The sequence below is a fragment of the Schistocerca nitens genome, chromosome 6 (genome assembly GCF_023898315.1).
Source record: "Schistocerca nitens isolate TAMUIC-IGC-003100 chromosome 6, iqSchNite1.1, whole genome shotgun sequence".
Classification (NCBI taxonomy): Eukaryota; Metazoa; Arthropoda; class Insecta; order Orthoptera; family Acrididae; genus Schistocerca; species Schistocerca nitens.
The window spans coordinates 544,203,063-544,275,151 of record NC_064619.1 but is presented as its reverse complement, the minus strand read 5'-3'; the positions used below and the strand labels follow the sequence as shown (position 1 = coordinate 544,275,151).

At 41.0% G+C, this 72,089-nt stretch overlaps 2 protein-coding genes across 2 annotated transcripts; one reads left to right on the top strand and one right to left on the bottom strand.

Annotated features, from left to right (window-relative positions):
* Positions 1-39,865: 39,865 nt before the first annotated feature.
* LOC126262691 (chondroitin proteoglycan-2-like) lies at positions 39,866-43,724 on the bottom strand. Its single transcript, XM_049959468.1, has 3 exons — positions 43,703-43,724; positions 42,569-42,645; positions 39,866-41,147 (listed from the first exon to the last, which is right to left on the bottom strand). The coding sequence occupies exons 1-3, from the start codon at positions 43,707-43,709 to the stop codon at positions 40,113-40,115; spliced, it is 1,119 nt and encodes a 372-aa protein (XP_049815425.1). The 5' UTR covers positions 43,710-43,724; the 3' UTR covers positions 39,866-40,112.
* A 19,755-nt stretch (positions 43,725-63,479) lies between these two features.
* Positions 63,480-67,134, top strand: LOC126262721 (chondroitin proteoglycan-2-like). The gene is made up of 3 exons (XM_049959511.1): positions 63,480-63,527; positions 64,575-64,654; positions 65,874-67,134. Exons 1-3 carry the CDS (start codon positions 63,521-63,523, stop codon positions 66,906-66,908), a joined length of 1,122 nt encoding a protein of 373 aa, XP_049815468.1. The 5' UTR covers positions 63,480-63,520; the 3' UTR covers positions 66,909-67,134.
* The last annotated feature ends 4,955 nt before the right edge of the window (positions 67,135-72,089 follow it).

The window sequence follows — 72,089 nt, the reverse complement described above, 5'->3', positions numbered from 1 at the left end:
CTCTGGTAATCACAATCTGTCCTGATAAGATACAGATATTCCAAGAGAGTGGTGTGGACTGTGTAGGCTACATATGTTATTCTTATCAGGACGTGCTGACTCCATACTGCCTTCATTGAGGGGGAAGAATGTACTGAAGCTTTCGGGAAGTATGTCTGAGGCATTATGAACGAATTGCAGTCTCAGACACATGTCGGGTATGAGCCGTGTGGATCGTTTGTCTCTTTAATAAAAGACTGAGCAGATTTTGCAGATCTGCAGGGAAGGAAGTAGTTGTGCGTAGGACAACAACGTAATAAAAATTACACTTTGTTTCGTGATAAAATCCCTTAAGGAAGAAAGCATACTTTTCTTACATAAATAAAAAAGTGTGACCGAAAAGAATGCAGTAATTAGAGGCCGGCCGGTGTGGCCGATCGGTTCTAGGCGCTACAGTCTGGAACCGCGCGACCGCTTCGGTCGCAGGTTCGAATCCTGCCTCGGGCATGGACGTGTGTGCCTTCCTTAGGTTAGTTAGGTTTAAGTAGTTCTAAGTTCTAGGGGACTGATGACCTTAGAAGTTAAGTCCCATAGTGCTCAGAGCCATTTGAACCAGTAATTAGAGAGGGATTTGATTGATGCCTTCAGTATCTATACTGTACGGTAGAGTCCTAAAGGAATGGATAGATGAACCAGTAGTAGAGAGAGAAGAGCAAAGTGCATTTCGAACCTGTATTGATGGACTATTTGCTTTACGAAAGAGCAGAGAATGCCTATAAATTAGAATACCAGTTTGATATTCGTGGACTTACATAATGCCTACGACTTGGTCCCGCTAAACAAGTTGTCGGAGGCCTTGTTGGAGAATGGTGTCTGTAGGAGTTAAGTATTAGCTGTGAAAGAGTTTATACTGGATGTGCCAGTTGTGTAAAGAAGGGTAAACAGGTTCCGTTGAATTTGAAATCACCTTTGGAATCCAGAAAGCATGCACTTTAGCTCTTGCTCAGTTCAATGTCTATTTAGAGGAACGTTTACAAGAATGAAATCATAAATGCTGTGGCACTGAAGTTTCAGAAGCATACGAGGTACGTTCAGTAAGCAATGCAAAACTTTTTTTCTGAAAGCGGTTTGGTTTTGTTGAGGGTTCGCCACGGCTTCACGAGCCCAGTGTGCAACTTAAAACTTTTTCTTCTGAGGAGACGTGGTGTGATAGCACTCCACGAATTTCCGTTTGTGTCGGGTTAGAAGTAATGAACCCATGTTCCATCGCCTGTGACGATGTTCGACAAAAAATTCTCACAATCAGCCTCGTAACGTGCAACCAAATTCAGTACAGATCGAGATTCGTTCCTCTTTATCGTCTTCTGGTAGGTGGCGTGGAACCCAGCGAATACACACCTTTGAGTTCCCAAAATGGTGGACGGCTGTGTCACTACCAACAGTGACGTCCTGTTGTGCACCTAGACGTTTGATTACGATACATCGATCACTTCTAATGAGAGTGTCCGCACGTCCCTACATTGCGGGAGTCATAGCTATGTCCGGCCAGCCGGCACGCGGGAGATAGGGCAACTTTGCGCGTCCTTATTGCGATGACGACAGACACTTTGTCCAACGACTCAGCGAGCCTTTGCTCATTGCCCAGCCTCCGTAAACATTCTGCAAGCGTCTATGAATAACTGCGAAGCTCTGGTTTGCGGCAAAAGAAAGTGAATGGCAAGTCTCTGCTTGATTTTGTCCATTATAAATAGTTTTCTTGAAAGCCTGTGACTGTAAAAGCAGTGGGTTTGTTTGTCCCATTTTCAAGTGTGTATCTTTGTAATATGCCATTTTTCGTCATGTTTTCGATGTGCACGTATCTGTTTTTTGTCGTTGACTTTACTATAACATATAGAAACGTGCAATTTTTAGTTAGTTATCGATTTTATAAGTAGTTGGAAGAACTAGTACTTACAGTTTTCTTATTGTCCATTTGTGCTTAGTGCATGTTAAACACCTCTCACAACTTTCAGTGCACAGTACACATAGAGAATAACTTACGTAAGTAAACAGTTAGAAAGATACTTTTAGATGTAGTTGACAGAGATAAGGTTACAGGTCACACAAGGTGTTTGTCTTAACACTATGGATTTGCTTACATCTATTTTACAGTGGTGTTCATGTGCATGTGGTACTGCGTTTATTTAAGTATACTGTCGAAGCGTCTGAAGAAATACACCGTTTTACTTTCACGTTTCTGTTTAGCATTTTGTCTTCGTATTTTCTGAAATGTGTATATATATCTCCATTTCTTCTAACAAATCCATTTCGTGCCCCTTTATTTAGTCGGTACAGTAACGGGAGACCCATTTGGAAAAGTAGAGCAAAATGTCAATGTACTCCACCGTCTAAACAATGGGCTTGAAATGGATTTGATACAAGAACTGGAGATACATACACATCGCAGGAAATAGGAAGACAAAATGTTAAACGAAAAACTTGAAAATTAATCGGTGAATTTCTTCAGATGCTTCGACAACGTACTAAAATAGAAGTAGTAAGACGTAGAAATAAACATTATTGTAAAATGAGTGTAAGCAAATCCATATTGTAAAAATAAATATCTTATGTACAAAAGCATATCTGTGGAGGACGTGTAAATTTATCTCTGTCAATTGCATCTAGAGACATGTTTATGAGTCTTTATTTATATAAGTTATTCTCAACGTCTAGTGTGCACTGAAAGTTGTGAGAGATGTTTAACATGTTTGAGTCTCTGCACAAGTGGACCGTAAGAAAAGTGTAAGTTAAAGTTCTTCCTGCAACATATAAAACTCGATAACTAACTAAAAGTTGCGCATTTTCTGTACACTACAGTAAAGTCAACGAAACGAACACCTCGAAAACAGTACGAAAAAAAAGGCATAATACAAAGAAATACACACTTAAAAATTAGAATCATTTCAGGAAAGGTGTCGTGTAGAACATTAATAATAGAAAATTGTGAGTGGTAGCAGAAAGTTATTTATAAACAAACCCAAGTGCACCTCCGATTAGGGGACTGATGACCATAGATGTTAAGTCCCATAGTGCTCAGAGCCATTTGAGCACCTCCGTTACTGACGCTATTTTGAAGGCTACGTGTAGCGCCGCCAAGTATCGAAACTTCATGAAGCTATAGAAAGGAATGTGTTGCCTTACCAGTACTTATGGAACGCCCCTAAATAAATTCCTTTCTGCGGATGCCCAAATGATAATAACAACAGATGTTGAACATGAGGAATATATATTCTGGAAAAAACAGAGAGTAATATGAGCAGTGTCCTCTATCAATAAAGTTTACCCAAACTTACTTGTATTGGGAGAAATGAGTTAAGACAAAAGGAAGTAAAGCTTTGAAAAATGTTGCGGTAATATTATTTGTTAGTGGAAAAAGCACAGAAGAAATAAAAAATGAAGTTCGACAAGGAAAGTTAAATTGTACCATAGGGAATAAAAAACTTACAATCAAAAACCGAAAAAGTATATACCGCGCAAGTGAGGAACGTATAGCAACGAATGGATTAGAAAACGGGGGAAATGGATTGCTGGAGCAGAAGACCCGGAATGTCTCTATTGTATCGCAGAAGAAGAGAGGAAATACGGGTAAAATGGAAGTTTAAAAGACTGTTATTGAAGTGAAACAATAAGGTTAATTTGATAAGGGAATCTTGAAAAGACGGCCGAGACGAGTAAGGCAATGGATACGCGTTGAACAGAAAGAGATAGACCAGAAAGAACAAGAACACGATGTAGATGAAGTAATCCAAAGATCTGCAATACAGCGATGGCTGTAAATATCCACGTGGCCAGAAATTTTTTCCCCGCCACAAGTTTAATACACCAAGAACATATCATTCAGCATCAACCAAGGAAATCTGTGAGGCTGTTGACGCTATCATTAAACGGAGATCATGCCAGGAACCTGCGCAGCAACAGCATAAAAGCAGTGAAACAAAGCCAGCAACACGTGATCGTTTAGACTTTTTTAGGCCCGGTATCTCAGAAGTTGTTAAGATGTGCAACATAGTAACTGAAATGTGTTTCTCATATTAACGGCTGCGGCAGAAGTTTTCAGGCATAATGCTGAAAATTAAGTCATAATTTTTTTTTTACAAAGACAAAGGAAAATATACGGAAACATACAGAAATGAGACACAAATGTTAACTACTGCCAAGATCTATTGTTCTTCTTGAATGAAAAATTGCTCAGACGTGTTTAAAGGAATCAAATACTGGTAATAATAACAAGAAGCAGTTACTGAGAGTACCTCAAATCGCAAAGTCTCCAGAAGAGCAATCTTTGCCTGTTACCGACACGGTGGAGGAATCATACAACTGTCAAAATAGTGATATCCAGGAAACCAACTCAGCTCAACTAAATGGTTTCTGTGCAAACATGGATATTTGTAGCCTTCCTATCGGGTCTTATGTTTCAACTCACTGATAGAGCAAATTCTGGTCCAGATACGACGAACTTGAAACGATTTTGAGAAACGATAAATTTTATAAGACTTGTGAAAATGAAACGCCTTTTGTTTTTTCGATTCTTCTGTCCTTGGATTTGTTGTACATCACCTTTACACGCAGAAGCAAAAACGAGATGATTACCGATATTATTTGTAGTTAAATGGCAGCAGTACTAAGAAAAGAATGTATCTGAAGCTGCAGTTTAGAACTCGTTAAGAAGAGTGTTTATTTTTAATGTTCGAAAGTACGAGCCTGGCATCTATCATCAGAAGCAGTAGAAGTACCTTATCAGGAATTACTATTCGAGGATATAGTGAAACTTTGTGAGAAAATTGATATGAAAACCAAATAAACTTTTAGAGATGTCTAAGTTCTATATTTTCTGGCACTGTGACTTTTCTCTTACGCAGCAAGGCGGAAAAGGTGAAAAATAAAAAAAATAAGATTTGAAAGTGCAATAAGAAATAAAGTACTCCCTGATACGCTGCTAAGCCTGCGCTGCCCCCAGACAGCAATGCTCTATACCTGCCCTTATCACAATTCAGGTGTCTATGACTTCCCAGTTAGTTGGCTTATACAGTCACATATCGCATGATCGGATTCGAGTCTTGATTCATTTCGCAACTATGTCCGTGTAGCATTTATCCCTTATGTTAATCCATGTGCTTTATTTCTTACGTTATTAATGATGATTATGAGCGATTTTTATGACTTCTTACCACACGTACTCGCGCAACCACCTAGCTCCTTTGACCACCGCAAAGCCCATGAGAGGTCACACACCCTTGCTTGAGCCTACACTCCATTGACTGTACCTGTCAGGACGCAGAACGTGTGTCACAGACAGCAGCTAGCTGCACACGGCACACACTCAACTGACTTTTAGTCATTAGTCTGGTTTGAAGCAGCCCTCCTCGAATTCGTCTTCCGTGCCTACTTCTTCCTCTCAGAGTAGCACTTGCAATCCACGTGCCCAATTAGTTCCTGGGTGTATTCCAATCTCTCTCTCCCGCTGCAGTTTTTACACATTACACCTCCCCCTAGTATCATGGTAGTTAGTCCCTAATGACTTAATACGTGTCCTATCATCCTATCCCTTCCTTTGTCAGTATTTTCCACATATTACTTTCCTCTTCGTTTCTGCGCAGAACCTTGTCATTCCTTATCAGTCCACCTAATTTTCAAAATTCGTCCATAGCACCACATCTCGCACGCTTCGATTCACTTCATTTCTGTTTCTTCCACAGTACATGTATCACTACCGTAGAATGCTGTGCTCCAAACGTACATTCTTATAAATTTCTTCCTCGAATTAAGGCCCATGTTTGATACTAGTAGACTTATTTTGGCCAGGAACATCCTTTCTGCCAGTACTGGTCTTCTTTTGATGTCCTCCTTACCCTGTCCGACACTGGTTATTTTACTGCCTAGGAAGCAGAATTCCTTAACTTCATCTACTTCGTGACCATCAGTCCTGATGTTAAGTTTCTCGCTATTCTCATTTCTGCTACTTCTCATTACTTTCGTCTTTCTTCGATTTACTCTCAATCCATATTCTGTACTCATTATGCTGTTCATTCCATTGGAGACATCATGTAATTCTTCTTGATTTTCACTCAGGACTGCAATGTGATCAGCGAATCGTGGCGCTGGTATCATTTCATCTTTAATTTTAATTACGCTTCTGAAACAACTACAACTAAGTCACTAAGTCACTAATTTTCGGTAACTTCAGGTAAGTTCAATAAAGTATTCATATTTATTTATGTAAGGTTGATAACCTTACAACAAATAAGTGCCAATACGAGTTGGTTCCCACGACTATGCTTTCGCATTTTGCAGTTGACATTCGTAAGAACATTTTCATATACGTTGTTTAAGTAGTCAGGTACGAGTGGCGAATGTCATGACTTTTAAATTTGGTCCTATCGTTCTTTGAAGATGCTTACAAGGGAAACGCCCCATCACACCCCCTTCCCCCTGATGTAGTGGTAAGAGCGCCCCAGTGGACTGTTCGTCATAAACTGAAGACAGATCAAGCGTGAAAACAGGAAGAAGGTGTATTGAACGGTAAAAAAAAAAAAAAAAAAAAAAAAAAAAAAAATAGTGAAGGGCCAAGGATTAGAGGTGCAATATAGAGCAGCGTGCGAATGCTCTTGCCGTGGATTAGTGGTTACGATGCTGGACTACCAAACAGGCAAACCGTTTTGAAACCTTCCTCGTGGGATCCTTTTTTCGCTGTCCGCCTTATTTAATCTCTGCTCTGTCTAAAAATATGTTTTTTTAACGTTTTTGAAGCAGCGTCCCGTTTTGGGAGTCTTAACTATTGAATGCCTTTGTTGTAACATAGTTCACAACCGTTTATTTGTTGTTTTCATTTCTGTGAGAAGTCTATGTGGTATCTCTCCTGCTCTTACTATCCATTACGTTTACTTGTGACGGTAACGTATTGTTACCATATAACTCATACTCTGCAACCAATGTATAGTATGACAACCGCCAAGACTACAGCGAGAGAACAAACATTTTAGTGACCCGACGGAAAGTTCATAATGTTGTGAAAATACACAAATAAATAAATAAATAAACGGCACTAGGTTGTTGGAACACGACTCGCCCCATTGGCAGTCCAGTACCATGACCACTTACATAGGACGCCTTTGCCCTAATGTGTTTCTCTTTACTACACTTCTCGTTCTTAGACCGTTAACTGTTTTCATTTTGCTTTACTTTCACAGTTCAGTACCCCTCCTTCCTGTTTTCATGTTGGATCTATGTTCAGGTTTTGACAGGCTGTCGACTGGGTCATATCACTGCTACATTTCGGGGGGGGGGGGGGGGGAGTGATTGGGAGTCTCCGCGCAGTTATCTAGCCAAATGTTTGACTTACATTTCGACTCCACACTTGACTGTTACAGTACAAAAGAATAATTGCTAACTGGTGGACTGTAAAACAACTACTTGCGGTAAATGCTGTATTCTTGCCGGACACGATGCACATGTGTTAAAAGGATCTACATGCTACAATATAATCTATCAACGAGGCACATTTGCATCCTAAATGGGTTATTTGGAGCAGCAGATAATGAGCAACCAGCGTCCTCAGGATAAACACAGACTCTCAGCTCTTCGTTTTACTCAAGTCCGGATGGGCATTGTATGAGCTAAGCCACACCATTCTCGTCGCACTTGTAGAAACTGCTGCAGTCCTTCTGATTAGGATGCTGGGTGACGTCATCCGGATTCCTTGGTGGGCAGGTGGGGACGTCATCGGAAGGTGGCGCAGGTAAAATTCCACTATCGTTTGAGCCTCCACCAGTTTCATCGCCATCGCCCGATCCTCCACCAGTTCCATTGTCGTCGTCAGGAGGAGACGACGACCTTCAGGATCACAATACTCTGGAAAGTCACACACCCTCAGCTGCGAACTGAAATCGAAATTAGCTGGGCACTTGATGACTGTTGCCATTCCTGACGGCTCGCACTGCAGGAAGTTTCTGTAGCTATTTGGGTTCGGAAATGGGCCGGACGCTCCTTGGACTTGCATTCATCTGAAAAATATGTACTGGTTATCAGCGCTCTCTGCCTATCAGGTCTGATTTAGAGAACATGCACGTAGAAGCAGCCATGTAGTTCTTCCGTTTCAGTCCTAGTCGTGGAAACGGGTTATCCGATCACTGATCGACATTGGTCTTTGGTAAAAAAAATCACGAAATTTTATGAACCCTTTTTATATATCGTTTATTTTTCAATCTCTGTAGCACATCTTCTATACAACACACCTAGTTTCGATTCGCCTGGATCATGTGCAGATCCATATAGTTTCCTCAAAAACCCATCGTCCCCTGTGTCAGTACTAAGCATCAAAATACAATTCGTCTGATGTGTAATTTCAATACATACACGATGCGCTGCTGAAAAAGTTCATAGATCTGAAGATGATACATGTCATATCATATTACATAAAAATTGTGGCACTGGAATTAAAAAATGAACGGTATATTAGGAATGTTAATAATATCAATACAGTTTCCGATTCCTCTCGTAACGAAAATGTCGGCTGTAGTGAAAATTTCAATATACTTTGCTTTCTGCGATTTAGAACATCTAATTATTAATGAGAAGAAACCTAGGGTAATGTGAATTCTATGAAGCATTCTAACTTCAATTTACGCAAGTATTGAGCTTTGCCTTTGTGATAAAGTACAGATAGCTATGGGTGGTTAATTCAGCGCCATATGTCGTATCTGCAGTAGCTTAAAGGAACCCACATTAGCTGATCTATAGTTAGGCTCCAATGTACTGTGTTCCCTCGATGTAGAAATGTTGGACAAGGCAGTATTCTCTTCATGTGTTTATCCGATATATACATAATGTGGCTGTCCTCTGGAATTTAGGATTTTCCATCTCCTGAATAATGTTTTCATAAAGTTTTAAGGAACGAGTATCACAGAAAGTATCTCATTCACAGATAATGAATAATGTACCTCAGTTTCGAATGAAAATAACATATTTGCACGGCATTATTGAGAATTAACTCCATATGTAACTAGGATTCTTTGTGTTTCACCCATGTAATCGATCAGTATGTTGACTATGATCATGAATTCAATTACAGTACGTAACAATGATTCAAAACATCCCTATGTGTGTGTGCTATGACCAACGCCTTGCAGACAAAATTCATCTGTCGTAAAGGATTATATTTCCGACATTGTTGCCATAATTAATACCTAAATGTGTCGAAGGAGATGTCGAACAGGTATAAATTAATTTAGGAAAATCTTGTCATTTAATTTTTGGTGTGTACATGGAAATTAGAGAGAATTTGAATAAGTATTAAGCAACCGGTGTTATTAAGTGATGGTTCTTTTGATTACTAGGTGAAATGTGTATCTAATCAGCTATTAAACAAGCAGTCATACCACGACAGAATACTTTATATGCGCTGGTTATTTGTGGTGAACACTTACCGCAGCCACTTTGCGCATGGAAGCAACACTGCTGCCTCCTAACATAGTCGCCAGTACGGCACTTACAATAAGCGTCAGTCCTGAAAGAGTAACAAACATGTTATCCCTCCTGTGTGAAAACATGCGACAGTACCGGTATAACAAGTATGCTTCAACAAGGTGGCACAAGAGATGTTACAGGACTGAATAGTTCCTTTCCGCAATGTTCTAGTCCTCATTGATCAGTTCTATGTATAATCTACACATCTGCTCTATTGGTACTCAGAAATAATGATGTATAATCCCACGGCTCTTCATGTCTCTCATTCACTCGAACGGAATGGTTTTCATTCCGATTTTGATTGACAGACTATATCCTACGATTACTTGACACCACTCACTGTAAGGTAAATAATATGTACGAGTATGAAGAAGGTCTTGGGGTAGCGACTGTGATTATCATTCAAAATCTCCTCGGCCCCGGGTTCAAATCCAGTCACTCCTTGAATTTTGATCAGTAATCAGCATTGGTGGTCGAAGACTTCCGGCATAGGAAATCACCCTCGTTCGTAAACGGCCTGGTCAAAAAGGGCGGAGGAGCGGACAGAGGTTCAGGGCACTCTCTTGTCCTAGGGGTGGGAAACTGCCACTAAAGTCGAAAGAATCAGCAGTGGTCAACGGCATGAGGATGAAGAAGGCAATGGGAACAACTGCTTTAAAGACGTACCGTGTATCCACAGGAAATGTGGCCTGTAATTGAAAAGAGTCATAAGTCATAATGATCTCTCCATTGGCAAAAGATTCCGGAATAGTCCCCCATTCGGATCTCCGGGAGGGGACTGCCAAGGGGGAGGTTACCATGAGAAAAAGATTGAATAATCAACGAAAGGATAACGTTCTACGAGTCGGGGCGTGGAATGTCAGAAGCTTGAACGAAGTAGAGGAACCGGAAAAGCTGAAAAGAGAAATGGAAAGGCGCAATCTTTATATAGCTGCGGTGAGTGAAGTGAAATGGAAAGAAGACCAAGATTTCTGGCCAGATGAGTATAGGCTAATATCAACTGCAGTGGTTAATGGTATGACGGGAGTAGGACTCGTTATGAATAGGAAGGTAGGGCAGACAGTGTGTTGTTGTGAACTGTACAGTGACAGGGTTGTACTAATCAGAATCGGAAGCAAACCAACACCGACAACGAAAGTTCAGTTACACATGCCGACTCCGCAAGGTGAAGATGAAATAGAGAAAGTATATGAGGATATTGGAAGACAAACATCTAATAGTCATGGGAGACTGGAATTCAGTTGTAGGGGAAGGAGTAGAAGAATAGGTTACAGGAGAATATGGGCTTGGGACAAGAATCAGAGAGGAGAAAGACTAATTCTGTTCTGTACCAAGTTTCAGCTAGTAATAGCGAATACTCTGTTCCATAATCACAAGAGTAGGAGGTAAACTTGGAAAATGCCGGGTGATATGGGAATATTTCAATTAGATTACATCATGGTCAGACAGAGATTCCGAAATCAGATACTGGATTGTAAGCTGTACCCAGGAGCAAATATGAAGAGTAGACTGAAGTTTGAGACATCAGTCAGAAATCATCGATACGCAAAGAAGTGGGATACAGAAGTACTAAGATACGCTTGACGTTCTCTAAGGTAATAGATAAAGCAATAAAGAATATCTTAGTAGGCAGTACAGTTAAGGAGGAATGGACATCTCTAAAAAGGGCCATCACAGAAGTTGGAAAGGAAAACATAGGTACAAAGAGTGTAATTGCGAAGAAACCTTGAGTAACAAAAGAAATACTTCGTTTGATCGATGAAAGGAGGAAGTACAATAATATTTCGGGAAACTCAGGAATACAGAAATTCAAATCGCTGTGGAATGAAATACATATGAAATCTCGGGAAGCTAAGACAAGATGGCTGCATGAAAAATGTAAAGAAATCCAAAAAATAAATGGTTCTTGGAGGGAGTGATTCAGCATACAGGAAAGTCAAAAGAACCTTCGGTGATATTAAAATCAAGTGTGGTAACATTAAGAGTGCAACGGGAATTCCTCTGCTAAATGCGGAGGAGACAGTGAAAGCCTCAATGGGAAGGGGGCAGGGGGTTGGGGAAGATTTGTATGATGTGATAGAAGAGGAAACAGGAGTCGATTGAGAAGAGATAGGGGACCCATTATAAGAATCAGAATTTAAAAGAGCTTTGGAGGACTGAAGATGAAGTAAGGCTGGCGTGATAGACAACATTCCATCAGAATTTCTAAAATCATTGGAGGAAGTGGCAAGAAAACTACTGTTCACGTTTGTGTGCAGAATGTATGAGTCTGGTAACATACCATCTGACTTTCGGAAAAATATCGTCCACACAATTCCGAAGGCTGCAAGAACTGACAAATGCGAGAATTGTCGCACAATCAGCTTAACAGCTCATGCATCCAAGTTGCTGACAAGAATAATATACAGAAGAATGGAAAAGAGAATTGAGGATGTGCTAGATGACGATCAGTTTGGGTTTAGAAAAGGTAAAGTCATGAGAGAGGCAATTCTAACGTTACAGTTGATAATGGAAGCAAGACAAAAGAAAAATCAAGACACCTTCATAGGATTTGTCGACCTGGAAAAAGCGTTCGACAATGTAAATTGGTGCAAGATGCTTGAAATTCTAAGAAAAATAGGGGTAAGCTGTAGGGAGAGACGGATAGTATATAATATGTACAAGAGGCAAGAGGGAATAATAAGGGTGGACAACAAAGAACGAAGTGCTTGGATTAAAAAGGGTGTAAGACAGGGGTATAGACTTTCCCCCCTACTGCCCAATCTATACATCGAGGAAGCACTGACAGAAACAAAAGAAAGTTTCAGGGTTGGAAATACAATTCAAGGTAAAAGGATATTAATGACACGATTCGCCCATGACATTGCTATCCTGAGTGAAAGAGAAGAAGAATTACTTGATCTGCTGAACGGAATGAAGAGTCTAATGGGTACAGAATGTGAGTGTGAGTAACTCGAAGAAACACGAATGTAATGAGATGCAGCAGAAATTAGAACAGCGAGAAACTTAACATCAGGATTGATGGTCACGAAGTGGATGAAGTTAAGGAATTCTGCTACCTAGGCAGTAAAATGATCAATGACGAACGGAGCAAGGAGGACATTACAAGCAGTCTAGCAATGGCAAAGAGGCCATTCCTGGCCAAGAGACGTCTACTAGTATCAAACATGGGCCTTAATTTGAGGAAGAAATTTCTAAGAACGTACGTCTGGAGTACAGCATTCTATGGTCGTGAAACATGAACTGTGGGAAAACCGGTACAGAAGAGAATTGAAGCATTTCAGATGTGGTGCTATAGATGAATGTTGAAAATTAGGTGGACTGATAAGGTAATGAATGAGGAACTTCTTCTCAGAATCGGAGAGGAAATGAACATGTGGGAAACACTGATAAGGAGAAGAGACAGGATGATAGGACATCTGTTAAGTCATGGTACTAGAGGGAACTGTAGAGGGCAAAAACTGTAGAGGAAGACAGAGATTGGAATACATCCACATAGTTGAGGACGTAGGTTGCAAATGTCAATCAGAACAGTACGAGCGTCACCGACACTGATTAGAACCAGATTTTCAGTAACTGCATGTCAAAACATCTCTGACGTGCTCAGGTTGGACGACGTGCGAAACCATGCAACTTTGACAGTAGATCTATATCTACACGGATACTCTGCAAATCACATTTAAGTGCCTGGGAGAGGGTTCATCGAACCATCTTCACCATTCTCTAATATTCCATTCTCGTATAGCGCGTGGGAGGAATGAACACCTATATCTTTCCGTACGAGCTCTGCTTTCCCTTATTTTATCTTGGTGATTGTTCCTCCCTATGTAAGTCGCATTCGGAGGGGAAAGTTGGTGATTGGAATTTCGTGAGAAGATTCTGTCGCAACGAAAAACGCCTTTCTTTTACAGACGTCCATCCCAAATCCTGTATCATTTCTGTGACACTCTCTCCGTTATTTCGCGATTGTACAAAACGGGCTGCCTTTTTTTTTAACTTTTTCGATTTTTCGATGTGCTCAGTCAGTCCTATATGGTAAGGATCCCGCGCCGCGCAAATAGAGGACGGACAAACGTAGTGTAGGCAGTCCCCTTAGTAGGTATGTTACATTTTCTAAGTGTCCTGCCAATAAAACGCAGTCTTTGGTTAGCCTTCCCCACAACATTTTCTGTGTGTTCCTTACAATTTAAATTGTTCGTAATTGTAATACCTAGTTATTTAGTTGAATTTACGGCTTTTAGATTAGACTGATTTATCGTGTAACCGAAGTTTAACGCGTTCCTTTTAGCACTCATGTGGATGACCTCACACATTTCGTTATTTAATGTCAATTGCTACTTTTCGCACCATTCCGATATTTCTTTTAAATCGTTTTGCAGTTTGTTTTGATCTCCTGATGGCTATTAGTAGATAAACGACAGCGTCATCTGCTAACAACCGAAGACGGCTGCTCAGATTTTCTCCCAAATCATTTATATCGATAAGAAACAGCAAAGGGCCTGTAACACTACATTGGGGAAAGCCAGAAATCACTTCTGTTTTACTCGATGACTTTCCGTCAATTACAATGAACTGTGATCTCTCTGACAGGAAATGACAGATTCAGTCACATAACTGAGACGATATTCCATAAGCACGCAATCTCACTACGAGCCGCTTGTGTGGTACAGTGTCAAAAGCCTTCCAGAAAGCCAGAAATACGGAACCGATCTGAAATACCCTGTCAATAGCACTCAGCACTTCATGTGAATAAAGAGCAAGCTGTGTTTCTCAAGAACGATGTTTTCTAAACCCATGTTGTCAGTGTGTTTATAGACCGTTTTCTTAGAGGTAATTCATTATGTTCGAACACAATATATGTCCTAAAATCCTGCTGTATATCGAGTTTAGTGGATTACTCCTACTACCTTTCTTGAATATTGGTGCGACCTGTGCAACTTTCCAGTCTTTAGGTACTGATATTTCGTCGAGCGAACGGTTGTATATGATTGTTAAGTATGGAGTTAATAAATCAGCATACTCTGAAAGGAACCTAATTGGTATACAGTCTGGACACTAACTTGTTTAGATGACTTTCGTGCTTGATTTCATGCACGAGGGTGCTTATGCAAGGTGCAAGGCTCTCTATTCGTTTATTAGAAGGGAAATACTGGCAATAGGGCGCCAATGAATTATGCAAGTCGATAGTAGATGTTTTGGGAGACAAATGGTTATGTTACGGTCTGAGATGCTGAGGGCGTTCATTAAGACGTGTAGTAAGATACTTATCTGAAGTACTGAAAGTTACAGAACAAATTTACGAGTGTGAAACTCTGAAAATTAGCAAGACGTTAGTAAAAGAAAAGAGAGAGTTTTTGTATGTGCTAAATAATAAGTTAATATTCATCATTTCAGAATGATGTCACATTTATTTATATTTACGTAGGATTCAGCTACTTCCTCTGATATGAAAAACACCAAGTTTTGGATGTTCTACAGTTTTCATTTATTTTCTTAAGTAGTTTTCGTCTTACAAAGCCCTCATCTGTCTATAACTTAAGTTAGTTGCATTCTGACGAAAACCAGTTAAAAAATAACACTATAAACATGCACAACCTTGTGATTTTTTTATAATTATGAAATTATTGTAATAATAAACGACATAAAAATTCAGTTGATATGAATGAAATACAACAACGTGAAACTATATCAGTTAAGCACTGTCATATGTTGAAATATTAGTAGAAGTAATGTCATGACTTCTGAAACTTTGTGACAGATCGGAATTCGAATCCGGACTTCTGTCTGAGTTAAGAATTTTACTTATCGCAAACACAGAATACCGGATGCTTCGAGCCGTTGATAATTCATAGCACAACGTGCTGTTTACATAACAACCCTACATCAGTTCGCCCAATGATTTAATTCACCCATTTATTAGTAAGCGACAGTAGATAGCATGTATAATCGGATCATATTCGTGGAAAGCCGTTGAATCGTCTTGGTATGAGAATGCATAACTTAAGAAATGTGTAGGGTGTTTCCATCTTCATTTGGCATCGGGTGTGAGGAATAATGATGAAACGTTGCAGTCACTATGATAATTATTCCAGATACCATTCGTTTCGGCTTATTTCTCACGTATGTCCGTACCCATCCACATAAAAATTCGTACAGTGAATTTCTACCACTCCCAGATGTTCACTAAATGAAATGTTTAGCAAGGTTCCTTCTTCTCAAATCTACAGAGCAAGTGTGATTTGGGCAAAGGAAGAATATTGCTGCTGTTCAGCTCTCATAACGAACCGTTCCCCTGCAAACTTCTCTCGCAGGGGTTAACCACCAAAGAGCGTTTGAATCCCTGCAGCCAGGAATTTGTATGGAGTATTGCAGTGTTTGAAATGTCAGTTTTCATTTTCATAGCTTTTCTAGTTTCAGGTCTATCTCAGAAGTCTCTTCACTGAATTTTGCCTTGTTGTATTAGCCTTCGGTATCTTGTTCAAACAATCCTCTGTCATATCGTTACGTTTAATACTAATTTAATTATAACATCGTTCCAGATTGTAATTGGACACCTTCCTCTAACATTACCTTTTTTATAGAAGTAGCCGATACCAGGATTAATCCCGAATGTGGTATAGGCGAACACTGTCTTCTGTTTCACTGAAATAATTTAATTTAATTTAATTTTGTGTAGGATGTATTATATTTCAGAGTAAAATGTATAAAAAAGAAATTAATTTATTACATTCTGTATTTACGGTTAAAATTACTCTTTTTTTTAAAAAAAAATGTTTGAAATTACGAAATATCTGGCATATTTAAAATTCATATTATTAACTGCACAATCTAACGCGCATTATTAATTTTATTTCGGAATTCATTTATAAGATAATGATACAATGTGGTAAATATTCTTCTTTTGTCAAGAAAGTTTGTAAACTCATCTGCTTTGTAAACCCTTTGGCATATTGTGAGTACCGCAGAATGTTAGGAGTAGTGGGTACGCCTCTGATGGAGACAGACGTATTTATATGATCGACACTAACAATGTAATTTGGAATATTAAGTTTGTAAAAGCGGTGCGATTTTTAATAATGTGAATAAAATTCAAGAAATATACAAGCAAATCTTCATCAGCTATTTAGTCATGAGGAGCCTACAACGTTAAATCAAAAGTTCAGCCGCAAGAATGTACCCCCAGATGCAAGACTTGTAGCCAACAACAAGAGAAAATGAAGATAAGTAAAAAGTTTTTCTTGTGTGTATCTTACGCCTCACGAAGCTTTCAAAGCTTTTCCAGAGACAGAGAATTTTAATAGTGATGTCTGTGTGGGTAAGATTACAAGCTACAGAGCCTTAATTAAGTAGAAGTCTTCGATGGAAGAATGATAGCGGTTACATAAGAAGAAACTCTCATTACGATAATGATTTAACGAATTACTTTTCATTCCATCGCTTTCTTTTAAACGAGAACGTGAATTTCCTAATAACATCGCAAAAATTAATTTAACACGCGTTTGGTTTATGACTGAGTAACGAGATTAGCAGTATGCACTCATTGGGAACAAAACATACCGCTCTAAATTTATAACAGGAAGTGTTACAGATGATAACGCTGCATCATTAACGCCATGCGCCTTGGCCCCGATCGATCAGCTTAGTTTCTTTCTCCGGACAGGTTTCTTTGATGCTTGTGCAGCCAGTGACAACATTCAAATTACTATACTAACGCACGAGTTTTGCTATCTTAGAATTCCATTTGTCTTCACGACAGTCTATGCATCATATCTACTTGTCTCTTTTTCTGTCCTCACGTAATATTAGATGGAGTCGACAAGTTAACCTGGATTTAGAGTTGTGTCTGAATGAGTGTGGCCATTGCCCACCCTTTTCACCACGGGACGCTATCTGTGTGCTGCACCTGTCGGTGTCTGGTGTTACCCAGGCTGAAAGTGTGAGAATGATGTCCAAACGTCTCGAACCTTGAAGTGGGTAAAATTCTGGCATTCACCTATTCCAATATGGGAAATCACTTAACAAACGGTACACAGGCTGAGCGCCACACTGGCATTCGACGTCACACGCCGTGCGGAATCGATCCGATGCTAGCGTTCATCCCCGGATCATGGCTGCAGCGTCCTAACTCGCTCTTTTATCCAGGTGCCAAACATTCTTTTCGCCATTATGTAGTGTTCGTTTTTCAGCAATTCGCTCTTCAAGCCGCTGATAAGCCCAGAATCTTCTTTGCCATTTTCTCCGCTCTCCTTCGACGATCGTTAACAGAGTTAACTCAGCTCTTTCACACCCGTCCATTTTCTTAAGTAAATTTGTGATTTACTCATCGGATGCAGACGGGAACTGCCGCTGGAGAGAGTTGCGTTCGCAAATCGCGATGAGGAGCACGTTCCTTGAGGCGACGGAAGTCGGTTTAGAGCGCATAGCAACCACACGTGACGCAACGTCTTGGGTGCTTCGCGATGACAATCACGTTCCGAGTAAGGTCGGATAGAAAGACATAAAGCTACCAAAAAAAAGGAAGTTTGGCACTGGTAATTCGGAAATGTTCTATTTTCATGCGAAGAGCATTAATTCCTGAGAGAGGTACCGACCACAGTCGTTGTAAGTGGCTGAAAGAAATTATTCTAGAAAAATTAGCCTAAAACTGTGGGCAACTGAAAAATAAATTCTATTTCTGCGGAAATGGTAGACGATCTCTGTAGCATTGCTTATTCAGATGCCTTGCAACAGAAGAAAGTAGAAGAGGATAAGAATTTTCCGATACGTAGGTCCGCGGGACTACTACGGTCGCAGGTTCGAATCCTGCCTCGGGCATGGGTGTGTGTGTTGTCCTTAGGTTAGTTAGGTTTAAGTAGTTCTAAGTTCTAGGGGACTTATGACCTAAGATGTTGAGTCCCATAGTGCTCAGAGCCATTTGAACCATTTTTTTGATACGTAGGTGCCAGAAAGACGACTATCGTCCACGTTTGAAATTGGTCTGCAATTAAAACACGTAGACGAAAGATATGTAAATCCCCCTCCAATAAAAAAATGCCAAGAGATAAGAGACTTTTGAAGAAATGGAACTTCTTGCCTATCACCGATTTCATGCAGCAAGTACATACAATACAACGTAAACCAGGGAAAGCTGAAATGTTGATGACGACAGTAATATGTCGTTTGCGATCGTAAAGCTAAGATCATATCAGCAACAAGTGTAGCAACAGCATCGAAGCAATGTAGCACTGCCAGCAAAGCTTGATGGGTTACGCTTTTTTACCCTCGGTACCTCTGAAGTTGCTAATAGGTGCAACATAGTTGTAAAAATGTGGTTTACATATGATGGTTCACGCACAAGTTTTGAAACATGATACTGAAGTTTTAGCGAAAATTACTTTACAAAAATTATTTCTTGAGAGACGGAACGCACAGAAATAAGACATAAATGTTAACTACTGCCAAGATATACCGTTCTCCTTGAATGGAAAGCTGCTCAAACGTGATCAAAAGAATCAGTTACTGGCTGTAATAACAAGGTGCACTCCCTGAGAGTTCCTGAAACGACAACTTCAGAAGAGGAAGCCATGCCTGTTATCCTACCAGTGGAGGAATGGAGTACAGTGGTCAGAACTGTGTACCACAGCTCGACTAAATTACGTCTGTACGAATATGGAAATTTTATCGTCTTATTGTCGAGTCCTATGTCGTCATAAATTTGAGTTAAATCTGAGAGGCTGTTTCAACTTCTGCTCATACAAGGCGATCTTGAAAGGATTCTGAGAAACTAACCCATCCGTTTTACAGGAGTTGCGGGAATGAAACGGCTGATGAAATCGGCTCTAATATTCTTGTATTTGGACAATAAATTTACACACTGAAACAACGTTGATTCAATTAGCAGATATTTTGTAGTTAACTGGCTGCATTACGAAGAAAAGGATGTACCTATAGCTGCAGTTTAGAACTCGTTAAGAAGAGCGAATAATTTTCTTGCTGAAATGTGTGTATGACCCTGGCATCTACCATTAGGAGCCATTGAATCAGCTTATCATAAATTACTGTTCTTAGATATACTGAGAGTATATGAGAATATTTATATGAAAATCAAATAACATTTCCAAGCTTCTGTGATATTGGTTTCCTGAAAATGTGACTCATCCCTTATTTACTGAAACCTCTGCTGTAAGCCGAAGAGATGAGAAAGAAATAAATACGATATGAAAATGCAAGAAGAAAGGAAGTACTTTGACATAGGCTACTGAATCTGTGCTGCCACACAGACACCAACGCTCTATGACTGCTCTTATTACAATTCAGCTGTCCCTGATTTGTCAGATAGTTGACTTATACAGTCATATTTCGGGTTATCATGTTCTAGTCTTGATTCACTTTTCAGTGATGTCCATGTAGCATTTATCCCTTAAGCGAATCGATGTGGTTGGTATTTCTTACCTTTTTAATGCTGCCTATAAGCAATTTTCCAGTCTCCATGGCATACGTGCTCGCACAACCACCACACACTATTGAGTAACGCGAAGCCCTGTGAGACGTCACACATCAGTGCTTGAGTCGACATTGAACTGGTTGTGAGCACGTGTGTGACAGACAGAAGCCCGCTGCACACAGCATCCACTCACCTGACTCAATGACTCGTCGTGTCACAACTAACTAATTTTCAGCCGCATCAGATAACCTTAATAAATTATTCAGTTTTGTTTATATAAATCCCATGGCGACTAACACCTTGTAACTGAATAAGTACTAACAACAACTGTTTCTCACATCAATACTTTTGCGTTGTGAAGTGACGTTCCTAAAAACATTTTCATATGCGTTGTTTGAGTTTTCAAATTCTAATAACGAATGTCATGACATTACAAGTACGAGGTGTGGCTAGAAAAAAAACCGGACTAGTACTGGTGAAACAATAAAACGAATGCAATAAGGCTGAAAGTCGCGTGGCCTGTCACGTGACTCTCGCTCCGCCTACTGCTCGAGTTTCATCTGCCTCCTGCACTCAGTCTGCCCGTGGCGTCTGTTTTAAGTAGTTGACGTTTTGTCTGTGCGTCGGAAAATGTTGAGTGTACAGAAAGAACAGCGTGTTAACATCAAATTTTGTTTCAAACTAGGAAAATCTGCAAGTGAAACGTTTGTAATGTTACAACAAGTGTACGACGATGATTGTTTATCGCGAACACAAGTGTTTGAGTGGTTTAAACGATTTAAAGATGGCCGCGAAGACACCAGTGATGACACTCGCACTGGCAGACCATTGTTTTTTTTTTGACATCTGAGGGATTGTGCACATTGATTGGGTACCAGAGGGATAAACAGTGAATCAGCATTACTACATTAGCGTCCTGGCTACCCTACGTGAGCGAGTACGGAGAAAACGGAACGATTTGTGGAGAAAAAAGTCATGGATCCTTCACCAAGACAATGCCCCAGCTCAGAGTGCGTTGTCAGTGAAGACGTTTTTGGCAAAACACAACATTCCCATCTTAGATCATCCACCCTACTCACCTGATTTGGCCCCCTGTGACTTTTTTCTTTTCCCTAAAGTCAAGTCAGCTTTGAAAGGAACTAGATTTGAGACTGTTGAAGCAGAAAAAGAAAAAGCGACGGAAGTAATGTATGGACTTACCGAAAATGATCTGCAGCATTGCTATGAACAGTGGAAAATTCGTATGGAGCGGTGTAGAGACCGAGGAGGAGAGTACATTGAAGGAGATAACATGAAATTGTAAATAATTGTAAATAAATGTTCTTTCCAGCATCAGTCCGGTTTTTTTCTAGCCGCACCTCGTATATATGCATGTCTGAATCAAGACACAAAGGAATTGAAGATATCAGCTGTCAGTAGACTTTGATTTGCATCAATGGAGCAAGTTGTAAATTTGTGCCAGGATGGGATTCGAAGGCAGGTTTCCTGCTTAGTAGACAGACGCTCTGACCACTACGCCATCCAGACATACTGGTTCCACCAGCTGCATGGACTGTCCTAGCACACCTCATGTCAAACCTAAATTCTCACCTTATATCACACACTACTTGTCCGAAAGAAATCACATATATAGGATGAACATTAATAAAACCGACTGATATCCGACTAGAAATGGAGGATAAAAGTCATACGAACTTGTGTCCGGAAATAGATAGTTTACACTTTATATGACGCTGACGAATGAAAGTTACTCTGGCCACGTGCCCGTGTTCCTTATGTGTTGCAGTTCTGTGTTTAACACAGTGTATTTCAAGCACCAGAATGGTCTGGTATTCATGTCGGGAACAAGCTTACATGGTGTTTGTGTACGGCTAAGCATTCGGAAACGGGGGAGAGGCAGCATGGTTCAAATGGCTCTGAGCACTATGGGACTCAACTGCTGAGGTTATTAGTCCCCTAGAACTTAGAACTAGTTAAACCTAACTAACCTAAGGACATCACAAACATCCATGCCCGAGGCAGGATTCGAACCTGCGACCGTAGCGGTCTTGCGGCTCCAGACTGCAGCGCCTTTAACCGCACGGCCACTTCGGCCGGCAGAGGCAGCATGGTTTTACAAAAACAAGTACCCTCAAAGGCACCAACCTCATTACACATTTCAAGCCCTTTTTGGTAGTTTGTGTACAATAGGTCTTTTCTGACAGATGAAAGCGCAGATAGGCGGCGGCTTGTCCATACACCAGATTTGGGGGACCGGTTCCTGCAGGCTATTGAGACGAACCCAGTACAAATTCCAGGAAAGTGGCCAGCCAACATGATGTAAGTCAAAGTGCGATTATGGGATCCTGCATGACAACCGCTGCTATTCCTATCAGCAGCGGATTTTCCTCTACGGGAAAGATTCCATCGACATTTCTTGCACCAGACCATCCCAATTATTGGATTTTGTCATCAGTCCTCTTTACCGACGAAGGGACCATTACCAGAACTAGCATAATCAGTTTGCATAATCGTCATCTGCAGGCTACAGGCACTGTACGTGGTCAGGAGCACTCTAATTCGTCAGCGCTATCTACTGTGGCAACAACACACATCCAGCCAGGAGTTCATCCCTACTGTTTGTCAGTTTTATTAATGTCGACCCTGTATAATTAATGGGGTGACGGCCAATGATCCCTTCAGTGCTTATGAATACCAAGTTCCAAATCTTACGGGAATCGGTGAGATGCTGAGCGTAATAATGCTAATGAGCAGGGGCATTACATCAGCAGAGTGTGGTATAAGCTGATAATTTTGGTCTAGAGCAGTCCGTGCAGCTCAGCTGATCACTGAGTCCAGATGGCGTAGTGGTCAGCGCATCTGTTTCGGAGAACTGTGTTCAAATCCCGATCTGGCATACATTTTCAACTTGTCCCACTGCTATAAATCAATGCCCACTGGCAGATTATATCTTCAATTCGTTTGCGTCTTGACACGCAAAATGATTCCTGCTGTACGTCAACGTTATTTAATAAGTACGCACACCACAGTGCAGTGTCAGCTAGCCATATGTTCTATTTCCATTTTGAGCCTTCCCATGAATGTTACAGTACTTATATAAACAGGTCTAAACGTAGCGTCTTTGATTAGTAAATATAAACGTCTTAGGTTCCGGATTCGGACCCACCACCGCTTAAGTTTTGATTAATAATCAGCATTGGCGGCCAGACACTTCTGGCATAACATGTCACCCTCATTCTGCCAACGGCCTTGTCAAAGGGTGCACAGGATCGGACAGAGGATCAGGCACACTCTTGTCCTCGGGGTGGGAAACTGCCCCTAAAAGCAGAACAACTAGCAATGATCAATGACATGAGGATGAAGAAGCCAGTGTAAACTACTGACAAGTAACGTGTACCCACAGGACATGTGGCCAGTAATTGAAAAAGCGTCATGATCACTCCATTGGCAAAATTGTGGAACAGTCCTCCATTTGGAACTCCGCGAGGGACTGTCAAGATGAAGGTGACCACCAGAAAAATATGGATAACCAACGAAAGGGTAATGTTCTACGCATCGGGGAGTGGAATGTCAGAAACTTGAACGTGGTAGGGAAACAAAAAAATCTGAAAAGCGAAATGAAGAGGCTCCATCTAGATACAGTACGGGTGAGTGTAGTGAAATGGAAAGAAGACATGCATTTCTGTTCAGTTGAGTACAGAGTAATATTAACCGCAGCAGAAATGGTATAACAAGAGTAGGATTCGTTGTGAACAGAAGGGTAGGGCAGAGAGTGTGTTACGGTGAAGAGTTTAGTGACAGAAGTGTTCTTATCAGAGTCGACGGTAGTTCAAGTATAGATGCAGACGTCGCAAGCTGAGGATGAAGAGAGCGAGAAAGCATATGAGGATCTTGAAAGAGTAATACAGTACGTAAATGGAGATGAAAATCTAATTTTAATGGGGGACTGTAATGGAGCTCTAGCGGAAGGGGTAGAAGAAAAGGTTACAGGAAAATACGGACTTGGGACAAGGACTGAGACAGAGAAAGACTAATTGAGTTCTGTAATAAATTTCAGCCAGTAACAGCGAATATTCTCTTCAAGAATCACAAGAGGAGGAAGTATATCTGGAAAAGACCGGGTGGTGTGGGAAGAATCAGTTAGATTACATCATGGTCAGACAGAGGCTCCGAAATCATATGCTAATTTGTAAGGTGTACCCAGGAGCAGATATAGACTCAAATTACAAAGTAATGGTGATGAAGAGTAGGCTGAAGTTTAAGAGAGTAGTCAGGAAGAATCAATACACAAAGAAGTGGGATACGGAAGTACTAAGAAATGACGACATATACTTGAAGTTCTCTAAGGCTATAGATACAGCAATAAGGAATAGCTCAGTGGGCGAAAAAAAATGGCTCTGAGCACTATGGGACTCAACATCGTAGGTCATAAGTCCCCTAGAACTTAGAACTACTGAAACCTAACTAACCTAAGGACATCACACACACCCATGCCCGAGGCAGGATTCGAACCTGCGACCGTAGCAGTCCCGCGGTTCCGGACTGCAGCGCCAGAACCGCTAGACCACCGCGGCCGGCAGCTCAGTGGGCGGAACAGTTGAGGAGGAATGGCCATCTTTAAAAAGGGCAATCACAGACGTTGAAAAGAAAACGTAGACACAAAGAATGTAATTGTAAGAAACCATGGGCAGAAGACGAAATACTACAGTTGATCGATGAAAGGAGGGGGGTACAAAAATGTTCAGGGAAATTCATGAATACAGAAATACAAGTCGCTGAGGAATGAAATAAATAGGAAGTGCAGGGAAGCTAAGACGAAACGATTGCATGAGAAATGTAAGATATCGGAGAAAATGACTGTCGGGAAGACTGATTCAACATGTAGGAAAGTCAAAACAATCTCCGGTGAAATAAAGGTAAGGGTGGTAAGATTAAGAGTGTAACGGGAATTCAACGGGAATTCCACTGTTAAAAGAAGAGGAGGGAGCGGATAGGTGGAAAGAATACGTTGAATGCCTCTGTGCCGGGGAAGGTTTGTCTTGCGTGATAGAAGAAGAAACAGGAGTAAGTTTAGTAGAGATAGGGCATATAGTATTAGAATCAAAATTTAAGAGAGATTAGGAAGATCAAATAAGGCGGCAGGCATAAACAACATTCGATCAGAATTTCTAAAACCACCGGTGGAAGTGGCAACAAAACCTCTATTGACGCTGGTGTTTAAAATGTGTAAGTCTGGTGACATACTATCTGACTTTCGGAAAAATATCACACACACAATTTAGAAGACTACAAGAGCTGACTATCAACAGTTCACGCATGAAAGTTGCTGATAATAACAATATACAGAAGAATGGAAAAGGAAATTGAGGCTCTGTTGGATGATGATCAGTTTGGCTATAGGAAAGGTAAAGGTACCACAGAAGCAATTCTGACTTTGGAAGCCAGACTAAAGAAATATGAAGACACGTTCATTTGATATTTGTCGACCTGGATAAACCCGTCGACAACGTATAACGCAGCAAGATGTTCGAAATACGGGTAAGCTATAGCAAGAGACAGGTAAAATGCAATATATACAAGAACCAAAAGGGAATAATAAGAGTCGACGACCAAGAACGAAGTGGTTAGATTAAAAATTGTGCAGGACAGGGATGTAGTATTTCGCTCTTACTGTTCAATTTGTACGTAAAGATGGAAATTAAAGAAATAATCAGGAGGGAAATTAAAATTCAAGGTGAAACGATACCAGTGACACTATTCACTAATAACACTGCTATCCTGAGTGAAAGCGAAAAAGAATTAAATGGTCTGCTGAATGGAATGAACAGTCTAATGATAACAGAACATGGATTTAGAGTAAATCGAAGATAGGCGAAAGTAATGAGAACATCAGGAATGATAGTGAGGAAGTAGATGAAGATAACGAATTTTGTAACCTAAACTGAACACCAGAAAAGGCCTTGAAGGCCCAATGATACCGACCGGCGCCGGCCGCGGTGGTCTCGCGGTTCTAGGCGCGCAGTCCGGAACCGTGCGACTGCTACGGTCGCAGGTTCGAATCCTGCCTCGGGCATGAATGTGTGTGATGTCCTTAGGTTAGTTAGGTTTAAGTAGTTCTAAATTCTAGGGGACTAATGACCACAGCAGTTGAGTCCCATAGCGCTCAGAGCCATTTGAACCATTTGATACCGACCGGCCACCGTGTCGTCCTCACCCCGAACGCGTCACTGGTTGCAGATGTGGTCCGCACACCGCTCTGCCGGCCGTATGTCAGTTTACGAGACCGAGACCGTTACTTCTTAATCAAGAAGCTCCTCAGTTTGCCTCACAAGGGCTGAGTGCACCCCGCTTGCTAACAGCGCTCGGCAGTAAACTGCCAATTGTTAGCCCAGCCCGACAGCGCTGAACTTCTGTGATTTGACGAGGACTGGTGTTAGCACTGCGGAAAGGCAGGGCTTCCATGGTACTAGAGGGACCTGTAGAGGGCACAAACTGCAGAAGGAGACAGAGACTGGAATACGTTCTGCCAACAATTGGGGACGTAAGTTGCAAGTGCTACTCTGGGGGGAAGAGGTTGACGCAGGAGAGGAACTTGTGACGGGCCGCATAAGAAAGTGGAATCGGTAGCTCTGACGTACATGTATAGATAAACAAATATTCACAATCGGAGAGAAATTGGTTGAGTTATTCAGGAGAAAGAGATTCGCTAACTGAGTAAGTCAATAACGCGTTGGTACACCTCTGGCATGTATGGAAGCAGTTTTTCGGCCTGATATATATTGACAGAGTTGTTGAACTGCCTCCCGATCGTGTCAAATTCTGTCCATAATTTTTAAGTGTATGTTGTTGTTGTTGTGGTCTTCAGTCCTGAGACTGGTTGATGCAGCTCTCCATGCGACTCTATCCTGTGCAAGCTCCTTCATCTCCCAGTACCTACTGCAACCTACATCCTTCTGAATCTGCTTAGTGTATTCATCTCTTGGTCTCCCTCTACGATTTTTACCCTCCACGGTGCCCTCCAATGCTAAATTTGTGATCCCTTGATGCCTCAAAACATGTCCTACCAACCGATCCCTTCTTCTAGTCAAGTTGTGCCACAAACTTCTCTTCTCCCCAATTCTATTCAATACCTCCTCATTAGTTACGTGATCTACCCACCTTATCTTCAGCATTTTTCTGTAGCACCACATTTCGAAAGCTTCTATTCTCTTCTTGTCCAAACTAATTATCGTTCATGTTTCACTTCCATACATGGCTACACTCCATACAAATACTTTCACAAACGACTTCCTGACGCTTAAATCTATACTCGATGTTAACAAATTTCTCTTCTTCAGAAACGCTTTCCTTCCCATTGCCAGTCTACATTTTATATCCTCTCTACTTCGACCATCATCAGTTATTTTGCTCCCTAAATAGCAAAACTCCTTTACTACTTTAAGTGTCTCATTTCCTAATCTAATTCCCTCAGCATCACCTGATTTAATTTGACTACATTCCATTATCCTCGTTTTGCTTTTGTTGATGTTCATCTTATATCCTCCTTTCAAGACACTGTCCATTCCGTTCAACTGCTCTTCCAAGTTCTTTGCTGTCTCTGACAGAATTACAATGTCATCGGCAAACTTCAAAGTTTTTACTTCTTCTCCATGAATTTTAATACCTACTCCGAATTTTTCTTTTGTTTCCTTTACTACTTGCTCAATATACAGATTGAATAACATCGGGGATAGGCTACAACCCTGTCTCACTCCTTTCCCAACCACTGCTTCCCTTTTATGCCCCTCGACTCTTATAACTGCCATCTGGCTTCTGTACAAACCGTAAATAGCCTTTCGCTCCCTGTATTTTACCCCTGCCACCTTCAGAATTTGAAAGAGAGTATTCCAGTTAACATTGTCAAAAGCTTTCTCTAAGCCTACAAATGCTAGAAACGTAGGTTTGCCTTTTCTTAATCTTTCTTGTAAGGTAAGTCTTAAGGTTAGTATTGCCTCACGTGTTCCAACATTTCTACGGAATCCAAACTGATCTTCCCCGAGGTCCACTTCTATCAGTTTTTCCATTCCTCTGTAAAGAATTCGCGTTAGTATTTTGCAGCTGTGACTTATTAAACTGATAGTTCGGTAATTTTCACATCTGTCAACACCTGCTTTCTTTGGGATTGGAATTATTATATTCTTCTTGAAGTCTGAGGGTATTCGCCTGTCTCATACATCTTCCTCACCAGATGGTAGAGTTTTGTCATGACTGGCTCTCCCAAGGCCATCAGTAGTTCTAATGGAATGTTGTCTACTCCGGGGGCCTTGTTTCGACTCAGGTCTTTCAGTGCTCTGTCAAACTCTTCACGCAGTATGTTATCTCCCATTTCGTCTTCATCTACATCCTCTTCCATTTCCATAATATTGTCCTCAAGTACATCGCCCTTGTATAAACCCTCTATATACTCCTTCCACCTTTCTGCCTTCCCTTCTTTGCTTAGAACTGGGTTGCCATCTGAGCTCTTGATATTCATACAAGTGGTTCTCTTCTCTCCAAAGGTCTCTTTAATTTTCCTGTAGGCAGTATCTATCTTACCCCTAGTGAGACAAGCCTCTACATCCATACATTTGTCCTCTAGCCATCCCTGCTTAGCCATTTTGCACTTCCTGTCGATATCATTTTTGAGACGTTTGTATTCTTTTTTGCCTGCCTCATATACTGCATTTTTATATTTTCTCCTTTCATCAATTAAATTCAATATATCTTCTGTTACCCAAGGATTTCTAGCAGCCCTCGTCGTTTTACCTACTTGATCGTCTGCTGCCTTCACTACTTCATCCCTCAGAGCTGCCCATTCTTCTTCTACTGTATTCCTGTCAATTGTTCCCTTATGCTCTCCCTGAAACTCTCTACAACCTCTGGTTCTTTCAGTTTATCCAGGTCCCATCTCCTTAAATTCCCACCTTTTTGCAGTTTCTTCAGTTTCAATCTGCAGTTCATAACCAATATATTGTGGTCAGAATCCACATCTGCCCCTGGAAATGTCTTACAATTTAAAACCTGGTTCCTAAATCTCTGTCTTACCATTATATAATCTATCTGATACCTTTTAGTATCTCCAGGATTCTTCCAGGTATACAACCTTCTTTTATGATTCTTGAACCAAGTGTTAGCTATGATTAAGTTATGCTCTGTGCAAAATTCTACAAGGCGGCTTCCTCTTTCATTTCTTCCCCCCAATCCATATTCACCTACTATGTTTCCTACTCTCCCTTTTCCTACTGACGAATTCCAGTCACCCATGACTATTAAATTTTCGTCTCCCTACCTGAATAATTTCTTTTATCTCATCATACATTTCATCTATTTCTTCATCATCTGCAGAGCTACTTGGCATATAAACTTGTACTACTGTAGTAGGCATGGGCTTTGTGTCTATCTTGGCCACAATAATGCGCTCACTATGCTGTTTGTAGTAGCTAACCCGCACTCCTATTTTTTTATTCATTATTAAACCTACTCCTGCATTACCCCTATTTGATTTTGTATTTATAACCCTGTAATCAACTGACCAAAAGTCTTGTTCCTCCTGCCACCGAACTTAATTCCCACTATATCTAACTTTAACCTATCCATTTCCCTTTTTAAATTTTCTAACCTACCTGCCCGATTAAGGGATCTGACATTCCACGCTCCGATCCGTAGAACGCTTGTTTTCTTTCTCCTGATAACGACGTCCTCCTGAGTAGTCCCCGCCCGGAGATATATATTCCCTTATGTTATACCTGGTTTACACAGAGCAAAACAGTGTTATAACTTTCTTTATATATGAAATGTGGTTTTTAATGTGGATTGGTTATCTTCTTTCTTGAAAGTAGAATATTTCCTGGTAATAAATATTTAAATGTGAAATGTAACATTTTGATGAATTTCTGTCAGTAATATTTTATTATTTATTTCTTAAACATAACAGAGATACGGGTTGATGTGGTTGTTTCAAAATATGTGTAAAACTACTTATTTTTAGGATTGTATATGTGATTCACACATGGCCCTCCTCTGATTGAGCAGCGTAGTTTCAATTGTAATTTTTTGTTTTCCACTCCACATCCAGTATTTCTTTTGGTTAGGCATGAGTCCTCAGATCCATTCCTACCGCAGAACACCCGCGTGGGTTCCTATATCTTGTATCGTTTTATTTGCCCATGTCTTGGCCAGCAGATCCTAGAGGTGGTCTATAATTTCGATAAAAAATGTTGTCTACCACCTTCCCTGTCTATTTCCACCTTTGAAGAATCCGTATAAAATTAAGTGAATTATGTCACTATTTAAGCTGTACATGTACTAGACTCTTTATCCCCGTCTTTCTATCAGCTGATCGTTCCCCGTACTTCCAACTCCCTCTTCAGCGAAAAAAAATGTACTTTATACTCTTGCTTCCTCTGTAGTGTGCCCTTTACTGACATTCATCAACAAATTTCTACTGTTAGGCAGGTCCCACTTCGCCTCCCCCCCCCCCCCCTCCTCCTCTCTACCAGCAGCCCTGAACTGGATCTTCCATCATTCGGTATGTGGAATTGTGTAATGACGTGTTTAATCTCTATGTTCCCATTCTTCGGCAAAAAACCTAGTGTTCATAAAAGTCCCCTCCTCCCATAAACCAGCCCCCCCCCACACGTCTTCCATTCATATGTGGAACTATAACTGTAATGAAGTTATACTCTCTTTATTGTCCAATTGACAGAAAAAAGCCCTCGGTCACTATTTTTAACGAATTAACCGGGTTTCAACACTCCCAGGAGTGTCTTCCTCAGAATTTAAATCAAAGAATGGTCTATAACATGGTCACAGAATTATGACTAAAACCACGTTGTCCGCCCAAGGTATCAGAGGGGTCAGCGCTACAGAATGTCAATCCTAAGGGCCCGGGTTCGATTCCCGGCTGGGTCGGAGATTTTCTCCGCTCAGAGACTGGGTTTGTGTTGTTCTAATCATCATCATTTCATCCCCATCCACGCGCAAGTCGCCGAAGTGGCGTCAAATCGAAAGACTTGCACCCGGCGAACGGTCTACCCGACAGAAGGCCCAAATCTCACGACATTTACATTTTACACTCTGTGTTCAAGAGTAATGCATGCTACTGTTATATTTTTGTGTAGGATATTGTGCTAGGTTGGCTTTCTTCATATTCATTAGATAGATCATTTCCTGAGGTGATATTTGCTTGCTAGTATACGCTAGTTTGGTTTTTGTCTGTTAACATCACTACATTGTAGTCCAGTAATATGTATTATCTGACTAATTTTTCGTCAAATAGATGTTCTATAACGTACAAAATTTGGCCAACGGGACTTTACCTGCTGTATAGATGTCTGTAAATGAGTTTCTATAGTTTATGCTGATTTATTTTCGGCAGTTACAACGTATTTTAGACTTCATAGGTCACCAGTGTGGGATTTTTTTTTTAAGTATTGTGTTCGGATATATGCACTTTCACGACCTAGCTCACTAATGTGCAGTGTTTATTGAACCCAATATTATAATGTGCCTTTCAGAAAATTGATATTGCAATTGCTAGCATGTAGTATAGCTTTATCTCTGACATGGCATTGTCTTTGACCGTATCCTTGACTGTTTGGCCGAGTTTCATCTGTAACTAAATGTCAATGTGGACTTGCTTTTTGGCGAAATTTTAGCACACAGCGAGAAATTGTTTTACGTACTATGGTGGGCTTAAAAGAGCAAATTACTTTTGCTCAAATCACGGTATAACTTTCCTACCGTTTATGCCAGTAAGTGAAAGGACTTATAAATAGTTTTGGAATGATCAGAAATCTTCTTACAAATGCTGGCTGAGTTTACTTTCCAAGAGTGAAACATGGTGAATATTCGATGATGATGTGGGCAGCCGTATCGGGATATTCAATGGGCCCTTTGTGCTCTCGGCAAAGCCACATTACTACCAAGGAACGTACGCACTTTGGGGCTGATGAGGTCAGTCCCACAACAGTGTTTGTTTCCCGAAGGTCATTCTGTGTTCCAAGACGACGGAGCCCCGACACACAGCTCACATCGGCCAGATTAGTTTGGTGAGCACAGAAAGATCGCCACAATAACGAGAATTCAATCTTATTGAGTTTTCGTTGTCTACTTTGGAGTGAAAGATGCGTGACCACTGTCCATCTCAGTCATCGTTACCTAAGCGTGTCAATATTTTACAGGAAGGGTGGTGTAAGAATATCATGAAGAACATCTATTTATCCATATTGAAACGACTGCAAAGTTGTTTCCAATGCCAACGGCTTTCTTTCACCGTAATAGTAATGGTGATGTGCTGTGTTCATGGTGTTCCCATATTTTTGTCCAGTACCTATGTAAATAGCAAATTTTTCAAAAAAGTAATAAGATTTAATAATAAACCAGATGGTAGTAAGAGGAGTTTTATATGCATATCAAAAGGGAAAACACATAACTTACTAGCAGAGGAAGGGAATGTGAGGGTCCAGTATTGTCCGCTCACTATTATATTTGCATTTTATTTCTTTTTTTGCTAACAACCTATTAATTTCCCTCCCGCATCACTAGACCGGATTATGACATGAGTGTTTTCTCTGTTTTCTTTCACTGACAGTGCGATTCAGTACAGATAACCGGCAGAGACATTATTGTGTTGGAAAAATCGTGACTATGAGAGAAAGCTTGAAGAACTAGCTGTTGGCTGAGTGATGACTGAAGAATAAACCGTGGAAAACAGTATATAGTGATTTGATACTACTGTACAACCGAAATGACAACACACTGCGCTCGTCGGCTACCAGCGGCTGGTCAAGTACTCCTCCACGTATTCTCATAGATTTGGCTGTAAGATGGTATCGCCACTACACAGCTGTCGTCTTATAATCTGTCGGAAGATGGATGTATGGATGTACGGAGACAGAAATTTTTAGATTCCACCAGGAGCTCTTCTCGGCATCTGGATAGTTCTGATCTGAGAATGACAGTGATCGATCGTCTACAGACCTCATTAAGAGCAAAGCAATGCAGACAGGGATATCACGTCCCTCAGCATCTGTGTTCTTCAGGTGGAAGATTATTTTTCGATTTAATAATCAGGCCGTAGTCGTTTCTTCGCTGATAGCAATTAAAATGCAAACCCATGAAGACGGTGTGCAGTAAAACTGGCATGAACTGTACAACATATTTGGACATGCAGTTGATTAGCATTTTGGCGCAACCAACAAAATAAGCAGTAGTAGCGCCATCTGCATTCTGTGCACAATGATATATTACATAGAGTTGTGCTCTTTCAGAAATTACATTTGAATGTTGTTTGTTCATGTTAAGCTTGTGTCATGTCTCGTGTAATATGCAGAAACCAGGAACCATCAGAATCCTACAGCGGCAGCGTCAGGACCTATTGTCCCTCTATATTGTTGTTTGCATTGGATGGGTTGGTTCAGGAAAGCCGAACCCAACACCGGAATGACTCTCAATGGTCCACTCAACGAGCACATAGGACAGCAGCGGCAGATTTCTGAATTATTGCTAGTGGATGTGTGCATCTTGTGGCTATCCCACTTCGAGGTCTTCACAAAGTTATCTTCCAACAAGACGACGTAAGACCACAGGATGCCCCATGTTCATCCACGTAGCAGATGTCCCGCCACTGGTTGCCACTTTCTTCAAATATCTCGACCAATGAAGGTCTCTAGTCTTCGCCTGCTAAAAAAATGGCATGACACCTCTTGCCTGCCACTGTGTTTGCTGAACTCGTGCAGTAGTGGTGAAGACATAGCTGTCACCAGGGTTCCTATTCTGTACCTTTCCGCCATTGTGCCGATCGTTACGGTACTCAAGAGAACCGAACGGTCTAGTAGTCGAATTAGAGTCCTTGCATTATTCAGTATGCATTTCGGTAGCGATAACGTTCGGGTCTAGAGAACCAAAGCGCTGTTGTCGGTTTGCGTCGCTCAAGCCAATCAAAAGCAAGCGGCCGCAGATTCGCGCATGCGCACTGCAGCGCGCACAGCACCACGAACGCAAAGCGGCTAGCAGACGACACAGGCGAGCTATTCTTCCAAGTGAGTTTACGTTGCCATAACGCATGACGCCGCATTCCATCGAGCTGACGTGCCCACTTTCGTCGCCCTTGCCTCCTCCTTAAAAGTATTAGGCGCAGTAATTTCATTTCCATGATTCTCAGCTGAAATGCATAAAAATTTTTACAGGTTCTCTGACCGCATGTTTCCGTGCATGCATAATAACGATAGCGTATTTGACTGTATTCTGCAGATTGTCGTAAATGCCGCATTATGTCGTAAATGCCGCATTATGTCGTCTTATTCTCATTCATACTGACATCGTGTTTTGGATTTTACGTTTCGGAAAATAAGTTAGGAATAGTGTGTAGTACCACATTGTACTAATACATCTACAAAAACATCCGAGAAATTGATTCTTAGAGTTTCAAAGAATAAGATAAACAGAATTTGGTTATAACTCGCTCCTTGAGATCCAAATGAGTAAGTAGCCCACTTCCCTGTATGATACAACGATTTGGATCTTAAAAACAAAATTGAGAAAAAAAACGCATTTTTGAGAGCTCCTGCAGTTCGTCGAAGTTTGTGACATGCATCTCATGAATGAAAATGTTTCGTATATGGTACTACAGTCTAATAATATTACGGCAGAGATCTTCCATCTCTGTCTACTGTGGTTGAGGATTCGATCGCAGATAAATATTTGTGACAAGCAAGATTATGAAGATGACTGCTGCTAGTTACATTCCCAGTAATTTAAGTTGTGCTCGTAGATTCTTGTCTAACCGCATACTCGGAAATCGCTACATATTCGGAAAAATTGGGAATTATTTCTGACAAGAAAATATGTAAAGGTCATCATCAGTTGTTTCACTAAGAGCAAATTCATCTCCAACAATATTTCGTATATTAAACACACAGAAATCACGAAATCATTACTGAGGAAGTGCGCTCTTACATGTAAGTAATAACGAATACTGCAGAAAAACCTTAACTTACACGAATAACAATGTCTCAGAACATGTAGGATATATGAGGAGGAAAAAAAGTTTTTAGCGTCCACCCATGCGCGAACCAGTGTCTTTTCGTATCGCATTCCCGCGCGCTAACCACTTGACCGCGCAAAACACCATGCACGCGGTCCTCAGTTCTTGTAGTATTGTGTAGAGGAACGTAGGCTGACTTCGGTGCTGCATAAGTCATAAATGCGTGATAGTTTGGAAGGTTTCCAATATCAGGCTTCACATAATTGCTTTCCATTGTTACTTGAAAGTTGTAAACACGTTTCGATATTTACTAACTAACCCATTTGTGGGAAAAAGTACACAATGGCACTAGTAACGTCAGTTCACACTCATGTAATATACTCGTACGTTAGCAGAGCCGATGTCTTGATACTTAATGATCTTTAATCTCTTATTTGCATAAAAATAACACGTATTTTGAGAGAATATTGACCGATAACCTTTTTTTATGTAATCATTCACAGTAACAGCCTAACCTAAGCATATTTCTAACATAGGAAAACAGTCAATCATGAACTCACTTTCCAACTGAATGCGTCCTCTGGTGATTCTTTAGTAACACAATCACTAAATCCAAAGCTAAAACCGCTAAATATGTTTAAAATAACAAATTCTAAGTGTACATAAACGACAGCTAACCGATCGACAGGGCCAGACCGAAATCCAAAACCTCTCGGTACAATTGTCGTAAAATCGGTGGGAGGACCGTTCGATAACAAGTCTCAGAAGCTTACTGAATAGGATATTTCGATAAAGAACCGAAAATGACGTCACTACCGAGACTAACCCACTACACTGATCGGTATGAACGATACAGAATAGGGCACCAGACCACACATTCACTCGATGCCCTGCCGCAATTACTGGTTTTGTATACCACCCCCTGTACCCTCATGTCACCTACTAATTTGTCACGTATTCTTCCTAATACACCGTATTTTCATAATAAGGAAAATTTGGTTATTTTCTGTCCTTTCTTACGTTGCAGTTGTAATGACAGCAGCGAAATTAGACTCTGGGATTCTCGTGTGTCAGATATGCTGTGATTACTCTTTTATTTCGTGACAGTCCCTTGTCATGTTAAGAAAATACGCTCTCACAATGCCATTATAGTTTTAATCGGGACCCTATAACACAGTCGTTTGACATCGATTCTCTAATATAAAACTTTGGTTTTACGTTGTACTGTCACGCAGATTTTGGGTGCCAGTGGTAGTTTCATAGTAACATCAAGTTACTGCATGTTTGTTTGCCGATTATTGTTTGTACAAGTGTTAATGTTGAAATGTTCAGAGTCTTTTGGTAAACATTACATCTACAATACATTTCACGTTTTTGTAGTGCTGATATTATGAGGCACAGTTCTATTTAAGTTAATAAGAAGCCTCCTGAGATGGGGTGAACCAATCCGTTCATTTATTGTGCTCAGCTATATAAGTCCTTCCCGTTTCTCAAGTGACCTACAAATTATTATAAATGAGTGAACGTGTTCTACACGTAATTCAAATATTTCAGTGGGCAACCACAATTAGCCCTGGCCAACCTAACCTTGTTGCTATATTTTGCAAAGGACTAAGGCAGTGGGCAGGTTACAGATTCAGGTCAAGACGATGTCGGAGAGTGGTTATAGGGCATTACGGTATATCTCTTCTCCACCTGTTAGAAACAGGAAACGTCTCAGTCAAACACAATGTTCATCATACTCACGGCCAATGGATAAGTGAAGACACACACAAAAGCCGTCTTTCCCGGTTGTGCATACAAGTGCTTTGATAGTATAGCTCGAAGAACTACTTAATGCATTATATTTCAGTTCGTTATGTTAGGAAAACGGTTCACCATCCCACATTTTGATTTTTTTCATTAACTTCGTGGCAACATGGTAGTTTCGAGATGAATTCTTTGTTCTGACTTCATCTAGCAACGTAAGTGTCCTTAGTGCAATGTACTAGGTGTTCTGAGGTCCCCTTTCTGCTAATCTGATTATTTACTAACCTATGTATTACGTGTAGAATATTGTGCCAAATTTAGTACTACACGCACTCAAAAAAATCGCAACACAAAGAAGAAACTGTGCATCAATAAACGAGAGCTGGTATGCATGTTTCTACATCTGAAAGATGTTGTGTATTCAGATTTCCCGCCTGTTGCATAAGTGTGGCACAAGTAGTGGCACTATGAGCATAAAAATCAGATTTGCTTTAAATACAGGCTGCAACGTCAGTGAGCGTTAGTTATCTTTAAGATTGGACGTGGTGAGTTTATTAGTCAAGAATGCCATTAAGGCAACAAATACGCCATTATCAACACCTCACAGAGTTTGAACGAGGTGGTGTAATAGTGCTACGAGAAGCTGAATTCCACTCATCCCAAACCACCGCCATTTCCGACTTCACTGGTGTCAAGCTAGAGGTCATTGGACAGCAGGGTAGAAGTCTGTCTGCTGTGTTTTGTGATGAAGCCTAGTGTGATATTCCCGGCGGTGGCCGCCAGTATTTTATTTTGCTAGAAGTTCGCCTTGATACAGCTTGATACACGTGAAGTAGCATCTGGTATAAACGTGGAGTGAGCAACAAGCAACAGATGGCACCATCCCCGTGGTAGAGTCCGCCAATTGTAGTGAACTTGCTTCAGATTGGTCGGCAAAGTCGGGTGTTAGATGCCAAAACGCCTAACTTCTCTTATTGATTGTCTGTATACTGTTCATCGTATTTAATCAAGTTTTCAGTATGTTGCACTATGTTACCCTACGAGTCTACCGCTGTTGTTTATTAAAAGTCTCTAGTTCTCAGAAACATAAGTGTAACGATATTGCAAATGAAGTGCTTCGGACACGTTCTGGTTGCTTTCGCGCGCCTAGGAGAAGAGGTACTTCAGCTGCACAAGTCAGACTACACTACTGGCCATTAAAATTACTACACCAAGAAGAAATGCAGATGATAAATGGGTATTCATTGGACAAATTGATTATACTAGAACTGACATGTGATTACTTCTTCACGCAATTGGGGTGCATAGACCCTGAGAAATCAGTACCCAGAACAACCACCTCTGGCCCTAATAACGGTTTAGATACGCCTGGGTATTGAGTCAAACAGAGCTTGGATGCCGTGTACAGGTACAGCTGCCCATGCAGCTTCAACACGATACCACAGTTCATCAAGAGTAGTGACTGGCGTATTGTGACTAGACAGTTGCTCGGCCACCATTGACCAGACGTTTTCAATTGGTGATAGATCTGGAGAATGTGCTGGCCAGGGCAGCAGTCAACATTTTCTGTATCCAGAAAGGCCCGTACAGGGCCTGCAACATGCGGTCGTGCATTATCCTGCTGAAATGTTTCGCAGGGAACGAATGAAGGGTAGAGCCACTGGTCGTAACACATCTGAAATGTAACGTCCACTGTTTGCCGTCAATACGAACAAGAGGTGACCGACACTTGTAACCAATGGCATCCCATACCATCACGCCGGGTGATACGCCAGTATGGCGATCAGGAATACACGCTTCCAATGTGCGTTCACTGCGATGTCGCCCAACACGGGTGCGACCATCATGATGCTGTAAACAGAACATGGAATTATCCGAAAGAATGACGTGCCATTTGTGCACCCAGGTTCGTCGTTGTGTACACCATCGCGGGCGCTCCTGTCTGTGATGCAGCGTCAACGGTAACCGCAGCCGTGGTCTCCGAGCTGATAGTCCATGCTGCTGCAAACGTCGTCGAACTGTTCGTACCGATGGTTGTTGTCTTGCAAATGTCCCCATCTGTTGACTCAGGGATCGAGACGTGGCTGCATGATATCGTTACAGCCATGTGGATAAGATGCCTGTCATCTCGACTTCTAGTGATGCGAGGCCGTTGGGATCCAGCACGGCGTTCCGTATTACCCTGCAAACCCACCGAATCCATATTCTGCTAACAGTCATTCGATCTCGACAAACGCGAGCAGCAATGTCGCGATACGATAAACCGCAATCGCGATAGGCTACAATCCGACCTTTATCAACGTCGGAAACGTGACGGTGCGCATTTTTCCTCCTTACACGAGGCATCACAACACCGTTTCATCAGTCAACGCCGGTCAACTGCTGTTTGTGTAGGAGAAATCGGTTGGAAACTTTCCTAATGTCAGCACGTTGTAGGTGTCGCCACCGGCGCCAACCGTGTGTGAATGCTCTGAAAAGCCAATCATTTGCATATCACAGCATCTTCTTCCCGTCGGTTAAATTTCGCGTCTGTAGCACGTCATCTTCGTGGTGTAGCAATTTTAATGGCCAGTAGTGTACTTCGGGTGTCCTGAAGGTCCGGTCACGGTACCCTATTTCGATCTTTTTGAGGGCCGGGCATGTGAGACTGTTTGGGACGCTTTTCGGAGGATGTAGCTCTGTTTCGGGGTGGACATGTACTCCGTGTCGAAAATTGTCAGAAAAGTTACCGTACAATTGAAAGAGCTATGTGGAATGTTGTAGAAGACAGTGTAAAAATTGTGATTGTTTTAATATAACAAAACAGAATACAGTAATGAGAATTGTCGCCCACCATCATTCTCAGTACTCGTATATATTAAGAAATATGACAATTCTGTACATGAAAGATTATTCGTCGCAGCAGCCACGTTTACATAGATATGTCAAACAGTGCAGTAAAAATAACGTTGGGATTTATGAAACAGACGCGTGTTTAATGAAGGTGTAGAACAAACTATTAGAAATATGTTGTACTTTATGAAATATAAGCAATGAAAAATCTTCTTCTGACGACTATACGCTTCCTTATATTGACGGATGCCAGGACCAATGTTTCATTGTGTCAAACAATTGACATGTAATTTTCTCATGGGCATTACTCTAAATGGCTAGAGTACACTCACATTTGGTACGTCGACGTTTACATCACTGCACATAAAATAAATCAGTTATGTGGTATATATTTTATTATTTCAACTCATAGCAAACTGTCTTGTAATGCTTAGAAGTATAGCAACTTAAAAAATAAGTCTCATGCTTCTCCAGTACTGCATCGTGAGACATCAGGCAATAAATAATTGGAATTAAAGACGAACCACACAGACAAAATAGCATTTTTAAATACCTATGTAAAGTAACCAGTAGCACAATAACGCAGATCTAGCAGATATCTTCTTAAATCAGTCCCCGATAAACTTAGACTGAACAACCAGCATGTTCAGGGTAATCACAAACCCTCAGCTCGGCGTTGTACTGCAGGCCAGCTGGGCACGGGATCAACCAGGCTACACCGTTCTCGTCGCACTTGTAGAAGCTGCTACAGTCACTGGGGTTAGGCAGCTGGGTGACGTCATTTGGGTTCCAAGGTGGACAGGTGGGAGCATCTCCAGCTGGTAGCTGTGGGCTTTCACTGTTACCAGAGTCAGCATTTCCGTTGTTCTGATCGCCATCAGAGGATTCGTCGCCAGATGGGTTACTTGGAGCAGCTGATGATGAGCAGCCAGCACTTTCAGGATAATCACAGACTCTCAGGTTGGCATTGTACTCAAGACCAGCTGGGCACGGTATGAGCCAAGCCACACCATTCTCGTCACACTTGTAGAAGGAGCTGCAATCACTAGGGTTAGGAAGCTGGGTGACGTCATCTGGATTCCATGCTGGGCAACTGGGAGCATCTCCAGTTGGCGGTTGTGGATTTGCGTCACTGCCTCCCTCTGAATTTCCATCATCCTGCTCTCCCTCGGAAGGAGTATCATCAGAAGGGTTGCTTGGTGAGGACGACGTCGAGCAACCAGCATTTTCTGGGTAGTCACACACCCTTAGTTCTGCATTGTACTCTAGGCCGGCTGGGCATGGAATAAGCCAGGCAACGCCGTTCTCGTCACACTTGTAGAAGCTGCTGCAGTCCTTTGGATTCGGAAGCTGGGTGACGTCATCCGGATTCCATGCTGGACAAGTGGGGACGTCGTCAGATGGGGGCGCAGGTGAACCTCCACTGTCGTTGGAGCCACCACCAGATTCATTGCCATTGTCGTCGTCAGCAGGAGCAGACGAGGATGAAGAACAGCCAGCTCGCTCTGGGAAGTCGCACACCCTCAGCTTTGGATTGAACTCGAGGTTTGCTGGGCACGGGATGACCGTGGCTACGCCTGATGGCTCACACTGTAGGAAGCTCCTGCAGCTGTTGGGGTTGGGAAATGGACCAGACGCTCCCTGGCATGTTGCGCTCATCTGAAACAAATTTACTCCTTATCAGCTCTCACTGCTTATATAATCGATTGTTTTAATTTACAGAACGTTCACGTAAAAGTAGAAATGTAATTCTTCCGCTTCAGTCTTAATCACTCACGGAAATGGCTTTTCTGATCCCTACACACCTAGACGATATTGCTCATCGCTAATAATTCCATGAAATTTCAAGGAAAATTGTATTATATTGTTTATTTTTCAAACCTAGTTGGAAATTTTCCGTACACTCGGACGAGTTTCGATATTCCTGGATCATCTGTAGATGCAGTCAGTACTACATATCAGAATACTATGTTTGTGATATGTATTTCCGATATATACATGACGTTTTACTGTCACAGTTACATTTATTTGAAGATGATACATTCACACTGTTTTACATTATACTAAAATTGCCAAACTGGAATTTAAAAATAAACGATGTATTAGGAAATCAGTATCAACACAATAGCCGTTTTGTTTCGTTAGGTAAATACCGACAATAGTGAAAATGTAACTAGTGTTCTTCATTTAGTTACGTCTATTCATTTTTGGCATGCACCTATCTGAGAAGTAGGCGTAGGACAACGCGAATTTGATGAAATCGATGAATATACATTTTCGAAGCTAATGAACTTTACCATGTGGTAAAGTATAGATAGTAAAAGGTGACTAACTCAGTGGCGGCAAATATCGGATCTGGAAAAGCTCACAGGAACCTATATTTTTCCATCGATTATTAGGCTCCAGTGTATTGTCTACCACCGATAAGATGTACGAAATAGAAATATTGAACAATATTCTCTCTGTATATTTATCTAATGAATGCTATAAATAAAGTGGTAGCCTGTCAGCTAGAATGTAGAAATTCCGTCTCCTGAATAAAGTTTTCATGCGTTGTGAGAAACAAGTATCAGAGAAAATAACTCATTTGCAGGGAATGAACAATATGCCTTAGTTTGGATGACGTATAACAGATTTCCGTTACATGATATTTAACCTCATATATAACTGTGATACTTGGCATTTCACACAAGTAACCTATCTGTATGTTTACTACTATTATGATCCTAATTTCAGTGTTTAACTTTGAGGCAAAATACCAGTAATGTTGTGTCCAGTGTCACGCAGACAAAATGAATCAATCTTAAATTAATATGTTCATTGTATTGTTACCTTGATTAATAGATAACTTATCGAAGTAGCTGTTGAAAGGGTAACAATTAAATTAGGAGAATCTTATATTATCTGTGTTCTGTGCTTGGAAGTTAGAGAGAATTTGAATAAACACGAAGCATCGATTGTTATTAAATGATGGCTCTTTTTGTTACTGGATGAAAAGTGTATATAATCGGCTACTAAACAAGCAGTCATACTACGTTGGGATACATTATATACTCTGGCTATTCTTGGTGAACACTTACCACAGTTACTTTGCGGATGGAAGCGGCACTGCTGCCTCCGATCACAGCCACCAATACGGCACACACAAGTGATAGTCCTGAAAGAGTAATAAAATTTCAACACACTAGTGTAACACCATACCATAATACAGTTCTTATGGGATGGATTTAGAACAAAACCCACCAGACATGTAATGCGACACGATAATCCCTCCCCTTAGAGATCTGGTGTTCACTGTTAAAAGCCAAATAGAAATCACACATTGCGGTAACATTACACACTAATAGTGAAATACAATCATAGGCCAGTTCTGTATTTTCTTTCACTTCAGTATGACAGGTTCAATCCCATTCTGCAACATGGTGTCGTTGTCTAACTATATTCGTATATCACTTCATAGGAAGATTAGTAGTTAACATCATTCGTGATTAGATGATTGAAGACTACGAGTGTGAAGAAGTAAATCTCAGACTGTGGATCTATGAAGTCATTAATCGAATGTAGCTGCTGTCAGATGCACGTGAAAACCTGAGAGCTCAATGACTCCAGGGCTAGTCGTAACTACTTTCATGGATTCAGGTTTAATTTCATCTTTGGTCTCTACTATATAGAATAAAGTTCACATATGTTTTAAATAAGTAGAAAATACACTCTGACATTAATGAATGAATTGTTCTTGAACCGTCTAAATCGTCAATTTTCCTCTATGTCTGGTATGTGAATCACTGCTAAAATATCTCGCCTTGAATAAAGACAAATACCAGAGAATATTGCACGCAATAAGTGAAGTTAACTTCAGATTAGTGTTACTTTTTCATGACTGTACATCACTACATAATATTAGTGTTAAGTGTCCCGTCGGTGATGATTTCAATAGAGCATATTCTCGTACAGAGCGAAGACGGAGAAGGAAATTATCTATGTTTCGAACAAAGAAACCACCTCATCAGTCATAATAAATTCATGAACACAAAAGAAAACCTAGATCACTTTGGCCAGATGAGCTTTGCATTTCGCTTTTCACAAGCGAGGGCCCAGCGTACCAATGACTGCGACGCCTAACATTTTCTGGAGGTAACAGTATTTGTTCTATAACAGAAATTGTGTTAAAGGGAACGTATAGATCTATCTGCAATAAGAGCTGAGAGACTTACCCTTCATGTTGCTCTCCAAACGTTTTACACACAAGGTGCCTTAGGCTGACTTTCATACCGGTTATATAGATAACTGGTAACAAATGCAGACGTCAATCAGAACAATACGAGCGTCAGCAGACTGATAATAACGAAATGGACCATTGCATGTGAAACTTCTATGACGTGCTTTTTTCTTATCTGACACATGTAATCTGCGTTTGACGACATGCGAACTTGTGTAATTTGACATGTGAGATTTGAAACACGAGGAGACTTGAGCAAGATATAGTGGCTTGTTTTGTTCAGTTGATGGGAAACGCATGTCATAGGCAAACAATGTGTTTTGTTCGTCGGCGGGTGATATTTAGAGGCAAATGGTCATGTTACGACCTCTAATACTTTCATTAAGTGTAGTAAAATTTTTGTTTGAAATATTAAAAGAACTGGAAAGAATTCACATGTGCCATAGCCCGAAAATTAGCAAGAAGTTAGAGAAAGAAAGTAGACCGTTGTTCTACGGTCTAATTGATATCTGAAGGTTTCTGAAAGCGAAACTCTATACCAGCATATACGATGTATGTTATGCTTTCAGGGTTTTTACGAAAACAGTATTGCTCGATACCATTAATGTCTCATCTTCTCACAATGGCGTCACATTTATTTATGTGTACGTCCAATTCTGGTATTTTTTCTGATACAATAAACACAAAGTTCCGGAGTGCAGAATATCCCAAATGCTGTGGTTTTCTTGTATAATTACTTAGCTGTTGTACCAAGAAGCGACGTAGAATGTGACTGAAACACAGTAATACGAAACTGTATCAGATACTTAAGCTCATAAAACCCTGAAATAGAGTATAACTAGTATCATGACTTCTGAAAGCTTGTGCCAGGCCGGAATCCGAATCCGGATTTCCTGCTTTCCATCCGATACTTATTTACAGAGATCCACTTTGTTTGTACTGATTATTTGTTATAACCACCACCGGTTTCGAGATTTTAAAATCCTTAATTGACAGCACCCTGAGCTGTTTACAGATTAACCCAGCTTAGTTTGCACAATGATTCAAAAATTTGAAAATTTGTGGTAAGTTCTAAGGCAAAAACTGCTGAGGTCATCGGTTCCTAAGCTTACACAATACTTAATCTAACTTATACCAACTTACGCTAAGGACAACACACAGCCATGCCCGAGAGAGGACTCGAACCTCCGACGATGGGAGCCACGCCAACCGATACAAGACACCCCAGACCTCGGGGCTACCCCGCGCGGGTCGCGTTTATTCACGTCATCCATTCATTACTAACCGCAAGTGACAGCATTTACAAACACATGATCTTCGTGGGAAGGGTGTAGTGTCGTTGAGGCTTCTCAATGTATGGGGATGCATAATTTTAGAAGTGTGCAGGGTGCTTCTCATATTCAGTGGCTGTCTGACGAGAGGAATAAGGATGAGACTGTGTGGTCCGTATGATAATCATTTCGAGATCCATTTAGTTTCGACTTACGCCTAATAGGTGTAAAATACGTCCGTATAGAGCTGCTGAAGTAAATTTATAGCAGTTCTCGAAGTTCATTAAATGAAATGTTCAGCAAGTTACACGGACTATAATTCTACGGAGTATGTGTCATTGTGTGATATGAGCAGAGGAAGAATGCTGCCACTACTCGGCTCTCACCAAGAACCGTTCCTCCACACAATTCTTTCTCATGAGTAGAAATATCAAAATGATCCTTTATCATTACTGCCCAGAACACATATGACGGATTCTAATTTTTAAAAGTCAGTTTTCATTCTCATGACTATTATAGTTACTATTTTATCCCAAAGGTATGTTAACTATTATTTTGCGCTGTTAGGCACCAATACCTCGTCTATATTCACTCATTTCCTTACTTTTAACACCAATGTAATATTAGCATCGTTCTATACGTATTAGCTTAGAGTAAGTACAACAGAAGTCGTCACCGGGGTTAATTATTTAACGAATTCCACTTTAATATATTCTGTTCATTTAAAGAAGAATAGTGTATTTCGAAATACTTGTTAGTTTCCATAACTGAGTCATGAAATTGGTAAAATTTACTCATTTGGAGCACAAATAATGAGTCATAGGTTTATAAGAACGTATGACAAACGAGAAAAATTAACGCCAGACGTTTTGGTTGCAAACGTTCAGTGTAATTTCTTTCTCCTCGCAGTCTTTTTCGATTTACAAAATTTGCTAACATGCATATTGGTACAGTAAGTCTGAAGCTTTAGTTTTTCAGAGTGCCATATATCTTCACGACAGACTATGCAACATATTACCCTTTTTCCCTGGTCTTACGACGTGCCTAGACGGTGTCGGCAAGTTAATCTATGTAGATTTAGTATCGTTTGTGACTGAGGGTGGCCTGTCGCCATCCCTTCTACCGCGGGATGCAGATTGTGTACTCCATCCTCCTATGTCCAGCGTTACCCCATGAGAAAAGGTGAGAATGTTTTGGAAGTGTTCCGAATCATCTAGTACGATCTTGGAAAGCGTTTAAAAACGATATCCAGGCTTTCCGGCATGCCGGCTTTTCGTGTTATATGCTTCCCGGATTCGATATGAGGCTATTTGCTACTTGCGGCTTGGTAACTAACGCAACTATCCGGGCAGGTAGATAATTCATCAAATATACTATTCGGAATTATGTAGTTTACGTATAACAGCAATTGTCAGCTCAAGTCATCGGGAAGACCAAAATATTTTTCTCGATTTTCTTCTCTCTACTTCGACAATCGCTAACAGAGTTAACGGAGCTATTTTAAGCGTGTCGGTTTTCGTAAATAAACTGTGTGGCTTACGCGACAGATGCAGCTGAGAACTGATACTGGGGAGGACCTTATGTTCCGTGAGCCGTGTCAGGTCGTTTCAGCATCAAAGTGGTGAAACAACTCCAGCAAGTCGTGACGCTTTAGACTTTTTCACGCTCGGTATCTCTGAAGTTGTTAATGGGTGCAACATAGTGACCGAAACTTGGTTCACGGGGTTCACGTATTAATGGGCGACGCAGGATTTTTCAGACTGAACTAAAACTTTAGTGACAGTGTCTTTACAAAGGCAAAGAAAAATATTTTTTGAGAGCGGAACACACAGAAATGAGGCACAGACGTTAACTACTACCAAGACATAATGTTCTTCTTAAATGGGAAATGGTTCAATGGCTCTGAGCACTATGCGACTTAACGTCTGAGGTCGTCAGTCGCCTAGAACTTAGAACAAATTAAACCTATCTAACCTAAGGACATCACACACATCCATGCCTGAGGCAGGATTCGAACATGCGACCGTAGCGGTCGCTCGGCTCCAGACTGTAGCGCCTAGAACCGCACGGCGACTCCGGCCGGCTACTTAAATGGGAAGCTGCTTCCAGCACTCGAATGTGATCAGAAGAATCGGATACTGGCAGTAACAACAAGCAGCAATTTGTGAGAGTCTCTGATACCACAATGTCTTTAGAGGAGTGAGATATGCCTATCATCCACACGGTGCACGAATGGAGTACCATTGCCAAAACTGTGATACGCAGGAAAGCAACACAGCTCGACTACGTGGCGTCTGTCGAAATTTTGAAAATTTTTAGTCTTCTTATCGTGTCGTATGTGATCATACTTTTGAATTAATGTTGTGAAGCTGTTTCAACTCACTGACAGTGCAAATTCTGGTCCCGACATGACGATGTTGGTATGATATTGAGAAACTGCGAAGAAACTAAACAGTGGGGTTTACAAGACTTGTGACAAAGAAGCACCTAATGTTTTCCACTCTCCTCTCCTTGGATTTGTTGAACGTCACCTCCAAGCGCGGAAACAGTGACGAGGTGAGTACCGATATCGTTTGCCGTTGAGTGACTGCATTACGGAGATAAGACTGTACCTGGCACCGTAGTTTAGATCTTGTCAAGAGAAATGTATAGCTTTCTTGTTCGGAAGTATGTACGACTCAGGCAACTGTCATTAGAAGCAGTGGAAGTACATTATCGTCAGTTAGTGTTCATCGGTGTACTAAGATATTATGAGAATGTTAATAAGAAAATCAAGCATATTTTTTGAATCTTCTTGTTCCGTATTTCCTCTGCCCTTACATACTGCGACTATGCAGCAAGCCGAAAATTGAAAAAGAAGAAGAAATATATATGTATCTCAGACCTATACAGTCATATTTCGCATCATCAGATCCATGTCTTGATCCACTTCGCAATGATCTCAGTGTAGCATTTAGCCTTTATGAGGATAGAAGTGGTGTGTATTTCTTATACTATTAATGCTGCCTATGTACAACTTTTCAGTCTCCATGAGAAAACCTCCAGGCTTCGTTGAGAAACTCGAAGCCCTGGGACACGTCCCTCATCCTTGCTTGAGCCCACACTGCAGTGGCTGTGAGGAGGTGTGTCACAGAACAGCAGTCAGCTGTACACGGCAACCACTCAACTGATTCGATTACCTGTAGTGTCACAATTACCTCACTAATCTTCAATCACAGTAGATAATGTCAAAATATGTTGAAATTTATTTATGTAAATTCTATGGCAATAGATAACATTGCAACTGACTAAGTACTAATAACAATTGTTTCTTACATCTATGCTCTTGCATTAACCAGTTAACACTATTAAAAGTATTTTCATATACGTTATTTGATATTCAAATACGAATAAACAATGTCATTTCATTAAAAGAATATGTGGCGTCAGTTCTTTCCCACATGTCCGAAAGAGAACTGCAGGCACTATGAATCAAGACAAAAAGTAATTGAAACATTAGTTGCCGGTGGGAACTGATTTATATCAACAGGGCAAGTCGAAACTTTGTGCCAGGCTGGGACTCGAAATTAGGTCTTCTGCTTACACGACAGATGCAGTGACCACTACACCGTCCAGACACAATATATTCACAGATGCCCTGACTGCTCTTGCACAACTACCACCAGACCCAAATTCTGAACTTATACCAGACATTACATAATCGAGAGGACTAACCTCACATATGTAATTAATGCGTTGATGGCCACTGATCTGTTCATTGAAGATCCATAGTGAACTCGAACTCTTATGGGAATTGACGAGATGCCGTGATTAATGAGCCTAATGAGTAAGGATACTATATAAGTTGAGAATTTGGGTCTGGATAGCATAGTGGTTAGCGCGTCTGCGTAGTAAGCAGGAGACCCGGGTTTATATTCCAGTCTGGTAATAATTTTAAATCCCTAAAATTAAGAAAAATTGTAGTAATATATGAACTAATTAATCTTCTATGGCATCAAAATATCCTCAATGTAACTGGCTGGTAGATGTACTGTGACCGCCTGTCCTGTCAACCGAGTGAAATTATTAAGTTGGTCTTTCGTTTCATACGAGTTAATGTTTTACTGTCCTTTGCTGTTAATGACGGTATTATATAATCATAATTAGACCCTCCTCAACTGCGCAACAGCACCGTATTTAATTAACCTAGTTTCACGTAGTAGAACAGTTTCTAATTTCCGATACGGATGTAGCTGAGGATATTTAATTAGCTGTTCCTCGTTATTATTTTTGTTAGAATTGCACATTCAGAATTCGTTACGATTTAGTACTCATTGGAATTGTCCCTGGAGAAATAAACGTATCCCTGTTAGACGAACAGTTTTAAATTCTCAAAAATGACGTCAACTCAACTAATCATTACTCCAAATAAAATCACAGTAGCTACAAACAGTCACTATTAATTCACTGATAAACCTACTTCAGAATTCACAAAAAATAGTTAAGATAAATCTACCTTATTAGTTTATATTCAGATTGCCTGCTCGAATTTAGTTGACCACTTCGTAAATTACTAATCTGTGTTGTTAACAAACAAATAAATTGAAATTACTTTCCAGTAAGCTTTATACTTTGTTAGAACCTATGTCTTCTGGTAGTAAACTAATTACTTTTCGTATGCAGTGTTAAGTAGCTTAAATGATTCGTTGAAATATATTCTGTCAATGAAGATTATCCCTTTGCCTTTCGTTTATATCGACTATGTTAACAGTACATTTCGCTACTTCAGTTTATTTAAACCAATACTATCTATGAACGCTGAGTACCTATTACACTCCTGGAAATTGAAATAAGAACACCGTGAATTCATTGTCCCAGGAAGGGGAAACTTTATTGACACATTCCTGGGGTCAGATACATCACATGATCACACTGACAGAACGTCAGGCACATAGACACAGGCAACAGAGCATGCACAATGTCGGCACTAGTACAGTGTATATCCCCCTTTCGCAGCAATGCAGGCTGCTATTCTCCCATGGAGACGATCGTAGAGATGCTGGATGTAGTCCTGTGGAACGGCTTGCCATGCCATTTCCACCTGGCGCCTTAGTTGGACCAGCGTTCGTGCTGGACGTGCAGACCGCGTGAGACGACGCTTCATCCAGTCCCAAACATGCTCAATGGGGGACAGATCCGGAGATCTTGCTGGCCAGGGTAGTTGACTTACACCTTCTAGAGCACGTTGGGTGGCACGGGATACATGCGGACGTGCATTGTCCTGTTGGAACAGCAAGATCCCTTGCCGGTCTAGGAATGGTCGAACGATGGGTTCGATGACGGTTTGAATGTACCGTGCACTATTCAGTGTCCCCTCGACGATCACCAGTGGTGTACGGCCAGTGTAGGAGATCGCTCCCCACACCATGATGCCGGGTGTTGGTCCTGTGTGCCTCGGTCGTATGCAGTCCTGATTGTGGCGCTCACCTGCACGGCGCCAAACACGCATACGACCATCATTGGCACCAAGGCAGAAGCGACTCTCATCGCTGAAGACGACACGTCTCCATTCGTCTCTCCATTCACGCCTGTCGCGACACCACTGGAGGCGGGCTGCACGATGTTGGGGCGTGAGCGGGAGACGGCCTAACGGTGTGCGGGACCGTAGCCCAGCTTCATGGAGACGGTTGCAAATGGTCCTCGCCGATACCCCAGGAGCAACAGTGTCCCTAATTTGCTGGGAAGTGGCGGTGCGGTCCTCTACGGCACTGCGTAGGATCCTACGGTCTTGGCGTGCATCCGTGCGTCGCTGCGGTCCGGTCCCAGGTCGACGGGCACGTGCACCTTCCGCCGACCACTGGCGACAACATCGATGTACTGTGGAGAGCTCACGTCCCACGTGTTGAGCAATTCGGCGGTACGTCCACCCGGCCTCCCGCATGCCCACTATACGCCCTCGCTCAAAGTCCGTCAACTGCACATACGGTTCACGTCCACGCTGTCGCGGCATGCTACCAGTGTTAAAGACTGCGATGGAGCTCCGTATGCCACGGCAAACTGGCTGACACTGACGGCGGCGGTGCACAAATGCTGCGCAGCTAGCGCCATTCGACGGCCAACACCGCGGTTCCTGGTGTGTCCGCTGTGCCGTGCGTGTGATCATTGCTTGTACAGCCCTCTCGCAGTGTCCGGAGCAAGTATGGTGGGTCTGACACACCGGTGTATGTGTGTTCTTTTTTCCATTTCCAGGAGTGTATAAATAATTATAAAATTCAATTTATTCCCGTATTCAGGATTAGTTATCGTAAAAAATATTCTTGTGAAATCTCTCAAGAAATTCGATTTTCTCCATGTGGATCTGTTGGTCGTAATTAGACAAATTATACAAACTTCTTTGTCACTTTACGACGAACACATTCGAGATATACCACTGTCAATTCCTTTGAACTTATAGGCAGAAATAAGAATACTGATTTACGGTTTTTTATTTTTATAGTTTTTTTTATTTTTATTGTGTCTTTTTTGTGTTTGTTACTTATTTTCTCAATTAAGCTTGATGTTTCACACGTCTTACAAAAGGTAGCAAAAGTAAATCGCAAGTGTCACCTCCATTTCGCACCAACCTCAGGCAAATTCGCGTCTAGTCTGCTAACCACAACCTTCATATCCATAGCTTGACTTACCACTTATGAACGTTGTTATGTTTTTGACTCAGGTCCACTCAGTGGGACAATCTGCAGTGTATAATGGTCAATAAATAGCTATCTCTTTATGTCGATTATGTTAGGAAACATAGAAAAACATGTGTCGATAACGCAGTTTTACAATAATCACTTCATTGGCTCTGGGTCCACTGTGTAGAGGCCAAATAGCAGTGCCAGTAGATGATCTCAGACTCCGCAGTTACCGTCCCACACGCTCTCTGCTTTGCTCCGTCGGCTTTTTAGAAGCAGCCACCCTAGTAGTGGATTTCTATAACAGATTTCAGTGAAAATGTATGAACAATTATCCTCATACAATTTTGAACTACTTTCCTTCGTGATATAAGATTGTTTATGTAAATTTATAAATATGTGAAGGTGACAAGTAGACGAAAAACATGCCAGACATTTTGACAGATACATTCTCCAAGTATCTCATCCACTAAAGATAACTGCTCTCGGTCTGCAAGGAGACTGGCATGTCAACACTTGTTGCCACTGTGTTTGATGAACTCATGCTTATTGATAAAATGCGTGGAGAGATGTTGCTGTCATCCGAGCACTTTGACTCGATGCTCGGCCGCGCTAGAGCCGTTGCTGGCTGCTCTGAAAACCATCCGCTATAACCTCATGTCACTTACGAATTTGATCACTAATTTAAAATTCATCATAATACACGGTGCTTTGACAGCAAGGAACATGTGGTTATTTTCCGTCGTTTCTAGCGTTGCGATTGTAATGGTCAGCAGCGAAATTAGACTCTGGTGATTGTTGTGTGTCAAAGTACTGTGATTAGTATTTTATTTCGTTACAGTCCCGTATTATGTTAAGAAAACATGATTTCATATTGTCGTTATGATTTTCATATGGACACTATCACACTGTCGTCTGACATCGATTCTCTAATATAAAATTTTGCTTAGACGTTGTACTGTGACGGAGATTTTGGATACCTGCCAATTCAAGATTTTAGTTTGGTAATAATATGAAGTTATGGCATATTTGTTTGCTGGTTTATACAACTTTAAATGCTTAAACGTATCAAACAGAGTTGTTTCACAAACCACATATTGATGACCCATCTGACGTACTTGCAGTGCTGATATTATGACGCAGAGTCCACTTTAAGTTAATAAAAAGCCTCCGGAGAATGGATGAGGCAATCTGATCATTTACTGTACTTTACTATAGGAATCCTTCCCGTTTCCCATTTATCCTACAAATTGTTATAAATGAGTGAATGTGTGTTTGTTAGTCCAAATATTTCAATGGGCGACGAATTTTGCCATTGCCAACCTAACCTTGTTGCAATATTTAGCAGAAAACTAAGGCAGAGGCGTGGTTAGAGATGAAGTAAGGTCAAGAAGTAATCGGGGCGTGGTTGGTAAGAATCAATGAGATCTCTCTCCTCCACCTGTTAGGAACCGTCTCAGCCAAGCACTGTGTTCGTCACACTGACGGCTCTGCTCTCTTCATCCTCCTAGTTCGATTGTGGATACAAGAGATCGAATGTGATAGTCTAGTTTGCAGAAGTACTTAATCAATTCTATTTCAGCTTCATTGTGTTAGGAAACCATTTCATCATCTCACATTTTGAATCTTTTTATTACTTTAGTGTAAATGTTGATTTGATGGAGAATTCTACCATTGTTTTTGTCCTTAGTGCCGGCCGTGGTGGCAGAGTGGTTCTAGGCGTTTCAGTCTGGAACCGCGTGACCGCTGCGGTCGCAGGTTCGAATCATGCCTCGGACATGAATGTATGTGATGTCCTTAGGTTAGTTAGGTTTAAGTAGTTCTACGTTCTAGGGGACTGATGACGTCCGATGTTAAGTCCCATAGTGTTCAGAGCCATTTGAACCATTTTTGTCCTTAGTGCAATGCACTAGGCCCTTTTTGCTAATTTGATTGTTTACCAACATATGCTTTATGTGGAGAATCTTGTGCAAAATTTAGTAGTACACTGACGAAAAAAATCGCAACACGAAGAAGGAACTGTGTGACAATAAACCGAAGTTGGTAGGTGTGTTTCTACATCTGAAAAACGATGTCTATTCAAATTTCGCGCCACTTACACAACAACATTAGGATGCAAATCAGGTTTGCTTTAAAAACGCGATGTAACGGTAGTGAGCGTTAGTTACCTTTGAGACTGGAAGTGATAAGTTGAGGTTAGTGAAGAATGCGTTTAAGGTTACAATCATGCCATTATCAACGCCTCAGTTTGATCTAAGTCGTGTGATAGGGCTAAGAGAAGCTGAATGTTAATTCTGGGATAACGGTCTTCGTCGCCTTGAAGGCGTTCTTGACTAGCATTAACTCATCACGTCAAAACAAACAGACAGCTAACGCTCACGACCGTTACAGCGTTTATTCAAAACTGTATCTACATCCTTATAGAATTATGTGAGTGGCGCGAAATTTGAATAGGCATCGGCCTCCAGATGTAGAATCACCCCTCCCAACTTTGGTTTATTGTCACACAGTTCCTTCTTCGTGTAGCGAGTTTTTTTCTGCCTGCTTAGCTGGGTGATAATGTGATTGCCTACCATGCACTGGCCGGGTCGGATATTTTCTCCGCTCGTGGACTGGGCGTTGTGTTGTCCTCATCACCGTTTCATCGTCATCACCGGCTGCAAGTCGCCCAATGAGGCGCCGAATGAAATAAAACTTGCACTTGGAAGTCGAGCCCGAATGGGACATCCCGGCCAACACTGTCATACGATCATTTCATTTCATTTCTTCCATCAATGTACTACTAAATTCAGCACAAGATTGTCCACATAATGCATAGGTTGGTAAATAAATTAGCAAAAAGGGGAACTCACAACACTTAATGCATTGCACTAAGGTCACACATGATAGTGGCTCAAGTCCGAACAAAGAATTCGTCATATAATTACCCTCATCGCACGAAACTGTCAAAAAGAATCAAAATGTGGGATGAGGAAATGTTTCCCCAACACAATGAAGCTGAAATAGAATGGATTAAGTACTTCTGCAAACTATAGAATTACATTCAAGCACTTGCATCCACAAGCGAAGAAGACGGATGAAGAGAGCGTGTCTCTTAATTTATCCATCCTCTGTCAGTGTGACGAACGTTGTGCTTGCCTGAGACAGTTTCTGTTTCTAACAGGTGGAGGGGAGAGATCCGATTATTTCTTACCAACAATGCCCTGATAACTTCCTGACCTTCCTTCACGTCTAACCCCGCCCAGTGTCTTAGTTTCCTGTTAAATGTCGCAACGAGGTTAGGTTGGCAACGGCTAACTCTGGTTTCCCATTGAAATGACTGAACATACATACACATCCACTCATTGTGATAAATTGTAGGATACGTGGGAAACAGGAAGGACTTATATAGCTAAGCACAATAAATGAGCTGATTGTCTCATCCATTCTCAGGAGGCTTATTATTAACTTATAAAGAACTGTGTGCCGCAATATAAACACTGCAAGTACATAAAACGTGTCAAAACGAAACAATTCTGACTGATACGTTTCAACATTTACACTTGTATAATTAAAAATCGGTAAACAAATATGTCTTAACTTGATATTACTAGCAAACTAATATCTTGAATTTACAGGCACACAAACTCTCCGCCATAGTACAACACGAAAGTAAAATTTTGTATTAGAGGATCTAAGTCAAACGACCATGTGAAAGTGTCCATATGAAATTCGTAACGACAATGTGAAATCATAGGTTCTTAAAACGATACAGGGTTGTTACAAAATAGAAGAGTAACCACAGCACATATGGCACACGACAGTCCCCAGTGTCTGATTTCGCAATAATGCCAGAAACGACAGAAAATAACCAAATTTTCCTTAGTATCAATGTACTGTGTATTAGGAAGAATACATAATGAAATTCATAGGTGGCATGAGGGTATAGGGTGCGGAATTCAGAGGAGCCAGCGACGGCTCTAGCGCGACCGCGCATCGAGTCAAAGTAAGGTCGGATGTCAGAAACGCCGCTCCATGCTAGTTACCACTATGAAAGAGTTCATCAAACTCAGTGGCAAGGAAGTGTTGGAATGATAGTCTCGTAGCAAACCCAGAGCAGATATCTTTAGCGGATGAGAAACTTGGAGAATGCATGTATTGCCTCAAAATGTTTCACACGTGATTTGATCTATTCGTCGCATCCACATATTTGCGAAAATACGTAAATAATCATAAATTTCGAAGTAAATTAATTCAAAATTGTACGTGGATAACTGTTTATACATTTCCACTGAAATTTCTTATAGAAATCCAGTATGAGAATGGCTGTTTCTAAGAAACCAATGCAGCAAGAGAGGGAGCTTGTGGGACGGGAACTGGGGAAACAGAGATCGTCTACCGGTGCTGCGATCTAGCCGCTACACAGTGGACCCACAGGCATCCAATACATCTGGTTCCTAACGTAATCGACAGAAAGAGACAGATAACTCTTTCTTGACCATTACACATTGGATATCGTCCTGGGAGAGGACTTGGATCAAGAAGACTATGTTCTTTAGCGGTTAAGTCTAACTACGCTTATAAAGTCTGCGGTTAGCACGCTTGGCCCGAATTTGCCTATTGAAAATCTAGGCTGATTCCCAGACAACAGGCTCCTTTAGCTATAATCAAAAACGTGGTACAGCTGGGAAGATCTTTTCAAGCGCTGGCGTGAATAAGCTGATTAATTAAAAAAGGTTAACTTCTGAAGTTCTTATTATAATTCGATGTTTTTGGAATTTTGATTGGTGTTGTGGATTTGTTTCCTTTAAAGTAAAGTTAGTAGATCTGTTGGTGAACTCAAAGGATATTGAGTGTGAGTTTTATTTTGATTTGAAGGCTGGTGGTGGTTTGGAAATAGTCGAGCAAGGTGTCGTCTCTAGGGTGTGTAAGTGGTTATTGAACTTGATATTACAGTCCCTATCGATGAGTACATCAGGGAACCTTATGATGGAAGACTGCAGAAAGCTTTGAATAGTGGTATAGTGGTGATCTTCCATAGCTGAGACAGTAAATTTCCCTTGAAACTGGTAATCATATTAAGAAATTGTATGTGTCCATTCTTCAATCTGCTGATAATTGAAACGACGAGTGACCGTTTTCAGTTGGTGGGATTCGCGATCTGTCAACGCCTGAAGAGGCTTAGCTTTGTCTATGAACTGTCTTGAGGTTGGTGTAAAGTGGCGGTGAGACTCAGGATTTATGTTTTATTTTTATTGTTCTTTCGATTCTGTAAGAGAAGATTAAATTGATTTCTTTGCACTCAGTACTATCTCCCGTAAAAAGTGAGTAATACTGAGTTTAACTGACAAAAAAAATGACACTATAAAAGTCAAAAACCCTAAATCAGTATTCATATTTCTACGTATAATTAAGTATTAAGGAATTTTAAGTTATGTATTTCAAGTGCGTTCGCCGTAAAGTGATACATTACAAAGAAATTTGTACGACCTCCTTAATTACGACTAACGGACCTACATAGAGAAAATCGAATATTTTGAGAGATATCAGAACCTGATCAATCCTGAATAAGGAAATAAATTGAATTTTCTAACTTTTTCGTAATACGCACTCAGCGTTCATAGATAGTATTGGTTTAAATAATCTGAAGTAACGATATATACTGTTAACATAGTGGATATAAATGAAAGGCATTGACTGAAGATGAGTATTTCTACGAAACATTCAAGATACTTAATATGGTATTATGGAATTTAATCAATTTGCTGCAAGAAGACTTACGTTCTAACAAGGTACACAGAATATACTAAAGTAATTTCTTTTTATTTGCTTGTTAACAACAGAGATTAAGAACTTACGAAGAGGCCACCCAAATTCGTTCAAGTACTCTGAATACAGGCTAAAAAGGTAGATTCATCTTAAAGTTGTTGTGTGAATTGTGAAGTACGTTTTGAAGTGAATTAATAGTGACCGTTAGTTGCTACTGTGATTTTATCTGGTGTAATCATTAGTTGATGAGTTAAAACTGTTCGTCTAACAGGGATACCTTTAATTCTCCAGCGACAGTTCCAGTTAGTATTATTAAGCGTAACGAATACTGAATGTGCAGTTCTAACAAAAAGAATGACGAGAAACAGTAGATTAAAAATCCTCAGCTTCATCGTATCATATATTAGAAACTGTTGTACTACGTAGAAATATGGTAAGTAAATCAGGTGCTATTGCTCGCATTTCCTTATTATAGTTTGGTGGAGACTAATTATTATTCAGTAATATCATTATTAATAGTGAAGTACGGTAAAACATTAACTCGTATTAAATGAAAGACCAACTTAAATATTTCACTCAGTAGGCAGAGCAGTCAGTCACATTACATGTGCCAACCAGTAGTTGAATATCCGCTCCTTTGAGGAAATTTTAATAGCATGGAAATTTAATTCATTCATACTCAGTAAATAATTTTTCATTATAATAGCATATCGAGTGATTCTGGCCGATCTGTAGTGAGACAGTGTTCAAATGCAATGAGACCTCATACTTTGCCGAGATTTTGCAGTTTCAACCACGAGTAGTCGAACAGATTCTGTAGCGAGCTGTACCAAAATGTGTTACTGAAAAGGATAAAAGACGATTTTTCGCCGTTTAATACAGGCTAAAGAAAGAATAAGTTACTATGCTACATTTAATAGCAAGACACAGAGTTATTAACGACATTAGTTGCCAGTGGGCACTGATTTATGTAAAAGTAGCAATTGAAAATTTGTGTGAGAGTGGGATATGAATGCGGGTCTTCTGCTTAGTACCTACACTCGCTGACCGCTGTGCTATCCGGAGACAGTGGTCATTGCAGCTACACGCACTGCCGCAGCTTCCCTCCCATCAGACCAAAAGTCTCAACTTACAGCGTACAGTACTGATGTAGTGCCCCTCCTCATTATCCTCATTAAGGGTAGTTGGAAAGGTTCTATCCCGACAATATTAAATTTAGTGAAGAGGCTTCCCTGTATTTCGGGAATCTCGATCTTTTTCCAAGTTTCTTTCTTCTTTTCTTCTTTCTGGACGCCTTAGTTGCCAACTGAGCTGCATACTCTGCTTTATCAATCGAACCTAGTCCATCGGTTCAAGTTCTCTCATGCAGTTTGCTCCAGGATTAATTCCCATATGCTGTAGCACATTCATCCTACCAGTGTTGTCATCATTAAAAGCAATAACAGCATCACTGACCCTTCACTGTAGTGTTTTCATCCCAACAAAAACATTTTTTGGTGAGCAAGTCCATATAATATTACTGAACGACTCATTAAGATTTTGAGTCTCACCATGCAGGCACTTCTTCAGTAATTCAGTATCTCTGTGTATAGGTTTTATGATATCCATGACCGCTGCTGGGATGGAATGTTTATGGCTGTATGAAATGTTTGAGTACTGGGCATTGCGGTAATTGCCCCATGAATGAGGTCCAGGAGGGCAAAGGTGGTGTACAGGCATTTCATCAGTTGACAGTCTGTGGAAGAAGGTAGCTGTACAGCCTGCTTCATTGTCAACAAATCCTCAGCATTATTTCTAATGGCCATCCCATAATACTGCTGTAGTCCACCAATCATTTTGTCTGTCAGCCTGCGTCTCATGCTTTTACCATCAGAAAATTTCTTGTCTCTCAAACTTTGTTTCAACTTCCTCAACCTGGTGCCCATCCTCTTATGTACATAAACTTTATAACACAGCAATCCACAGCCTTCTATATAAAAAATAACCGATTTTATTAGATCTTGAAGTAATGCACGTAAAAATTTTTACATTTTCAACTGGTGTAGATTACGTTTAAAAAATAAAATAAAATATACTTCCCATGAGACTTTATAAGTGATATATATATATTGTTGACAATGAAGCAGGCTGTACAGCTACCTTCTTCCACAGACTGTCAACTGATGAAATGCCTGTACACCACCTTTGCCCTCCTGGACCTCATTCATGGGGCAATTACCGCAATGCCCAGTACTCAAACATTTCATACAGCCATAAACATTCCATCCCAGCAGCGGTCATGGATATCATAAAACCTATACACAGAGATACTGAATTACTGAAGAAGTGCCTGCATGGTGAGACTCAAAATCTTAATGAGTCGTTCAGTAATATTATATGGACTTGCTCACCAAAAAATGTATATATATATATATATATATATATATATATATATATATATATATATATATATATATATAATTTTATTCGCATAATTGCAAATTTTATAATGAGATATACATCCAGAAGTGTGAAAAAATGTTATTTTCCGTTCTAACTCCCCTTAATCGCGGCATTTCGCCGATTCCCGTTAGAGTTCGAGCTCGGTATGCATCTGTACTAAACGGATCGTTGGTCATTATCGCATTAATTATACATGTGAGGACTGTTCCTTCCAAAATGTGGTGTGTGGTATAAGTTCAGAATTTGGGTCTGACGGGAGCTGTTCTAGGATAGTCAGTGCATGAATGGTACATACTGTGTCTGGATGGTGTATTGGTCTGCGCATCTGCCTTTTAAGCAGGAGAGCTAAGTTCGAAGCCCGATCTGACAAAATTTTTCAACTTGCTTTGTTGATGTAAATCAGTATCCACTGGCAACGAATGTTTCAATTGGGTTTGTGTCTTGGTTGATAGTGGCTGCATGATCAAAAATGTGTATCCTCTTTCGAACAAGTCGAAAAGAACACATGCCAAATATACTTTTAGTGTTACGATATTCGCTGTTCGTATTTGAGTACTTATACAATGCATATGAAAATACTTTTAATAGGGGAAACTGCTTAAAAAAGCATAGACATGAGAAACAATTTGTTACTAGGAGTTATTCAGGTGCAAGGTTATCATACACCACGGAATTTACATAAATAAATTTCAATATTTGACTAAGGTTATCTGATGTGTCTGAAAATTGGTGAGGTAGTTGTGACATTACGAGTCACTGAATCACTTGAGTGGATACTGTGTGCAGCTGGAAGCTGTTATGTGACACACCTCCTCATAGCCAGTGCAGTGTCGGCTCAAGCAAGGACGAGTGACGTGTCCCAGTGCTTCGCGTTTCTCAACGGAGCGCGGAGGTTTTGCAGCACATATGCCACGAAGGTTGGAAAGTTGCTCATAGGCAGCCTTAATAGTATAAGAAATACAAACCACATCGATCAGAATAAGAGGTAAATGCTACACTGAGATCAAGATACGAATCTGATGAAGAGAAATATGACTGCACAAGTCAACTAATTGAGAAATCAGAGCCACCTGGATTATGTTAAGAGCAGTCACCGAGTATTGGCATCCGAGAGACAGCAGAGGTTCAACAGACAAATTGAAAGTAAAAGTACTTTCAGTTTGTCTATGCTTCTTGCACTTTCACATAATTTTTTCTTCTTTTTTCACCTTTTCGGCTTGCTGGATAGCTTGCAGTAGATAAGGTAAGAGTCGCAGTATCAGGAAATACGTAACAAGGCGATTCAAAAAAATTTATTTGATTTTCGTATCAGTATTCTGATAAATTCTCAGTACACACATGAACAGTAACTCACGATAACCTACTTCCACTGCTTCTGATGACTGTTGCCAGGTTCGTATAGACTTCCCGACAGGAAAAATGTACTCTCTCTCCGTACTGCAGCCAATTAACGGCAGAAGATCTTGGTAATCATCTTGTAGTTTTCTCTGCTCTTAACGGTCGAAAACATCAGGTGCTTCAGCTTTGTGAACTTAATTTCTTCCAAGTTTCTCGAAATAATATCAATATGTTTGGACAAGTATTTGGACTGTCAGTGAGTTAAAACAGCTTCTCAAACTTATTTCAAAATTATGATGACACACGATAAGAAGACTAAGAAATTTCCGTATTTGTACAGACACTACGTAGTCGAGGTGTGTTGCTTTCCCGCGTATCACAATTTTGACAGTTGTACTCCATTCCTCCACCGTGTGTGCGATAGACAAGTCTCACTCTTCTGAAGACGTTTTGGTATCAGAGACTCTCATAAACTGCTGCTTGTCATTACTGCCAGTATACGATTCTTCTGAACACTCAGATTCGCACTTAGTAAGAACATTTAATCTTGGTAGTATTTAACACCTCTGGCTGATTTCTGTGTGTTCCGCCTCTTAAAAAATGTTTTTCTTTGTCTTTGTAAAGCCATTGCCAATAAAGTAGTAGTTCAGTCTGAAAACTGCTGTGGCAACCAGTAATACGTGAACCCACTTTCTGTCACTATGGTACTCGTATAACAACTTCAGACATACCGAGGGTGAAGAAATGTAAAGCATCACGTGTTCCTGGAGTTGCTTCACAGCTATGATGCTGTTACTGTACAAGTACTGATATGGTCTTTGCTGAATGATCGCAAACGACCTACTACTATCATAAACAGCATCACGGCTTTCCCAGGATCATGCTGATTGCTTATGTTTTCGTTGCATTTAATTTGTGGTTGACAATAATTTCCATTGCTTCAAAAGTCTCTTGTCTCCTGATAGTTTTCTTTGGGCAAGGCATACTGATCGTTCTTTCTGTCAGTTACGTACTTGGAAATTCTTCTCCTCTTCTTGTTTCGTTTGTTACGAAGAATCTGTATAAGGCGTGTTACTGAGAACGTCAACCATTTCCGTGGAAATTATTTTTTTCTGTTGTCGACATTTTGAGGCAAATTTTTCCGTAACAATTTCTTTGAATCACCTATTACTACGGTCGTCAGTACCTTCAGCAGGAATTCATGCTCTCTAGAGAAAAATATAATTTCTATGAATCACTAGTACCGGAACCTTTAGGATACTTCAGCTCTCCTCACCAGGTTCGTTTTTGTCATCGCCTAGCACCCCAGCTGTCGTCGCCGCTGTGGATGCTGCTCAATCTGAAACGACCTGCTACTGCTCACGACACATAAAAGTGCTCCTCCATGTAATTTGCGATCGCAGCGCTCCCCAGGGGCAGTTAGAGGCTGTATCTGTCGTGTAAGTCACACAGTTTCTTTACCAAAATCGACGCGCGTAAAATATCTGCGTTAACTCTGTTAGCGATTGTGGAAGGGGAGCGGAGAATATCGCAAAGAATATTTTGGGCTTCTCGATGGTTTGAGCTCCGAATTTCTGATACACGTACACTACACAATACCGAACACTGTATTTGACGAATTATCTGTCTGCCTGCATCTTGTTACCACGCAGCAATTAGCCTTAGATCGAATCCGCCCAGCAGATAACGCCGAAGGTTAATAAGCCGGCGAGCCGGGATATCGTTTTTAAACGGTTTCTCAGATCCGACTGAGTGATTCGGAACATTTCGAAAACATTATCACCTTTTCACATGGGATAACGCTGGACACGACGGATGGAGTACACAGACGTAGTGGAAGGAATGACGTCAAGCCACCCTCTATCACAAACAATACTAAATCTATGCAGATTACCGTCTAGATACGGCATAAGGTCAGAAAAGAGGATAGATATTTTGCGTCGTCTGTCGTGATATTTCAGACAAATATTTTACAACACTTAATGAAAGTATTAGAGTCCGTAACATGACCATTTGCCTCGAAATATCACCAATCGACGAGCAAAATACATTGATTGCCAATGACATGCGTTTCCCATCAACTGAACAAAACAAGGCATTATATCTTGCTCAAGTCTCTTCATGCTTCAAATCGCACATGTCAAAGTACACAAGTTCGCATGTCGTCAAACGCAGATTACATGTGTCAGATAAGAACAGAGTACGTCATAGAAGTTTCATATGCAACGGGCCATTTCTTTCTTATCAGTCTGCTGACGCTCGAATTGTTCTGATTGACGTCTGCATTTGTTACCAGTTGTGTATATAAGCGGCGTGAAAGTCACCCTAAGGCACCTGCGTGTAAAACGTTTGGAGAGCAACATGAAGGGTAAGTCTCTCAGCTCTTATTGTAGATAGATCTATACCTTCTCATTAATACAATTTCTGTTATGGCACATACAACCCAACTACAAATACTGTTACCTCCAGAAAATGCTAGGCGTCTCAGTCATTGGTACGCTGGGCACTCACTTGAGAAAAGCGAAATTAAAAACTGTATCTGGCCAAAGTGATTTAGGTTTTCCTTTTGGTACTTGAATCTAATATGAATGATAAGTTGGTTTCTTTGTTTTAAACAGCCAATTTCCTTCTCCGTCTTAGCTCTGCACGGAAGTATGCTCTCTTGAATTCATCACCCACGGGACACTAAACACTAACCTTATTTAGTGATACACAGTCATAGAAAATAACACTAATTCAAAATCAACTTCACCTCCTACGTGCAATAGTTTTTGGTATTTCTCTTTATACAAGGTGCGAGATTTAAGTATTTTTGCCATACTAGACCCAGAGGAAAATTTGTATCTACGAATTTAATACTATTATCACGATTTTGACGCTTCAAGAACAATTCATTCATTATCGGAAGAGTATATTTTCTAGAATCCTACCTATTTGAAACACATGTGAACTTTATTCTATATGGTAGAGACCAAAGATGAGATTAAACATGTATCCATGAAACCAAGAACGACTGGCACCCGATTAGTGACTTCGTAAATCCACTGTCGGAGATTTAGTTTTTCACACTCGTATACATCAATCATCTAATCATGAGTGATGTCAACTACTAATCTTACTAAGAAGTGATCAACGAACAGAGAAGGACATCATGTTGCAGAATCGGATTGAACCAGTTATTTTGAAGTGAAAGAAAATTAAGGACAGGCCTGGGATTGAATTTCACTGTTAGTGTAAAATGACAGCGCAATGTGTGGTTTGTATTTCGCTTTAAACTATGAGCTCTGGATCTCTAAGGGGAGGGATTATCGTGTTGTGTAACACCTCTGGTGCGTTTTGTTCTCTATACATTCCATTCGCGCCATATTATGGTATGGTGTTACACTGGAGTGTTAAAATTTTGTTACTCTTTCAGGGTTGTCGCTTGTTGTGTGTGCCGTATTGGCGGCTGTGATCGGAGGCAGCAGTGCCGCTTCCATCCGCAAAGTGACTGTGGTAAGTGTTCACCACGAACAGCCAGAGTATATAATGTATCACGTCGTAGTATGACCGCTTGTTTGATTGCTGAATACACACACGTTTCATCCAGTAACAAAAAGAGACATCATTTAGTAACAAACGTTGCTTAGTGTTTATTCATATTCTCTCTAACTTCCAAGCACACAACACAAATAATATAAGACAAGATTCTCCTAAATTAGTTTCTAGCCGTTCGATAACTCCTTCGATACATTATCTATTTATTAAGGCATCAATGCCCTAAACATAGTAATTTAAGATTGAATAATTTTGTCTGCCTGACACTGGACACAATGTAGAAATCTTACAGATATTTTGCCTCATAGTTACATATTGAAATTAGAATCATAATCGTACTGAACACAAAGATCAATTACATGTATGAATTTCCAAGTATCATAGTTATATATGACGTTAAATGTCTATCATGCAACGAAAATCTATTATCCGTCATCAAAACTGAGGCACATTGTTCATTCCCAGGAAATGAGGTATATCCTCTGATACTTGTTTCTTACCACACCATAGAACTTTATTCAGGAGACGGGAATTTCTAAATTATAGCAGACAGACTGACACATTATTTACATCATTCATTAGATAAATACACTGAGAGAATATTGCGTTGTTCAATATTTCTACATCTTATCTGTGGTAGACAATACACTGGAGTCTAATAATCGATGGACAAAGGTAGACCCAACGGATATTTTGTTGATATTCATTTCCTAATACATTGTTTATTTTTAAATTCCAGTTTGGAAACTTTAGTATAATGTGAAACAGTGTAAAATGTATCATCTTCAAATCTATGTATCGGTGTCAGTAATACGGCATGCATATATCGGAAATACACATCACAAACATAGTATTCTGATATGTAGTACTGATTGACGACGGGTTGTTGAGGAAGCTACCTGGATCTACAGACGACCCAGGAAGATAGAAACTAATCCGACTCTATGTAAGATGTGAAACTGGGCTCGAAAAATAAACGATATAATGCAATTGTTCTTGAAATTTCATGAAATTATTAGCAAGGAGCAATGTCGTTTATAGTTCAGATAAGGCATTTCCATGAGTGATTAAGACTGAAACGGAAAACTTACATATCTACTTCTACGTGAACATTCTGTAAATTAGAACAATCGATTTTATAAGCAGTGAGAACTAACAAGGAGATAATTTCTTTCAGATGAGTGCAACATGCCAGGGAGCGTCCGGTCCATTTCCCAACCCCAACAGCTGCAGGAGCTTCCTACAGTGTGAGCCATCAGGGGTTGCAACGGTCATCCCGTGCCCAGCAAACCTCGAGTTCAATCCAAAGCTGAGGGTTTGCGACTTCCCAGAGCGAGCTGGCTGTTCTTCATCCTCGTCTGCTCCTGCTGACGACGACAATGGCAATGAAACTGGTGGTGGCTCAAACGACAGTGGAGGTTCACCTGCGCCACCGTCTGACGACGTCCCCACTTGTCCAGCATGGAATCCGGATGACGTTATCCAGCTTCCCAATCCAAAGGACTGCAGCAGCTTCTACAAGTGTGACGAGAACGGCGTTGCCTGGCTTATTCCATGCCCAGCCGGCCTAGAGTACAATGCAGAGCTAAGGGTGTGTGACTACCCAGAAAATGCTGGTTGCTCGACGTCGTCCTCACCAAGCAACCCTTCTGATGATACTCCTTCTGAGGGAGAGCAGGATGACGGAAATTCAGAGGGAGGCAGTGACATAAATCCACAACCACCCACTGGAGATGCTCCCAGTTGCCCAGCATGGAATCCAGATGACGTCACCCAGCTTCCTAACCCCAGTGATTGCAGCTCCTTCTACAAGTGTGACGAGAATGGTGTGGCTTGGCTCATACCGTGCCCAGCTGGTCTTGAGTACAATGCCAACCTGAGAGTCTGTGATTATCCTGAAAGTGCTGGCTGCTCATCATCAGCTGCTCCAAGTAACCCATCTGGCGACGAATCCCCTGATGGCGATCAGAACAACGGAAATGCTGACTCTGGTAACGGTGATAGCCCACAGCAACCAGCTGGAGATGCTCCCACCTGTCCACCTTGGAATCCAGATGACGTCACCCAGCTGCCTAACCCCAGTGACTGTAACAGCTTCTACAAGTGCGACGAAAACGGTGTAGCCTGGTTGATCCCGTGTCCAGCTGGCCTGCAGTACAACGCCAAGCTGAGGGTTTGTGATTACCCTGAACATGCTGGGTGTTCTGTCTAAGTTTATCGAGGACCGCTTTAAGAAGATATCTGCTAGATCTGCGTTATTGAGCCACTGGTTACTTTATATAAGTATTTAAGAGTGCTGTTTTATCTGTGCTGTTTGTCTTTAATTTCAATTATTTATTGCCTGGAAAAGGATAAGAATTATTTATTAAGCTGCTATAATTCTAAGCATAACAAGACACTTTTTATCAGATGAAACAATAAAATACATACCATATAAATGTTTTATTTTCTGTTCAATTACACAAACGTTGCCCTATCTAATGTAAGTGTACTGCAGCCATTTATGGTAACGTCCATGAGAAAGGTACATGTCATCGTTTTGGCATATTGGAACATTGATCCTGGGATCTGTAATTACAAGGAAGCGTATAGTTGTAAAAAGACGAATTTATATCGTTTATAATTCATAATTTGCATCAGCTTTGCGATTGTTTACTCTATGCCGTGATTAAACACATGTTCGTTTCATATATCCCAACGCTTCTCTTGCTGTAATTTTTCACGCAACTGTGATAACGTGGCTGCTGTGATGAATATTGTTTCAAGTACAGATTTGTCACATTTTTAAAATATATGTGTGGCTATAACGACTTAAATGAACTTATAGTTGTAAGCGTAAATTTCGTCACTGTCCACACTTTAGTACAACAAACGGAGACATGCCAACATTCGACGTAGTGCATGAAATTATTAGGTGTACTTATTGATGAAGACTTGGACTGGGAGGACCATAGTGCTGAGCTGCACGACAGTAAAGTTGAGCTACATTTGATCTCCTATAACTGCTAGACTTGGAAAGAAACGAATCCACCTCCTGACATATGATGTGCATTTCTACTAAGCCAAATCTTAGGGAATAATTTACTGGGGTAACTCATCATTTATAAAGTACTTAGTGCACAAAAGCGAGCAGTAAGAATAATGCGTGGTGTTCACCTATACTCTTTATGTGAACAACTGTTCAAAAAGTCAGGTATCTTAACGGCGCTATCGCAGCACATACAGGGGTTGGACGAAACTGTGGGAGGTATAGGAAAACCGTTGGCATAAAAAATATCTTCAAGTCATCTCTGTATCGATAAATACAGGGTTTGTAGGGAATCTTACAGCGCCCTCCTTGTAAAATATTTCCTATTTCAGGTGACGATGACGAAGCTCGATGGCCATCGATCGCCCTTCTCTCAAATGTGTAACACAAGGACTCACAACATTGAGATCCGTCGATCATGATAGGCCAAGAAGCTGCGACTAATCAACCTCGTGCTACAAAACAGTTCTGGATAATGCGAGATATATGGACAGGGGTTCTGTTGTCTTGAAACACAGCTTAAGAATGCATGTCTGTTTACTTATCAATTCGTCGTCTACTAATGCTTGGCCGAGACGGTTCTTGATTCGAACAGTGGAGCATTGACGTCCCGTTATGTCTTACCAATCACACGCCAATAACATCCGAATTTACTTTCACCTCGGACTCAGCCCATTACTTTCGTAGTCTGCCAAACCTCCCCACAAAATCCGCTTGCCAAAGGCTACTAGCTATGTTTGCTAACTATACTTGTCGACGGAAACATTTCAATTCCGCATACACACATATTCACTCATTTGCGATCATGCATAGAATACGTGGGAAACAGGAATGACTTACACAGCTGAGTACAATAAATAAACAGACTGGTTCATCGCTTTTCAGGAGGCTTACTATTAACATAAAGAGAACTGTGCATCATAAAATCAGCATTGTAAGTACGTGAGATGTGCCGAAAAAATGAGATTGATGAAACGACTGCGACAAATTTTTTCAACATTTACACGTGCATAAATAACAATCGGCAAACAAATATGTGATAACTTGATGTTCCTATCAAACTAGTACCCTGAATTTACATACACCCAAAATCACCGTCACAATATTACGTCAAAGTACAATTTCTTATTAGAGAATCTAGGTCAAACGACTATGTTCTAGTGTGCATATGAGACTCATAATGAGAATGTGTGAAAGCTTTTTCTTTACACGATACAGGACTGATACGAAATAGAAAAGTAACCACAGCACGTTTGACACGCGACAGTCCCCAGTTTCTGTTTTCGCCACAATGCCAGAAACGATAGAAAGTAATCAAACTTTTCTTATTATGAAAGTATTGTGTATTAGTAAGTATACTTGATCAAATTCATAGGTGAACTGAGGGTATAGGTGGTGGTATTCAAAGCAGCCAGCAACGGCTCTATCGCGACCGGGCATCGAGCGAAAGTGTGGTCTGGTGACAACAACGCCTTTCCATTCTTCTTACCATTATGCATGAGTATCAAGGAAGTGGTGGCATGCCAGTCTCTTAGCAAATCAAGAGCAGATGTGTTTAGCGGATGAGATACTTGGGGAATTGGAGAATGCGTTTATCGTGATGTACAGGTGCCGCATGTCCGTTTGTGTGATGGAGCTGCACGACGGTTGCACTTGGTCGGTCAATAATGAAACGGTTATTGCTGGTTGTGAATGGTAAGCTGACATTCTGTAGTACATATTGGTTTACAACAGCGAGTTGGGAGCGTGGGTTATGCTGTTGGAAAAACCCTGTGGTATGATGCTCATGAATGAAAGCACAACAGATCGAATCATGTAATTGAAGTACAAATTTGCAGTCAGGATCCTTGGTAGTAATGCGGCTTTGTCGAGGGCACTTGGGGCCCATGGAGTATCGCGATTTGGCTGCCCATATCATCACCGTATGCTCGCCATGTTTCACACTTGGGAAGTAAACTCAGCCTGATATTTGAATAGTGTGCAACAAGACTTATCCGACCAAATACTTTCTTCCAGTGCTACATAGTCCAGGCCTGATGGCTTCTGCACTACGTATTCCTGTTACGGGCATTTGCATCATATAGTATGTCAATGCATTCCTTATGCAAACTGAAATGACACCAGACATGTTCAGTTAAACCGGTTTATAGTTTTAAAGCACATCTCGCTCTGCGAATAGAAAGAATATAATTTGTTTGAAGAACCAATAAATTCATTATAATTAACGAAACAGAGTAAAACGCCGACAAGTAATCTTGATATTCTTAGACTCGCAGCAGTATTGTATTAATAGGCACGATGGAATGCAGCGTCCAACCTGATTCATATGTGAAACGTACGTGTTCGACATTAATTTTGGTGAAACACGGACTTAGTTGTACGAACTACTATGGCGTGCTATGAATCGCTATCATTAATACAAACGGGACTGGTGGTACGAACCTGCACACACGCTCGACACATTTTTAAGAAAACTATTTAATGAGTCCTACTTACTGATCTGCAATCCATTTTCCACTGAGTATGCTGCCGTAGCTCATCGACCGATTCCGACCGATCTACAGTGAGAGAGTAATAAAAAGGAGTAAGATCTCAGATCTCGCCGAGAATTTGCAGCTTCCTTAATGAGCAGCCAACGAGATTCTGCAGCATACGGTACCTCAACTGCATTACTCAAAGGATAAAACATGAATTTTCGACGTTTAATATACACTGCTGGCCACCGTAAATGCAACACCAAGAAAGACAAGAGGTAGCACTACAAGATTTATTTTGTAGATAACATGTTGACCAAGTATCAAATGATTACGTTTACAGACGTCTGTGACATGTAGTTCCTGCCAGAATCAGTAGCCAGAGTAGCCGACATTGTTGGAGATCACCGCTGCCACACGTCTCGGCATTGAGTCAAAGAGACGTTGGATGTATTCCTGGGGTACAGCAGCCCAAGCAGCTTCCACACGTTGCCAAAGATCATCTGATGTGGCAGCTGGGGATGTAATCTGGGTCACTCGTTGAGCAACCATGGACCACATGTTTTCTATCTGCGAAAGATCCGGAGAGCGAGCCGGCCAGGGAAGCAATTCAATCTGGTTATTGACGAAGAACCTTTGGACAATGCGTGCCACGTGTGGTCGCACATTATCCTGTTGAAATATGGCTGTGGCCGAGCCCTGAAGGTAAGGAAGGACAACTGGCTCCAGCACCTCGGATATGTAGCGCCGGCTATTTAAAGTACCGGCAATGCGTACTAGAGGCGTGCGAGAGTAATATCCAATACCGCCCCATACCATAATATCCGGTGCAAGACCAGTGTGGCGGTGCATAATGCAGCTGTCCAGCATCCTCTCTCCACGGTGTCTCCACACTCGACTCCGACCATCGTGGTGCTGCAGACAGAAGCGTGCCTCGTCAGTAAAGACAACGTCATTCCATTCTGCCGTCCACATCCGTCTGTCATCACACCATTGGCGACGGAGACGTCTGTGGTTCTGCGTCAATGGTAGACGAAGCAATGGACGTCTTGCGGACAGACCACTCTGCTGTAAACGGCGTCGAATGGTACGCGCAGACACTGGATGATGCGTTACAGACGCAATGTGCTGTGTTATGGTTCGGGATGTCACTGAGCGATCCGTCACTGCCATGCGCACAATTTGCCTATCAGCACGTGCAGTGGTGCACCGAGGTGAATGCGATCGACCACGTCGGTCCGTCGTACCCTCCTGCATCCAACGGTCACATATCCGCATTACAGTTGTTTGGTTTCGTCCAACACGACTAGCGATTTCTCTGAATGATAATCCACAATCTCGGTAAGCCACTATCCTTCCTCTGTCGAACTCGGATACTTGATCAAAAGATTTTCGCTGTTGTCTACGAGGAATAACTGATCGTCTTGTGAAACAACCACAAGGTAAACACACGTGCCGAACATACACTCGTCGAAATCGCCAAGTCTTAAATGGCGCTATGAGGTGGCGCCACAGGCGCGCGTGATGTGCGTCTGCGCTGCAATTCTAATCAGTTGCATTTCTCATAGCTGCAAACCCATGGTGTAAATTTCACTTGATTCGGATGCTTCCTTCAGGGTGTTGCATTTACGGTGGCCAGCAGTGTAGCTACTAATTTCGAGACAAAATAAATCATTATGCTAGCCACTAATGCTAAAGCACCTTTCAGGACTTGTCTTCGAATGTAATTGAACTTTTCCATATACAGATCTTTAAGTAAGACCCTGGAGCCTAAAGTCAATCAGTACCAATTTCATTGCAGTTATCGTTACATAGAGAGATTCTATTGTTTATCTTCGTGCTTGCTAACCCTGCTGTTGCCAGAGTCACCGGATATCTCCCCAATCGAGCA

What these genes read in the sequence shown, in the direction of transcription:
- LOC126262691 (XM_049959468.1), bottom strand. An exon ending in CCATCCGCAAAGTAACTGTG is followed by an intron (nt 41,148 to 42,568) that starts GTAAGTGTTCAC and finishes AATTTGTTTCAG; the next exon opens with ATGAGCGCAACATGCCAGGG.
- LOC126262721 (XM_049959511.1), top strand. An exon ending in CCATCCGCAAAGTGACTGTG is followed by an intron (nt 64,655 to 65,873) that starts GTAAGTGTTCAC and finishes AATTTCTTTCAG; the next exon opens with ATGAGTGCAACATGCCAGGG.